The following is a 72,089-nucleotide window of genomic DNA, read 5'->3' on the forward strand; positions in this document are numbered from 1 at the left end:
GGTAACTATTTACAAAAGATTTCCCACAATTGAAGAAAAGGAAATAAAACCACATAAAATTACCCTCTCCAAAAGAGAGAATGCAAGAAAACCATCATGGACAAGTCGTGAACGGAGGACTCAACATGACACCCCAAGGACTACATCCATAACAAATCTACAATCAATGGTACCTTATAAAAGGGAAACAAAGAGACTATGTAACTCCCCCCTCCCCCCACAATGTGTAATCTCCTACAAAAATGGTAGATGCTTGAAGATTAAACATGATGTAATGCCTACAAACAACATTCCTTTCCTTGGAAAGAAACAAAAATAAGTATAGATGCAATAATACTTCCCATTCTAGATAGGAATTAATAGGAATAATTATGATAATGTCTTTGAAATGTGCTCATTAGTTGTCATTTCCATGAAAGATGATGCCACAATCAAATTAGCTACATGCCTAATCAAAAGAGAAGGTGACAAAGCAAGATCAAGTGGTAACTATTGTTAAATAAGATCCAAAGATAATGAAGGTCTAACAACATTAATGCAATGAGTGTCATCAATGAGGAGAGATAACTTGTTGAGTGTATCCTCCAAACCTAAAATACGAGACATAAAAAAAAATCTAATATACATGTCAAATGTTCATCCCACAAAGCTCAATCTAAAAGACTATAATGGCCTTTGTTAACAAGGAATTATGGGAACATCTATCAATGATTCTACAAAAGGAATTAATAAAGACAAAGGTTCCTCGGTTGTCTTTAAAGATGGAGAAGGTGGAGAAGGAGCAACTCTAGATTCAAATGTAGCATCAGGTGATGAATGAAATGCAATATTAAGCAAGAGTCAGACGATATTATGTGAAACATGAGGATATTATTCATTCCAATGTTCATTTCTCCCGTAATATGTGCATCTATAACTTTTATACATGATTTATTACTTAAATGATCAATAAGATCTCCAAATATACAAATACAATAACATTGATCGGTAATTAGAAACCCCGAAGTATGATGAATATTGAAAATATAGCCTCCCCCCACCCCCCCCAAAAAAACTCTTTAGGAATCAAGATTCCCAAGTAAATAATCAAAATATGATATTTATAAAAAATGAATAAAATGTACTTTAGGTTGAACATAAAAAAAGTACATGGATAGAACAAAAGAGTTCCCCAGTACCTTTCCAATACCATAAGAATTATAAGACTTGGACAAACAAGAAAAGGGTTATGAGCTTGGATGTCCAAATAAGAGATGTAAATTAAATTAATAATAAAATAATAACGAGATCTACACAAGTACACCAAATTAGCTTTCCAATAATATTTTTCTTGTGAAAATTTTGATTCTTGAATAAAGAGTTATGGTGATATGAAAAAAACTACCCAATTAGAGCATCAGGGGCAAAACCAAGCCCCTAACGATCAACCCATATGACCAAGCATTGGAGACAATTGGCAAATATGCTAGCGTCGTCGGTTAGGGTTACGCGATGGCACCAATGAGGTTGCACGATGCTAATGCGCAGATGATTATCAAGTTCAATCTTGTAAAAAAATTAAAAAATCTAAATTTAAAACTTTTGTTGACGTAGTATGATGCTACAAGTTGCACAAAAGAATATTTTATAGAATATGCCTCAAACAATGAATTTTTTTTTCCGATAATTGATGAAACATATGACAAGATGGCCTATATGAATTTTACTAATTGTACAAACTTCTAACTTTCCAAATCTGCTAAAACATTAAAAATATCCAAAAAAAGTTCACCCGAAATCAAAATATTTAATAGAAAATTAGGATTTTGGGGGTTTTGTAGACTCAATTGTGTGGTTTGTTTAGTGCTAAAATGCACCTAATAAAATACCATACCCAAATCACCCTCAATTCTAAGAAGTTTGCAAATCTAGAGATTTATTACCATGTAGGAGTTGATAGTGTTCTCACACACCCCAAGATTACCTACAAAACAAAAATAACCTTCCACAAAAGAGTGTGGTAAGCGAATAACTTGTCTGGTTATAGATGTAAAAATGTACAATGATCAATTATAGTATATACTTCTATTATGATACCAATGTACATGATGCCTCACCTTTTATAAGAAAGGTGAGAGATGGGATTAGACGAGATCATGATAAGTGTCTTAATCCTATGACATGAGATAAAACACATTTAATGACCTAAGACACAAAAATAAATGACACCATATAAATTAAGATCTCATGACAACTAAGACTTCTAGAAAGATACCTAATACCGAAGTAAAATTAAACGTGAATAAGACCTACTAGGTAAAATATTCACATAAACCACCTTATTCACAACAACAAATAATATACTTCAACTTGTAACATTTCTCTATAATAATTTTTAATTGTGGTTCCTTATAAAGTTTAAACCTCTCAATGCATTCTTTATGTTCAACTTATCAATAAGAAATATTTACATGAGATTATCTTAAAATCTATGTCTAGTAATAAAGCCTCTAGCTTGGATGGATTACATTCTGAGTGATATAATTTTTTTTGATATAATGTGGATGAAGACCTTCTAAAGGTCTACTTGGAAGCCTTTCATAAAATTTGTTACAAAACATAATTAACAAGGACCATATAAAACTTGGAGGAAAATGATAACTAGCACCCTATAACCTTATTAGATGTCTACTACAAGATTGTTATGAAATCTCTTGCTCTTGAGCTTGGATTGCTCCTTCTCTAGCTTGTTCACCTTGATCAAACTAGTTTTATCAAGTTGTAGTACATCTTTGACAATATTATTATTGCTTAAGAAGGAATGGAATGGGCTCGACATTCTCAATAAATTGTAAGGTTTGTCAAAATTGATTTCAATTAGGCTTACAACCATATTATTTGTCCTTTTATTCCTAATGTGCTTGAGGCACTTGGATTTGGACCCCACTTTATTTAGTTTTTTTAAATGTTATTCTATAATGCCTCATCTTTCATTACCATTAAAGGTAAATAATACAATTTGTAGCGTCGTAAATTGTCACCGAGCCAATTTACACCTCATGTTTGTGCCCCTACTTTTGCATGTCTCCCCCTCATCTCCCATCTGAGTTAGTTCAATGCCTTAACTCCAATTCAATGCCACATACACCTACCCAATGACTCTCTGGAGGGGTGTCGTCCTCTTTGGGCGAAAGTCCCTAATTAAGGAGGATGCCATGGTCCCCCTCAATGGGGTCCATTTTTCAAGAGAGGGATGAGACCTATCTCTTTGGTGGGAAATGAATTTGGTGGCTCTATGTGAGCATTGGAGGTCGGCCTAATCGGTAAATTGACCTAGGATCTCATAAAAAAGGCATTTGATCAACTTAATTTCATCCTAGCAATTTTCATGCAAGAAATCAAGCATTCAAGCATTGAAGTGTTCATAATCAAGCATTTATAAAGATCTTCAAGGCTACATTTCCTTGACTCAACCTTTGTGGAAAAATTAGAATATTCATATGCAAGCATGTGTGTGTGATTAGGATTTTGTCATGTTCATGTCATTTCATACAACATATGTGATTAAATTCAAGAAGTTGTAATGGAGGGAATTTGCCACCTCAAGGATGATGCGCCCTTGAGGATAAATTGTCCTTCTGATTACCTCTGTGAACTAGCGCTAAGATGAGCTAGGGGATAAAATTATAAACCAAGACAATTTCCACAATCTGCAACTCATGGATGGCTTTGTCAAGCCTATGTCCCGAGGACGAGTGCGTGGAGCGGGGACACCAATGCAATGCATTGTCATCCTGTATAGACGAAGTATAGAGTGCATACAGAAAGTTTCCGAATATGTGGACAATATAATGAAACACAAAAAATGAATGAAGGAAGCTAAAAGTTGCGAGATGTGAAATGACTAAAATAAAACAACAGGAAAGGAGAACGATGAAAACACTCACAATCGGTCCACAATTGAAGCCTTCCACTAAATGGTGATCCTCTCACCTCTATGAACCTACACACAAGGAAGAAGGGAAAATGTTGGGGTTATTTTTTGGAGCCTACCTAAGTCAAACCCCTGTTTTGGTGTTTCCAGCTCCACGGATGACCCAAGAAAGCCACGAGAAAGATAAATGATAAAGAGAATAACAATGTAATGTGAAATTGGAAATAAAGTTGATAAATATGCAAGAAAAAGGATTAAGATAACTCCCCTATCACGAACAAAGATTGGAATGATTGGAAGTGCTTGGAATGGTGTACTTGGAATGCTTTGTAGTGCTGCAACAATGGTGGAATGACTTCAAGTTTTCTCCAAGAGCTCAACTTGCAAGAAACTATAGCGTCGTAAATTGTACGCACTTGCTAGGGTGGTACAATTTCACACCTAGTTTAGCACCCGCCTTGGCGCATTTTGCATTTTGCATTACATTTCCCCTTTAGCACTTAATTAATTAAATTAATTAGGTCTAAGGTTCTATTTTATCATCTCCCATATCATAAAGTTGGGCCCTTTCATTAAAGTGTGCCCTTTTCATTTTATTCCTCCTATACATCATTTAATCTAAAACCCTAATTAGGTCCTATTTTGAACTTGGGGGCTTGATTTTGGGGGTCAAAACATCTCGAAATCACTTGTAACTTCGGGATTCTCTCTAAAATCATCATATCTGACAGCCCTGAAAATTTGGTGAAAAGTTGTCGGGACCGTGGCGCCCGGTGCACATGGTCCCGGACATTTTTCCCGAAATTTTGGGAGCACGATCCAATCATAAAATAAAGCTTAAACCCAAGAAATTGGCGGGATATTCAATCTCTAGGTCGGCCTAAAGTTGGAATTAAGACCTAGGGTTTCATATATAAGAGCTCTCTTTCTTCATTTGAAGAGATCCGATTTTTGGCTTTCAAGGACCTTCTATGTAGCGAAAGGGCAGATCTTTGAAGACTTCAACAACATTCAACATCCTTCTATCAAGCATTTATCAATTTCATTCATCCATTTAGGGCTTGGAAGACATTGAAGAACAATAGCAGATTACCGACTGAAGATTGGCTTGTACTCCTCCCTTGAGGGTTGGGTATGATTTCATGTTGTTTTCATGTCTTTGCATAAGCTTCAACATATCCTTTATTCATGCTTTAGATCACTTTGCATCTTGATTTATAGCATTTACATTATCATTTACAAGCAATTAGGGTTTACTTTCTAGGTTGCTCTAGTTTGCTTTCTTGCATTTAAGGACCTTGCACACACACTAGGTTTGCACACACATTACTTTTACAATACAACTTGGCTATTCATGGAGGTGGAAATCACCAAAGTGGGGGTTTGACTAAGGCAAAACCCTATATAGCCACCCAAAACACCTTTTCAGATATAAGCACAGATTTCGGGATTCAGATGACGCCGCAAGTTGCAGATCCGAAAGAAGCAGACTGAGATAGAACAACACACCAAATTCCATCCCAGAAAGCTAGGACAGGGGCATTGGGTGCCCTGGTCCTGCCAGGACAGGGGCGCTGGGCACCCTGGTCCCTGGGACAGGGGCGCTGGGTGCCCTGGTCCTTCTGGCAGACAGCAAGTTTCAGCATTTTGACAGCTTTTTCAGGTTGCAAAACAACAGTTTTCGGAGCAGTTTCAAGGGCAGAATCAGGACAGTGGCGCCCGCGCCCCCATCCCAAACATTTTCATTCATATTTTAACACCGGGTACGCATTTACATTCTTGTCTTATCTTCGTGTTTACAGCTTTCCATTATTTAAGTTCAATTCTGCAATCTTGTTATTAGTTCATACTTGCACTTTGGGGTTAGGGATTGAACTTGCATCATTCTATCTATCATTTACAACAAAGGAATAGAAATCCTAATAGGTAGCCCGTGGCTCTCTCTTTCACAAAAAGAAGTAGCCAATTGTGTGATACCTCTAGGCTCTTTCGTATTCCACAAATGTGTGATTGAAAGTGAGATTAGGGCATGTTTGCTTAGTGTCACTTTTTCTCCTACACATTTTGGTGAACCCGACGTGAACTCCAATCTTCTCTAATTTATGTTTTCAAATTTGAGTGTTTATGCTATTTCAAATTCAAATTTGTATTTACAAGTTTCAATTTCTTGCAAGATTCAAAAATTTAGAGGAAATTTTTGCTAAAACCCTAATTTTTCAATTCAAAGTTGAACTTGTGAATAAGCTTAATTGGGATCAATAATTTCAAATCTGATTTAGGAACTCATTTGAATCATAAATTTCATTTTCTAAGTCTACATTCTAAGTGCTTGCATTGGTTAAAATTAAACATTTCCTTCTATTTTGCATGTGTTATCATTTCAAAGAGGAAAATTGTTGTCATGATGCATTCATTTCATAGATGTGATAATGGGTTAGCTTCCCTTGTTTCAATTTTTCCTTCTCCTAAAGAGCCTCCCCCCATCTATAACAACATTTTAGTGTCTAAAAGAGTTGCTACCAATCCCTTTGAGACTCTCCCATGCTCTAAGGATGAAGACTTTAAGAGTGATCTTAACAACTCTCCTAAAATGTGCCCTTCCTATTTAGCTATCCTAGAGGAAGAGAATGATATCATAAACACCTTTCTTAATGTTACTTCACCTTCCCTCCATGATGCCTATGTAAGTGAAAAGGTATTGATGGACATTGAATTATTTTCTCCTAAAGTTGGTCCTTCCAATGGGGGCATGTTAGTGCAACAAGAGGTTATGAACACTTCTTTCAAAGATCTCCTTCCTAAGCATGAATCTTTGGAGACATATGTTCATGTTCCTCCTAAAAAACACTCCCTTCATGAGGATCCTTTTGTGCAAGAAGATGACATTATCCCTACATTTCCTAGTGATGGCATTTCCTTTCCCAACAAAATTCCCACTAGAGATGATGAATTAATGATAAATATTTACCCTTCTCCTAAAGTTTGTCTTACCCATAAGCATCCCTTAGAGAAAGAAGATGAAATAATAAGAAATTTACTTAATTCTCTCTCCCCTAAAGATCATATTGAACATATTTTGAGGAAAGAGGATGAGTTTAACACATCTATTGATGCTCTCCCTTCTAAGGATGAGGAATTAATAAACAATGTTATCTCCTCTCCCGAAATTGACAATACTTCAAACATTCCTTTCAACAACTTCACTATTTGGGATGAACCATTAGAAGAAGGTGTAGATTATTCTCTTCCCCATGAGAGAACCCTAGCCAAAGGGGATGAAATCAAGATTGAAAAATCCCTTGATAGTTTCTCACCTTCCTTGAATCTCAATTATTATCCCTCTCCTCAACTTGGTTCTACTCATAAGGAAACCCTAGTTCAAAACAAGATGGTTAACATCTCTTTCAAAGATCTCCATCTCAAAAGTGAGACTTTAGAGAGTAATGTTGATCCTTCTCCTAGAGATTTTATTCCCCATGTAGATCATTTGATGATAGAGGATGATATGACCTTTCCTCTTCCTACTAGAACATCAATGCCTACCCCTTGTCTCTCTCCTAAAATTGATTTAATCCGTGATGAGATTTTGGTGCAAGAGAAGACTATCAATAATTCTTCCAACACTTTTGTTCATTCTTCTAAACCATCCTCAATCAATTTGATACATGTGAATAAGACACCTAACAAACCTCTCTTTACTGTCCAAGGTGCTTGTCCTTCTCAAAATTCTCAACCTTTAAATAAGCCTATCTTAGTGGTTCAAGGTGGTTATGCTAATGAATCTTTTTGCACTCCTAAGAAACCTATTATTACTGTGCAAGGAGGTTATTCTTCTAAGAGCCCTTATGAGTATGCTAAGCAACTAACTAGAGAGAGTTATCATGCAGTTGCCCATACTTATAACACAAGAAACAATAGGCAACCTAATCCTCCTCCAGTTATCCCCACTTCACTTCCTCCTTCCCAACCTATTCTTCCTCAAGCTCCTCGTATTTCACAAATGCTTAGTAAGGACTATGATCTCATAGAACAACTTAAAGCTACCCCTGCTAAGATATCCCTCTGGGATTTGATTCAAACTTCTTCTGCTCATCATGGAATGTTACAAGATGCCTTGAAAGATTTGAATGTTCCTCCACCTAATACATCTAGTAATATAGTGTCTTTGGTTAACTCTATGATGAATCCTAAAGCTCAAATTGTGTTTACCCAAGATGAGTTGCCTACTAGTGAAATTCAACAACAATATGATCCCTTGATGATTGTGGTTATCATAAATGACACTGCTATAAGACGAACACTGGTAGATAATGGCTCTGGCCTTAATGTATGTAGCATTAATCTATTGCATAAGATGAATGTGGATACATCCCTTATTGAGCCTGACTCTCCTCCCATTCGAGGCTTTGATAATGTGGCTAAATCTTCATTAGGTATTATCACCTTACCCGTCACAGTGGGACCTGTTACTTTGCCTACTCCTATCCATGTTATGTCGGGAAATCTAACATACAACTTGTTATTAGGGAGACCTTGGATTCACAGTATGCAAGTTGTCCCCTCTACATTGCATAGACAAGTTAAATTTATTTATAACAATAAGACATATACCTTGATAGGTGACACTAATCTTCAAGCTTGTTTGCAAACATCTAAGCCTTCCTCTTCTAGTAATGACTCTTTGAACAAGATACCTATGGATGAATCATCACCCTCTAATAATCAAAATTCTTTGGATGAGTCTAAAGCTCCTGAAAAAGATCCTTCTCGACTTGAGTTTACACATGAAAAGGCTTTTGATCCTGAGAAGGTTCTCGCAGATGACGATTGGGGATCTCTTGACTTTAATCCCACCTTTGTAGGTGAGTATAGGGTTCCTCCTAGAGATCTAAAAGGTAAAAAGAAGGAAGAAACTAGAGATCAATCAATCTTACCTGAACCTATGAGCAATAATTTTGTGGCCGCTTCTCAAACTTCTTCTCCTCACACCTTTAATTCTGAAGAATTTGATTCTTTGTCTTATGAAAAACCACCTTCTCTTCCTGAAATGGCTGATCGTTATGGTCGTGGTTTTCGCATTTTTGCTAAGCATGGGTATCATGGAAATGGTTGTGGTGCTCATGAACAAGGGATGAAGGTTCCTCTAGAGACTAATTTTCACAATTATGCCTTTGGACTTGGCTACAATCCCTGCAAACGCACTGAAGCATCTAAAAGACCATCTCTCAATGTGAATGCTATATTTAGTAGTGATGATGATCTCACTTCAACTAAATCATCTTCTACTTCTATCAACTCTCATTCCCCTCATAAGGAAATCTTGGCAATGAACAAATCTCTTTATGACTCCCCTCAAATTTCTAAATCCACTTATGAATCTTTATTTCCTATTCATCATAAAGTCCTTTTCTCCAGGGATAAGGCTCTAATAAATTACACTCATCCCTCTCCTAAGATTTCTTGTGACTTTTCTTGTTCAATTTTTATCATTTTACACATGTTTTTGATCTCACTTATAGTTGAGCATTTAGCATGTCATATTCAAATACCTCATTTAGTCTATCATGTCTTTAAATAACATTAATGGCTATTATGTTGCTCATCATTATGTGACATTGGTAGCTCATTTACTGGGGGCTCATTGTCAAGAATGATGGTACAATTTCAAGTGCAATCATATTTTTTGAAGCAACATAATAGCCTAAATTTCTTGTTCCTATGGGGACAAGAGTGATTTCATACATCTCTTCTTTTTCTTATGTCCAAATCTCTCTCTAGAAGATTGTGTAAGTCCTTCTCATTGTCCTTATCCTTGGGAGGCAATGATCTTTCCTTATTTTTATCTAAGGATCCACTTTTTCCTATTTTGTGGATGGTGTGAACTTTATTACTCGATGTTATTCCTTGTATGCATTTGTTGTTGTTTGTTCAAGGATTCTCTCTTACAAGAGGTGTAAGTCCTTGACTACAACCTCTTTTGCACTTGGTAAAATACATCCATAATGAATTCACTCTCCCAATTGGGTTAAAAAGAGCGCCATCCTTCATTAAGAATCACTTTCACCTCGCAAAAGAAGGAAGTATTGTATTCTTATTCTCTTCTTTGTCTTATTCTAGAAGATGTTATATTTGTCTAAGACAATTCCTCTCGGGGATAGGTGTCTTTTGTACAAAGGTCTCTTCTCCTCTAAGGATCTCCTTTACACATACTACAAGATATCCCTTTTCAACTATCTTATCCTTGCTTAAAGAGTGCAAAAACTCCCTTGCTTGGATCTATGACATTGTTGCATTTTTTGGGGTATCTTCTTTTGTGATGAAGGTAGGTATCCTTGTTCTACTTTTCTTATGACATAAACATTACACTTTTTGAGCAATGGGTCATTCTCGGAACCAGAGCACAGACTCTTAGAGCGAGATGTCTCCATTTTCCTTTTATGCAAGGTGATTATTCTCGGAACCAGAGCACAGACTCTTAGAGTGAGATGTCATGCTTTTGTACTATACATATATAGGTTGTAGCATACTCGGGCATAGACTCCTATGAGGTGCTTCTAACCTCCCTTACACACACATGCACGAGGTTGAGTGGAACTAGCGGCATAAGGCTAGACTTTCTCACTCTCCTCCCTTACATGGATCACCTAGACAGACTCTAGGGGCTAGTTTTCCATGTCCTTTTTTCCATGGATCACCTAGACAAGGTATAGGGGTGAGAAGTCCATGTTTTCTCTCTCACTATTCTCCTCATGGATCACCAATGGGTGTATTCATGCTTTTTTTCCTTTCTTTTCTTCTCTTTGCATTTTGTTTCCATTTACATCCTTCATCTTGTGTTAGAGAACTCTCAAAACCTCACACTCTTTGTTGCGTTGGAATTGAGATTTAGTCCTCTTTCTTACCAAATAATTCTCCATTAGTTTTTGATCTCATATCAAATCTTTTTGTGAGCATTTGTCATTAATATTCTTTAACGATTCGAAGTGGTAAACATGATACCCTATTTCAACTCACTAAAATTAGCAAGCCGAAACAGGGGGGGCATATAGCTACCCTCGAATTTTCATCACCTTCCTTAGTAAGCATTAGGTGATTTTGTGATCTAACGTGTGTTTTGTAGGGTGCGGTTCCTAACTGTGTACTGCAGATACCGCTGGGGGCTTCGTTCGACAGACTTATGGATATATCCTTTTTCAAATAATGTTTACTTTTCTGTACTTTAGCTTGCATATGCACGTAGTGTTCATATGACCGCTAAAGTGGGGGCTAAATGTAGCGTCGTAAATTGTACGCACTTGCTAGGGTGGTACAATTTCACACCTAGTTTAGCACCCGCCTTGGCGCATTTTGCATTTTGCATTACATTTCCCCTTTAGCACTTAATTAATTAAATTAATTAGGTCTAAGGTTCTATTTTATCATCTCCCATATCATAAAGTTGGGCCCTTTCATTAAAGTGTGCCCTTTTCATTTTATTCCTCCTATACATCATTTAATCTAAAACCCTAATTAGGTCCTATTTTGAACTTGGGGGCTTGATTTTGGGGGTCAAAACATCTCGAAATCACTTGTAACTTCGGGATTCTCTCTAAAATCATCATATCTGACAGCCCTGAAAATTTGGTGAAAAGTTGTCGGGACCGTGGCGCCCGGTGCACATGGTCCTGGACATTTTTCCCGAAATTTTGGGAGCACGATCCAATCATAAAATAAAGCTTAAACCCAAGAAATTGGCGGGATATTCAATCTCTAGGTTGGCCTAAAGTTGGAATTAAGACCTAGGGTTTCATATATAAGAGCTCTCTTTCTTCATTTGAAGAGATCCGATTTTTGGCTTTCAAGGACCTTCTATGTAGCGAAAGGGCAGATCTTTGAAGACTTCAACAAAATTCAACATCCTTCTATCAAGCATTTATCAATTTCATTCATCCATTTAGGGCTTGGAAGACATTGAAGAACAATAGGAGATTACCGACTGAAGATTGGCTTGTACTCCTCCCTTGAGGGTTGGGTATGATTTCATGTTGTTTTCATGTCTTTGCATAAGCTTCAACATATCCTTTATTCATGCTTTAGATCACTTTGCATCTTGATTTAGAGCATTTACATTATCATTTACAAGCAATTAGGGTTTACTTTCTAGGTTGCTCTAGTTTGCTTTCTTGCATTTAAGGACCTTGCACACACACTAGGTTTGCACACACATTACTTTTACAATACAACTTGGCTATTCGTGGAGGTGGAAATCACCAAAGCGGGGGTTTGACTAAGGCAAAACCCTATATAGCTGCCCAAAACACCTTTTCAGATATAAGCGCAGATTTCGGGATTCAGACGACGCCGCAAGTTGCAGATCCGAAAGAAGCAGACTGAGATAGAACAACACACCAAATTCCAACCCAGAAAGCTAGGACAGGGGCGTTGGGCGCCCTGGTCCTGCCAGGACAGGGGCGCTGGGCGCCCTGGTCCTTCTGGCAGACAGCAAGTTTCAGCATTTTGACAGCTTTTTCAGGTTGCAAAACAACAGTTTTCGGAGCAGTTTCAGGGGCAGAATCAGGACAGTGGCGCCTGCGCCCCCGTCCCAAACATTTTCATTCATATTTTAACACCGGGTACGCATTTACATTCTTGTCTTATCTTCGTGTTTACAGCTTTCCATTATTTAAGTTCAATTCTGCAATCTTGTTATTAGTTCATACTTGCACTTTGGGGTTAGGGATTGAACTTGCATCATTCTATCTATCATTTACAACAAAGGAATAGAAATCCTAATAGGTAGCCCGTGGCTCTCTCTTTCACAAAAAGAAGTAGCCAATTGTGTGATACCTCTAGGCTCTTTCGTATTCCACAAATGTGTGATTGAAAGTGAGATTAGGGCATGTTTGCTTAGTGTCACTTTTTCTCCTACACAGAAACAATTAACCAAAAATTGCCAAAAGATCCTCCCAAATGCTTCCCAAGTGAGAGATATAGAGCCAAGAAGGAATTCGGACATCGGTGGGCGCATGCAAAGGCGTTACGATTCCTCCTGGGCCCAGCCATAACACTCAAACGACCACATGTGAACTGTCATATTTGTGGGACGCTAGCGCACCGCACGGACGTCTCCACGCCGCTCATGTGTCCCAGAAAGTGACAGTTGGTGGAGTTGGTAATTCTTTGGCCATAACTGACATGGATGGTTTGAGTGGACAAAAGGACAAGATGGCAGATCCTGACCTCCGATGACATGGAGGAAAAGTGTCATTTATCTCATTAATTACAAGGGATAATATTTTTGATATTATAGAAGCAAAGCATCATTATCAATCATTGCAGATTTGAGGTATATCTTTCCATTGTTTATTTTAGTATTTGCAATATTTCATTCAAGGTTAATTCCTAAATCGGGGTTTGACTTAGAAAAACCCCTACTCCCAATCTATTTCTCTTCTCTAGTATGCATAGGAACATGTATACAACTGCAATCTTCAAAATTGGCTTTATTTATAGTGGCAAATCAATCCCCCGTTAGAGTGCGAAAAGTGCAGAGGACCAGAATGACCACCATCCCGGTCCTGACAAATTGGGAGCTCCTTCTGGGAACATGTTTGAATACTCTTATAATCCTTAGATCTAGGTTCGCGATTCGATCCAACAACTGTAGCTCACTATTCATACATTTTTACTTTGATTCCAACACATTTACCCTAATTTCAACATCTTCAAAAAATCAGTTCAACTCAAGGGAAAGAAGAGGCACACCTAAATCCCTAGAATTTGATCAACATTTAGACCTCTTAGGTTTAGATCCATCAAATTCCTATATTTCGCTATTGTATTGGTCCCTAAGTAAAAATTAGCGTTTTTCATCCTTATTGTGGTGAAATCCCTAATTTTCCACCAAAACACAATCCTTTCAAGATTTTTTAGTCCATCTGCTAAGAGTCTCCTTTAGCTCCTATACCTTACATGCTTGTTGTTGACAAATTTCACTATCTTTTGACCCATGTAATCTCATAAAATTTGATTAAAGGCATTGTCTTACCTAACTCATATATTCATTGGTCACTAGGAATTTTATTAAAGTAAGAATGAGCTTTCCACAATCCATGAAGTTATGTGCATGAGTTTCTAGAAAAAATGGTGTATATGTTTTAATCAACGTTTCAGATTGCACTCAACAATCCATCATCAAGAATAGGATAAATGAAGAAATGGATTGCAGAAAAAAGACTAAAAAGGAGGGCAGGTGAGGGTGGATGTAGAGCACAAGGAACATGCAAAAAGTGAAAGGAAAGGGACAAAGAGAAAATGATATAATGTGGGTGAATACCTTCACAAGGTCTATTACACAACATAAAAAATTATCAAATATAAATTTAAAAGCACATTTTCATGTTCCTCGTACTTCGCACCCACCCTCATCTACCCTCCTTTTTAGTCTTTGTCTAAAATACATTTCTTCATTTATCCTCTTCCTGATGGTAGATTGTTGAGCAATCCAAAACGTTGATTAAAAATGTACAGTTTTTTCTAGAAACTCATGCACATAATTTAATTGAAATTATCTCTTCTCACTCTTCTTGAGGACAAGAATAATATTAAACGATATCTTCTCTATCTCAATATATTATGCTAAGCTTATAGCTCAAGTATTCAATGAAAAAGACTCAAAAATTATACTTGATCTTTTCTTCCCAAATCTGATTGGTTGGATTCTTTCACATGGAAATGGGTTGATCATGGGAAAATATTTTGATTCTTAGGTGTTCAATTTGCCTTTTATGCATCACTTGCTAGCTTGTGGCAAGTGGATATTGATAGAATATAAAGAAAATTATGTTATTGGATCACTAAGCCTTTATTATTTTAATAAAAAATTCAAAGTGTACTCTAAAAAATTAGCTACTACCCATGTTTACTATTATTCTTGTTAGGTCCCTTCTACGGTTTCATAGTTAAAAGTTGAGAAGCTCTTTAAGGATTTTCTTTGAGCTTTTATGGATGGGACTAAATGTTTCCATCATGTTTCTTAATATTTCTATTATTTCCCTCATGATGATCTTGGGAGTTATTTCTATCTATTGGAAAGGAATTTCTTTATGTGCTAAATGGATTATCAAAGCTTTGAAAATGAAATGTTTTTTTATAAATTCTTATTAAGCATTGTATTTCTTCAAGAATTTCTACAAGAAGATCAAATTGGATTGACCTTGGTCTTTATACTCTTCTCACCATGAGAGACCATACTCAAATTCAAGGAACTTTTATTATTAAGAGTATTAGGAAGGCCTAAGAGTCCACATATCCCTAACTTCTTTGGACTAGTAATGGCTTCTAAAATGACCTCTCAATTAACCAACAATTGATTTGGTGGTCTCTTGTTCTATCCAGTAAATATTACCCTCTTATCAAATACCCTTGGTTTCATGCCTTGAATTTATTTAATAAAGGAACTAGAACTCTTCCCAATATCCTTATCAAAACCACCAAGAATTTTCTCTCTTTGCCTAAAGATAAGTTGAAAATATGTTTATGCAACCAAAATCATATGAGACCTTTCAAATTATTATTGATGTTGTTTCTAACCATATGGCTCATAATATTGGGGATAGGATCTTCCAGTATTGGTAGAAAGATTATTAAAGGTATCTTGAGATGTCATTTCATAAGTAAATACCTTATCTGGAGAATTTATGCCTTGTGCATCATCTTCCAATGATGGACCAATTAAGCCACCATTAGAACCTCTGATATTACTTAGCACTTGGCATGGATGGTTCCAGACTATTTGGGTTGCTATTATTGAGCCTAAACTACCTCATTTTGTATAGTGCATTATTGACCATGGTCTTTTGCTTGGTTCTCATCTAAGTCGTGCCTAGTAATTCTCAACCCTCGCTATCCTTTTTTTTGATAATTTAAATATTTCAAGTATCTTTGTTGGTTTTTTATCAAATCTCAAGAAGTATCCTTGGATAATTGGTTTATTTAATCATTTCCAACCTCACCCTTTCACATGTGATATATTTTAGTAGGTAATTGGATTTGTCTACTATTTAAATTTGTCAAGATTTTGCAAAGTTTTGAGGTGGAAATTTGAGAAGATGAAAATTTTATCTTACTTTTCTAGTTGTTGATCTAATGTTCACTTTTCTTTATAAACTAAAGCTATGATTTCTCTAAGGTGGTTAGGTAGATCCACATTCAAGCTCACAAAGGTGCATTGGAATTTGTGCATCTACAAGAACTTCTTGAGCATTGGGATAATGCTCCACACATAGTTTCTAGAATCCTAACCCCTATTTCCTCCCCACCTTGTGAGCATTGTTGTGGTTATGGTTAATCTTCTAAATAATATTATGGATCCCAATTTCAAGGCAATTATAAATGAGATTCTAGTGATCATGTTGCTCATGGATGATCTTGGCCCTTTTGGCCACCTTTTGCCTCTTCGCATGGATATAATTCTCTTGGTTGGCCAAATTTTGATAAGTTCCCTTGCTTGGGGTTCAAAATTTTCTCTATTTGTGCTAAAAAACCTATAGATGATCAAACAAAGGAAGTTTCTCTTACTAGTTGGGAGTCTATATGATGGTTCTATCCCCACTAATGTATAGGTTGAATGTGTTAATCATGATCCCCCTCCTACTAGTGTTTATCTCATCACTTAGCAATTTTAATCATGCTCATTATTAATAGAGATCTACCTTTTATTCATTTTCATCTTTTATTTGGACTTGTTCCTACCTATACTTTAAGGTCGAGTGCCTTTTTATACCCACTTTTTATTATGAATAATGTATGAAATCATTTTTATTAATAAAATATAGAATACACCTTGTTCATAATAATATAAATAAATGAGAGTTGAATATTTTTTTGATAATGCACTTGGCAAGGCCTAATATCCAAAAAACCTAAAATAGGTTATCACCCTATGATTTTGGTGCTAAGGAGGCTACCAAGTCCATAGTCAACAACCACTAAATAAAAACAAGGTTCTAACAAGAAGTCAACCTACCCATATAGCCAAATTTTGATACAACATAATTAGTTTATACTGATAAACTAACACCCAACCCTCCTAACTATCAATCCTAACCAATTGAGTATTGTGGTTGAATTCTACAACAAAAAATCTTTACACAATACCCAAAGCACAAATATAGGCCAAGGAAAATTACACAAACCCCTAGGGCCCCACATTTGTACATCTAGCATAATTGTAATGTAGAGAAAGAGGGACTCACTAGTATAAACATGCAAACTAGAATTCAAACTCAATCCCATTAATTAATTTGAAAAATTAATCGAATTAGGCCACAACTACAAACCTATTGATTGAATGAGATGAATAGATTGGAGATTGAATGTAAATAACTAGAGCAAGAAGGTGCAAAATTGAAAATGGATAGCATAAACAGACAAATTCATAATTAATAATAACATAACTAACCTAGATTTGAAAAAGGGGATGTAGAGAGGAACCTATCATGAAAATCTAAGTTGAAATGTAGTGGACAATGGTGGTTAGGCATCCCTATCCAACTGGAGAATTTTTTAGCATCCAACTGGATCTAAAACCCTAAGACCATGTGCCTGCTTCCTACAAAATTTGGGTCTAAACTGGAGGGACAAGAGCGTTTGGGTGCCTTTGTCTAGAAAAATGAACTTTTCCTAGAAAACAGCCTTGTCCAGAGGATTCCTAATGAAATTTGGAGAGCTCCTTTGACTCAAAGTCTTGAGCACTTTCCTATCTTCAATATATGTCGAAAGCTCATAGTTGAACCTGAATCTACACACAAGAGGAGAAAATGGTGTTTGTGGTTGTATAGGGGTTTGCCTTAGTCAAACCCTAGGTTGGTACTCAACCCTACAACAATGATGAATTGAAAATAAAAATCTAAATTTAAATGCTTAAATGGAAATGCTTAATTGAAGTGATTATACCTTCAATTGATGATGCAATGCTCTTAGGACAAGTCCTCCATGTGTTGATGAAATAACATGATAAATCATCATAAAATCCATAATGAGATCATAATTAAAACATAATTGAAGATGCATCGTTGTAGCTTGTTGCTCCTCAGACTCAGATTTGCTCTTGAATTGGAATAATTTCTCTTGAAGTGAAAGAATGATGTAAGAATGGGATAAGAATGTGTTGATGAAATAAATTAGGAGTGATGCCTTATATAAGGATTTCACATTAATATCACCTTTTGGCTAGCTTAGAATTATTTTTGCATTGGGGATAGTTTTGGAAATGGCAACAACATATTATCCTCCCAAAATTTTGGTCAAAAAGTGTTAGACAATGGTTCTCAACCAACGTTGTCCCAACAAATTAGGCCCAATTTTTTAGGGTCATGAGATAATAGGGCCCTAATACCAAAAATATAATTTATATGAAAAGTCATAATGTTTAAGTGGGGGATAAGGTGCATTGGACTTTGAAATAGGGTAGGACCTAAAATAATAAAAGATAAAGGGCACACCTTAAAATAAAGGGCGCAAATAATAAAGTGTTGATGTGTTGAAATAGAATAGGACTCCTAATATTAAATTAAATATTAATTCAATAAAATAAAATCCCTATAATGCATAGAGGAATGGGAAATACTAAAATGAGTTCTAGGAGAGTGTGAAATTAGACTACATGATTAAAGAAGTATAATTTATGACACTACATTTATTCCCCACTTTAGCAAAGTATGACTTATGCTCATACTCATGGTAAAGTCGAAATGAAGAGAATAAGCATTTCAGAGCAAGACAATCCAAGGCTAGGACAACACTAAGTTTGAGGGAAAATCAAGCCCTCAAGCATATAATCCTATCAATCATGCAAATAACCTTCAAATATACCCAAATCAAACAACACTAGTACTAAAATAAAGTTCCAAGTCAACTAGTTGAAGAGACCCTGATGTCCAAATGTCTCAACCACTAATATAATTCTTGGCATGTTATTTCAAGGGCAAAAGTAGACTTATAGAAAGAACAAGTATGTATACCAATTGAGGATACAAGAAACCATGATCTAACAATAGCATAGTTTGTTATGCTATGGGTTCATGGGGGAGAGAGAGAGAGAGAGAGAGAGAGAGAGAGAGAGAGAGAGAGAGAGAGAGAGAGAGAGAGAGAAGAAAGTTGTGTTATGCTAGGTGATCCATGGAGGTGTTTGGTTTCGGGAATGAAGCATCTTGTTTAAGATTTTAGGTTGAATTTTGAGAATACAACAACATGCATTAGGTAGAAATGACAAATTAAATGAAAAATGTCTATTTTTGGGAATGAAACACGAGGATGTAACAACCAGTATAAGACAAATGATAGTTAAAATGGAAAATTCCGGTTTCAAGAATGAAACACGAGGATATAACAACATGTATAAGATAAATGATAGTTGATAAAGATTGAGCTAATTTGTTATTAGGCAATCCAAAAATTGACCAAGGATAACTGAAAATGCAACTAGGAGGCCTCATATATGTCCCTCCTATTAAGATGTCAACATAGTCCTATTTTGATATCTTAAGATAGATAGAAATCAAGGATATATACTTTCAACATCAAGGAGATACCCATTCAAGAAAACATGCATTCATTCCAAGATAGGAAGAAATATCCTTGTACAAGATGTCTTTCTTTGAGCAAGGAAGAGATAATTGTAAAGAAGATATTTAGAAATAAGTGTAAAGGGATACTTTTGAGGAATGCATGATTCAAAAAGGAGGAAGAGATCTTTGCATAAATGTATCTACGTCCAAGAAGATACATAGAAGGAGTGTTGGTGTAAATTTGCAACATAGAAGGAGTGTTGGTGTAATTATTTATTCATATAGGATATAATTACACCTTACTTAAGTTGACTTAAGATGATGCATCTCATAGTAGTTTGGATATGAGACACTTAAGGAAGTGTGCACATAGGGATGATGTATGTAGGAGAAATTCCACCTTTTGTGGACTTATCTTGTTGTTACATTCCATTTTCGGTGGGTGATCCACCTTTTGTGGAATATTATATTATTTCTCCTACCTACCCTTGTTTCTCATTGAGCCACCTGTCATGATCATGTGCTCACATATCCATATGGCCTTGCCTTTATAAGAAGGCTCATCTACATTGTATGTAATTTTGGATGATCCAGTTGATCAGTATTTTGCATCTTGATTAGAGTATAATTTATTCTTATCAAATATGTTTTCTCTTCTGTGTTATTCAATGTGCTTCTAGATCTTGGCTATTTTGAATAAATTCTTACTGTTGGTGTAAATAAATATTCATTTTGGATATTATTACACTTTACTTAAGTTAACTTAGGATAATGCATCTCTTCGTAGTTTGTATTTGAGACACTTAGGGAAGTGTGCACATAGGGATAGAGCTTGTAGGAGAAATTCCACCTTTTGTGGTCTTATTTTGCTGTTACACTCCACATTCGGTGGGTCATCCACCTCTTGTGGAATATTATATTATTTCTCCTACCTACCCCTAGTATTTCTTACCTACCCTTGTTTCTCATTGAGCCACATGTCATAATTGTGTGCTCGTACATCCATATGGCCTTGCCTATATAAGTAGGCCTATATTCATTGTATTGGTTAATCCAATTGATCATTTGCATATTGATGAGAATACAGTTTGTTCTTATCATTCTATTGTCTCTCTTTTATGCTTTTCATTGTGCCCTTGATCTTGGCAAAATCCTACATGGTATCAGAGCCATTGGGGCTTCATTGATTGGTTTTTGGAGACATCGTGGAAGGCTTCAATTTTCGGATTTGGGGATCTTCAATTTTTGGGGTCGTCGTACAGCGATTTGGACATCATCGTTGAATCTGGGAGGCCGTTTCCATGAATTTCGACTATAAAGTCGACCTATTTTGGTGAGAAAAATTGTTTTCCCCATTTTGGCTATTATTGTACGGATTTTGGAAATTTTTAATTATTTTTTTCAAAAAAAAAAAAAAAGGAAAATTTTTTCGGATAAAAGCGATCAATTTTTTCTGAAAAAAAAATTCGAAAAAAAAAGGGGCAAATCAAAAAAAATCAAATTTTTTTTTAAAAAAAAGCAGAAGTTGTTTTTGGGGGTCCGCAGACCCCCCCGTACTCTGCAGTACCCTGCAGGTTGCAGGGTCGTACCTGCTATCGGAGCTGACGCCGTCACCACGTACCTGCTCCCACCACCGCCTCGCTCCGCACACCACCTCAGCTCCCGTCCCGGCTCTCCGGCAGCCCGCTCTCGCCGTTGGCCCCCTCAGCTCCCAGCCCGGCTCTCGGCTGCCGGTAACCTCCGGAAACGCTTCCATCCTCTCCGGCATCCTCTAAATAGGCGGACCCATGCCTGCCATGTGGCAGGCGGCCACTGGCCCACAGTCGACTACCGTACGCCCAGTCAGCTGCCACGTCATCCGCCACGCAGAGCTGACGCAGACCGCGCCCAGTCAGTAGGGAGGTGAAGTTTTCACGACGGTCATACAGCTGTCAAATTTAAGCCAGTAAATTGCTAATGTCAGCACCACATCAGCAGTTTTTTGAAATTTTTTGACCCCCTCTCCATTGAGCTTTTCAGTTTTGCAATCCAACTTTGAAAGGCCATATCTTGCTCATTTTTGCTCCTTTTTTGGTGCAATTTTTTTTGAAATGGGCTAAAATTTTATGATCTTCACAGTGGTTTGGTTATTTTCTGATTTTGGTGCACAAGTTTTTTGGATTTTTTGGATTCTCTCAGCTGTTCCTGTCCAATCCTCAATTCTGCAACTTCAAAGGCCTCGTTTGAGCTCATACAACCTCCTTTTCAGGTGTTGTTTTTTTTAAAGTGCATGTTTTTTCATCTACTTTCATAATCTATGATCATATTTCAGATATTTTGAATGGAAATTGTACTTTCAGATATTGGTCTTATTTGGCGTATTAGGTACTTGTAAATTGCTTGGATCTTAATTAGATCTCTTACATTATCAGTTTGAGACTCTTTTGGCCTTATTGAGGCAGTTGTAAAATTGTAATCAGAAGTCCACTTTGCCATTTTTTGCAAGTGGCCCATTGTATACGCACTAATTATAAAGTGCCAAATCATCACTTTTGGGGGGGTTCTTTGATTGAGTGAATTTGGGGGGGTGTCTTGTGTGATTGTGCCTCTCTTTGTGCTCTTTCCATTTTTTGTTGCAATGAGTCCTCATAAATTTCCACCTTTAACTCCATATAGTTATGCATCATGGAAAATTAAAGTATGGAGTAAATTAATGGAAAAGGGTCTCACACATTACATAGATGGAACAATAATAGCACCACCTGATCCTAAGGCTGATCCAAAAGCTCAATTAGAATGGCTCACAAAGAATTGCATAGCTCTTGGAACTTTGCGCAAGTATGTCTTAGATGACCTCATCTTTCATATTGAAAAGTGTACAACAATCAAGGAGGCTTGGGATATGTTTCAGAAATTGTATGGTCAAGTTGATGAAATCAGAGGCTATAAGATTGACAATGAGCTCACCAACTTGGATCCCAAGAGTTTGGATACAATCCAAGATTATGTCACCAAAGCAAATGAGCTAAGAGCAAAGCTTAAGGATTGTGGAATTGACAAAAAGGATGCTCAGTTGATATTCAACTTGTTGGACAAGCTTGCACCAGAATATGCAACATTTGTGTCTAGCTTCCAAACTCATCATTTGACAATGGGGAGTTCCTATGTTATGCCTTCATTTGATGCTTTCACAGAAATGTTAATATTGGAACAATCTAAGTTGTTGAACATGGGCCTTCTCAAGTCTTCAAAGTCCAAGGCTTTGGTGGCAAATCAAGGGAATCAAGGAAGTCAAGGCAAATATTCCAACAAAAAGAAGAAGCACTCTAAGTCTAAGCCACACCAGGAAAAAGGACAATCATCCTCTCCATCACAAAGTGATTTTTCATCCTCTTTCAAGAAAGGGACACCACCTAAGAAGGATAAACCAACTTGTGCATATTGCAAGAAGTATGGTCATGATGAGCATCGATGCCACGTAAAGCAAGTTGATGGGTTAACTAATCTTCTCAAGAAAAACAACATCAACTTGCCATCCACCTACACAAAGAAGGATTCATCTCCTTCCTCTTCCTCACAGTCTAAGGGAAAAGGGCAAGCAATTGTGGCTACAACAGGTTCTTCACAGCAATGGATACTTGACTCGGGTGCCTCATATCACATGGGTTCTACAAAGGAGTGGTTTTCTTCATTGGAGCCATCTAAGGTACCTCACATTTACATAGGTGATGATACTCAAGTAGAGGTTGAAGGGAAAGGTTCAGTTGACATGGATGATGGAACATTTGAGAATGTTCTCTATGTTCCTAACTTGTCTACCAACCATCTCTCTATCTACCAAATCACTCACTATGGGAATGGGAAAAAGGTTGAGTTTACACCAGATTCAGTTGTGGTAAAGGAACTTGAAGATGATGCCTTGGTAGCAGTGGGACAAGTCAATGACAACTCAAGGCTTTATTCATTTTCCCACTTTGTGCCAAGTTCACCTTCTAGGGCCTTGCTTACTCATTCAAATTCAGAAAGTAAGCTATGGCATGAGTGGTTTGGTCACCTCAGCTACCGCTATCTTCAGCAGCTTAGCACTAAAGACATGGTCACAGGTCTACCTCGAACCAGTTTTTCAGAGGGTGTATGTTCAGGTTGTTCCATGGGCAAGCATCCCGAAGAGAAGTTTGATAAGGGGAAAGCTTGGAGAGCTTTGGAAGTTCTTCAACTTGTTCACAGTGATGTAGCAGGTCCATTTCCAGCACCTTCATTAATGACTACTCCTGCTTCACTTGGGTTTACTTTCTCATTCATAAGAGTGAAGTATTTGATAGATTTCAGGACTTCAAGACTCGTGTGGAGAAGCAATCAGGGAACGTGGTCAAGATTCTTCACACAGATAATGGAAGGGAATATGTGAACAAAAGACTTGAGGATTTTTGTACATTTCAGGGGATTGATCTTCAGCATTCTATCACATACACTCCACAGCAGAATGGGGTTGCAGAACGCAAGAATAGAACTCTCAAAGAAATGGCTAGCTGTATGATACATGCACGTTCTCTTGATCCCACCATTTGGGCAGAGGCTATCAGTTGTGCCACACACATCCAGAATCGGGTTCCTCACAAAGCTTTGCAAGGTATTACTCCTTTTGAAGCTTGGGCTGGTAGGAAACCGATTGTGAGACATTTCAGAGTCTTTGGGTGTCCAGCATGGGCTTGCATACCTCCACAGAAATGCAAGGCATTGGAACCTCAGAGATGGCCTTGCATATTTGTTGGATATCCTGAGGGTGTTAAGGCATACAGATTGATGGATCCTGAGACACATGAGGTGTTCATTGAGAGGAGTGTTCACTTTGAGGAAAGCTCTCCTAGCTTAGCCTCTCTACCTCCTCCACCTTCCTTCATGGTGGATAGTGATGTTAGTGATTCAGATGATGAGACTCCTTCAACTTCGACTCATAGGGTTACACCTCCGCAGGGTCCACTTGCAATTAAGGAGCCTCATTCTCCACCTCCACCTAGACCTCATTGGGATCGATAGACACTTGAGTTCGCAGGTTCTCTTGTTGGGGATCCTTCAGATACACAGAGAACTCGATCACAGCATCAGGATCTACCACATGCATTCATTGCTACCGCTTCTGATCCACAAACATTTAGGGAAGCATCAGGGGTTCCTGAGTGGGACCACGCTATGGAGGAAGAGTATAGTTCCTTGATGAGGAACAACACATGGGATTTAGTCCACCTTCCTAAGGGGAGAAAGATGGTTCAATGTAAGTGGATCTATCGGACCAAGTTTGCAGCGGATGGTGGTGTGGATAAGTATAAGGCTCGGCTTGTTGCGAAAGGTTTCTCTCAGGTTGCAGGTGTTGACTATACTGAGACCTTTGCACCCATAGCTAAGATGAACTCCGTTCGTTTGACTCTTGCTATTGCTACAGCTCATGGTTGGGTTGTACATCAAATGGATGTGAAGAGTGCTTTTCTTCATGGTGATCTTGATGAGGAGATTTATATGCAGCAGCCACAGGGTTTCATCCAGGATACTTCCTTGGTTTGCAGACTAAGGAAATCTCTCTATGGCCTTAAGCAAGCTCCCAGGGCTTGGTACGCCAAGATGGATTCCTTTCTTCTCTCCGTAGGGTTCACCAGGTGTCATTCCGATCCAAATGTCTACATTTTGTGACAGAATGACCCTCACTTGATACTTGTGCTCTATGTTGATGACTTGATCATTATAGGGAGTACCGCATCCATCATTAGCAGAGTCAAATCTGCTTTGCATGACAGATTTGGTATGACTGACTTGGGTCTTTTGCACTACTTTCTCGGGATAGAGATTTCACAGTCACCTTCCGGGATTACACTATCGCAGCCCAAGTATGCTCTTGATCTACTTGCATGCTTTCATATGGCTGATTGTAAGCTTGCTCTGACTCCCTTTCTTTCAGGAGTCAAGCTTGAGGCTCAGTGTTCTTCTCCACCAGTTGATGCCACTCTGTATCGACAGCTTGTGGGTAGTCTCATTTACTTGACTCATACACGCCCTGATATTTCATTTGCAGTTGGCATGGTTTCCCGCTTCATGCAGGAACCACATGAGCTTCATTGGAAAGCTGCCAAATGCATCCTTCATTACATCCAGGGTACACATCACTATGGGATTCACTATGCAGCAGGCACAGGACTTCGCTTGGTTGGTTACATAGACTCTGATTGCGCTGGCAATCTTGATGACCGTAAGTCTACTTCTGGTTACAGTTTTCACCTTGGTTCGGGCCCCATTTGTTGGCAGAGCAAGAAGCAACATGCTATTGCTCTCTCTTCGACTGAGACTGAGTATCGAGGCGCTGTTAACGCAGCGACTGAGACCATTTGGCTCCAGCAGATTCTCACAGAGTTTGGATTCACCACTCCACGGCCAATAGTTCTACATTGCGACAATCAAAGTGCTACTGCAATCTCGAAGAACCCAATCCAGCACCAGCGGACCAAACACATCGAGATTCATATGCACTATATCTGAGAGCTCATTCGGGAGCAGGTCATTGACTTGCAGTATTGTCCTACAGCAGAGCAGGTTGTTGACATATTCACCAAACCTTTCACCGAGAGTAAGTTCCAGCAGTTGTGAGCTCTCTTGGGGGTGCAGGATGTGTCATTAGGGGGGGTCAGCTGACTTCTCCTTCCTCTCTTATGGGGGGGACTTTTTCCTCTTTGAGGTTTTGTCCTTCTTCTTTGAGATTTTTTTGTACATTCATCTCTCTTTTGGGGGGGAGTTTTTTCCCACTGGGTTTTCTCCCTTTCTCCATTTGTGAGAGATTGCATTGCATTGTTTTGCTTGCATTCGCATATTGTACATGGGTACCTATTATGGCCTAGTAGTCGGGACCCATCTTGCATTGTTGACTTGAGTCTTCATTCCCCTAAGTTGCACTTAAGGGGGGGTGTTGGTGTAAATAAATATTCATTTTGGATATTATTACACTTTACTTAAGTTAACTTAGGATAATGCATCTCTTCGTAATTTGGATTTGAGACACTTAGGGAAGTGTGCACATAGGGATAGAGCTTGTAGGAGAAATTCCACCTTTTGTGGTCTTATTTTGCTGTTACACTCCACATTCGATGGGTCATCCACCTCTTGTGGAATATTATATTATTTCTCCTACCTACCCCTAGTATTTCTTACCTACCCTTGTTTCTCATTGAGCCACATGTCATAATTGTGTGCTCATACATCCATATGGCCTTGCCTATATAAGCAGGCCTATATTCATTGTATTGGTTAATCCAGTTGATCATTTGCATATTGATGAGAATACAGTTTGTTCTTGTCATTCTATTGTCTCTCTTTTATGTTTTTCATTGTGCCCTTGATCTTGGCAAAATCCTACACTTACAAGAGAAATCACCAAATCACCTATTTTTGCTTGAATGGAGAGATGGCTTTACATTCAAAAGAGGGGGTAAATCCACTAGATCTAGTCACTAATCAGATTAGGATTGAATACTAAGTAGATTGATTGAAATGGAATGTGTTTGACCCTCTTTTGTAAGTTGACTAGTTGAATTAAGACTAAGTGTTGGAAATGAAGACAAATATGAGAAAACAATGAGTTGTAGATTCGGGATTTTGTTGTGCAATTGGATCTGAGAAGTATCAAAACCAAGGACTGTGTGTAGGGACCATGACGCCCTCCTCTTGATCCTCCAAATTTTTTGATCACCAAAAAGGGTTTTTTCTATCTCTGTATCTGAAGCTTATCCCGAGAGTTACAACTGTGCACTTGTTTCTCCATGTCAATTTTTTCTTGTCTCCACATGGAATTAGGACTTCATGAATTAGGATGATGATCTCCTCTTAAATACTTGAAATCTTGACTCTATTGTTGCTCCAAATCTTGAAGGAAGACTGAAAATGCTCAATTGCTCTTGAATGCTTGAATGCTTGAAGACCTCTTGTGTGTTCTTGTGGATGCTTGATCTTCAAATGAGAGGGGAAATCCCTCTTATATACTTTCTCGTAGGGAAAACGAATTAATTTTCCGACATGAGCTGACATGGAGGGGTTTTTCCCACTCAAATTTGAGATAGGTTAGGGGGTCCAAAATAGGTTCCTATTAGGGAGGACAAAGGTGCCAAGCCCTAGTCCTGGTGAGGACCAAGGCACCACGCCCTGGTTCTATTAGATGCAATGACAATCCCAAAGACACTAAGAGGGGGGGTGAATCAGTGTCTAATCGATTAATGGAATATTTGAGCTTATTTATAACTTTGTAACCCAAATCAATGTACGAGTAAACAAGAAATAATGTAGAAAATAGAAATAACAGAGACAACATAAATGTAAACCATAGCACAAGATATTTAACGAGGAAACTCGGTGTGGGAAAAACCTTGGTGGGATTTGTGACCCACAATATTTACTCAGTGGCCAATATGAATAAATATTACTTACAATAGGGGCCTGCACATGCAGGAAGGCCAACAATCTAGAGCTTACTGCTCAATAGAAGAGTGTCACTGACTACAATATGGATAATTAAATCCAATACAATGTACTGCTCAAAATAGAATCTCTAATGCTTGGTTCAGTACCTGTTTAAGCTCAGTCGGATAACTTAACCAAAAACCTACGTTGTCCACTATATCACCTCATATAATAATTTCCTTTATTACAATTATCTCCCATACACACACACTCAATACAAAATGACCTATGAGATCTCATACATATATGAGTCTTTACAATATACCAAGTCGTCTTACAAAAAGATAATTATATTTACAATACAATTCATATAAACAAAACTCATCTCATGTCAGCCTAAGTGTCGGTATACTTCTTTGCCGATGCAATCTAGATGTCGGTGAATATGCCTGTCGGTGATGATGTCTGCGATGCCGGTGCATTTAGAAACCTAATACCGGTTGGTTGCCATCAATGACAACATCAACCATATTCTCATTAGAGTGTAGAATGCCAACAGGTTCTACCCTATTTTGGGGCAGGATCAAGATGGTGTTTATGACATGTATGAGCATAATTAGGTCTTCGATCAGGCCAAGGGGTGCAAACATTAAGGCAAAGACCTAAATGTGATAAAAAAAATTGCAAGGGGTGCAATTTTAGGACACTACATTTAGCCCCCACTTTATCGGGAGTATGAGCTTATACAAATACTCACAATAAACTACAAGGAGTTCAGATTGAAAGACTTTCACCATGTCAAAGAGGCAAGATACACCAAGCCTCAGTGGACTTTAGGATCTTACGACTTCAATGATAAGATAAAAGAGAAGATCATTAGAGAGAAAGAGAGAACCATGACTACAACTATTAAGGTTCTCTTATTATGAGTCGTGAAAAGAAAAAATACCAAAAATTACAAAGCAAAGACAAAGTTCGCTAAGTAACTTTAAGTATCAAGAGAGAGAATTAGGAGCGGAGTGTATGTCCCCATGTTAAAGCAATTTCACATGCCTTGCCGGAAGCAATTGCTTTAAGGTAGGATACACCCAAAAAGACAAGCACGTTATCACAATAATTTAGCCCCCAAGAGAGGACAAATCAAAGGATAATGAACACAAAACACAAAGGATGTGGTGGCTTCACTTAACTCTGGGGTTAGTATGATTTTTAAGATAACTCATGTATATCATGTATATGTTGTTAGCAGCAATCAAGAAGGAAGACTGGGAGGGGGGGTGAATCAGTCTTCACCAGAACACTGATAATCAAACACCAAAGCATAAACTGATAAATTGTAGCAACTGAAAGATAAGAAAATGAACAACACAACACACAACACCAAGATTTTTGATGTGGAAAACCTGATCAAGGGAAAAACCACGGTGGGAACCTACCCACAATAAGATGATACTCTACAGTAGTATGTGAAAATATTACAATGGGGAATGCACATGTATTCAGGCACACTGCCTAGGATCACTACCAAAAAGATATATTCCCGGAAGGCTCCAACCTTCAAGGAAGTCTCATTGACTTACAAAATGAATCGTCCTACAAACTGGAATAAATGAACTGCAATAGTAACATCTACATATGCCTGATAATAGTTCCAGTTAAGCACAATTGTCTTCTTTGCAACACCGATCTCACCACAACACTTTACCGAATGATATATCTCATGTTCGCACACAAATCTCTCTCTGATAATGCAGATATCACATCAACAACTAAATTACACAATTATATCACCTATATATACAAATCATCAACCTTGATAGCAAGGTCTGCTAAACCCTCAACCCTCAACCCTCAACTCATAAATACAAAAATTACATTAAATAATACAAATATCAACCACCGGACCAATATTATGATTTACATTGTATAGCATGGACCTAATTCAAATTCCCAAACAATCACATCCACCAAAAATCCCACATAACACACAAATCATCACCAGTTGATAAAAATCACCAAAACTCGCACAACGATCAATGCGGATCGCCAAAATAAATAGGACATGATTAGGAGTTACCATCAAACAAGTTAGAATTGTTCGAAAAAGTTGCACCAACACCTCAAATCAAATCTTCATCGGTCAACATCTCAAAGATCAAGAACACAACCAAACAACAACTATTATGAAGAAATATAACTTGTGGGTCACCAAATCATGAACCATCTAAAATAAAGATACACAAGATCATCCCAACAACATCCCAAAGTCTCAGCACAAGATCTTATCATTCTGGAATATACTAGAGGGAATACCAACCTAAACACCAATAGGAACACCATGAACCGGTAACCAAAGAACAACAAACTGGATCAAAAAATCTTCACAAGCTCACCAAAAAAACTCACAGGAGTATGCTGACATCAATGAAAAAACATACCAAAGTCCAACAACCAAATCCAATAGAATACAACAATCTCCCAACAATCTCAACAACTCAACAATCTCCCCCTTTGGCATTGATGGCAACATATGAATGTGAAAAACAGTCAATGCAAAGAAAGAAGATATCACCAACAAAACTCCCCCTAAGATCAAGATAGATAATGCAATTTTTCACATGATATCTCCCCCTTTGATATCAATGTCAAAGCTCTCCAAAAATAGAAAACCAAACACATTCTCCCCCTTTGAATATAACTTAGATCTCTCTCCACCAAAACGCAGAAACAGGAATCTGTCACAACCAAGTCAACAGACTACTCCAGTAGAGGAGCAGCACTAACACATCAATCCATATAAAAATAATAAAGCTTTGAAATCCACCAGATCGATGCAACTCAATGCATCTAGTTCTCATCAGGAGGGGTGGTTACCCCTAGCTTATCTCTCAAATAGACAAATGTATCTGCATGCAAAGGCTTAGTAAAAATATCAGCAATTTGTTCCTTGGTAGATACATATTCCAACTTCACCTTTTGTTCACTGACTTGCTCTTTCAAGTAATTATATTTGATTGACATATGCTTAGTCTTTGAATGTTGTACCAGATTATTTAACATGTTTATAGCACTAGAATTATCACAGTATATAACAATAGGCTCATCATAAATAATTATGATGTCTTTCAATATTTACTTCATCCAAACTATCTGAGTGCAATTACTAGCAGCAACAATGTACTTAGCTTCAGCAGTAGATAGGGATATTGAGTCTTGCTTCTTGCTAGCCCATGAAACCAACTTTTTACCCAAAAAGAATGCTACACTGGTAGTACTCTTTCGTTCATCTACATCACCTACCCAATCTGCATCAGTGTAAGTACATAATATGAAATCATCTTTCTTAGGATAACATAAACCATAATCCATGGTTCCCTTAAGATATCTGAATATTCTTTTAACAATAATAACATGACTTTCCTTCGGATCCGCTTGATATCTAGCAGCCATACATACAACATGTATAATATCAGGCCTAGTCTAAGTAAGATATAATAATCCACCAACCATAGATTTGTACAAACTTTGATTAGCTTTAGGAGATTCATCATTTTTAGAAAATTTACAACCAGTCACCATAGGAGTTCCAACAGGTTTGGAATCATCTAGTCCAAACTTATTCAACAATTCCTTCACATACTTAGTTTGAGATATAAAGATACCTTTCTCTATCTATGCAATCTGCAAACCTAAGAAAAAAAATTCTCACTAATCATAGACATCTCAAATTCCTTTTGCATATCATCGGAAAACTTCATACTCATATCATTATCACCACCAAAAATAATGTCATGAACAAAGACTTCAACAATCAAGAATATTATCATTTTTAATTTTAAAGTACAAATTACTATCAGTAGCACCTTTAGTGAATCCTAATTTCAACAAGTATTTATCTAATCTAGCATACCAGGCTCCAGGAGCTTGTTTTAATCCAAAAAGTGATTTATTCTACTTGCATACCTTATCACCATCATCTCATAGTGAAAATCCATCAGGTTGTTCAATGCAGACTTCTTCTTCTAGATCACCATTCAAAATTGCAAATTTGACATCCATCTAATATACCTTGAAATCTTTATAAGAAGCATAAGAAAGTAACAACCTAACAGCTTCAATTCTGTCAACCGGAGCAAAAGTTTCTTCATAATCAATTCCTTCTTATTGTGAATAGCCTTGCAGACCAGTCTAGCTTTATTTCTGTCTTTAGGCTCACCTTGGGAAATCAAACACACCTCTTCTACAACCAACCTTCTAGTCATCACACCTTTATTCTTGCCACCAATAATCTGATTCTCAGAGTGATTTAATCTAACATACCTCGGAGTCTTCTAATTCTCAAATTCCTGCACAACATTACCAGCAACAACAACATCTGGATTAACAGTGTCTGTCTGTACCAGATCATTTTTCTTAGGTCATTCAGGCTGAATAGAAGCTAAAACAACATGTTGACCTTCATCATAATCTCTAATCTCCTTTCCAAGGTTCTCATCCATCTTCACACGTGAACTCTCAACAATATTTCTTAGTCTCTTGTTATAGCACTGGTAGGCTTTACTCTTTGTGGAATATCCCAAAAAGATACCTTCGTCACTTCTAGCATCAAACTTTCTAATATCCTCATCTCTCTTGATATAACATTTGCTACCAAAAACTTTGAAATATTTCACAATAGGAACATGACCAAACCAAAGCTCATAAAGGGTCTTACTGGTATCACCTTTGATATTGACTCTGTTAAATGTGTAAACTACAGTGCTAATAGATTCTCTCCATTAGATATTCGAAACATTTCCCTCAATCAACATAGTCCTTGCAGCATCCAAAATAGTATGGTTCTTCCTTTTAACAACTCCATTTTGTTGTGGGGTTCTAGGAGCAGAAAGTTGTCTTTTGATTCCATGCATCTCACAGAAATAATTGAACTCACCGGAATAGAATTCTCCACCTCTATCAGATCTCAGACACTTCAGCTTCCATCTGGACTCTAATTCAACTTTAGCTTTGGATATCTTGAATTTCTCAAATGCTTCTGATTTCTCCTTCAAAAAGACAACCCACATCATCTTGGACTAATCATCAATTAGCAGCATAAAGTATCTCTCTCCTTGCACACTTGTAACATTTTTAGGTCCACATAGGTCACTATGCACAAGATCCATCAATCCATCTAATGTATATCGTTTGTTCTTGAAAGAAATTCTTGTTATCTTACCCAACTGACACTCCTTACATACCAAATTAACAGGTTTAACAATCTTAGGCAAATCTCTAACAACATGTGTAGAACTAATCTTGATCAGTGAATCAAAGTTTACATGACATGTCCTTCTATGCCATAACCAACTCTCATCTATTTTAGCAATCAAACAACTTCTCTCATTACCATTCAAATGAAAAATGTTACCTTTAGTCTTTGTCCCAGATGCAATTTCTATACCGGAGGCATCAAGATTTTGCATTTACCATCCTTGAATTGAAGATCATAACCCTTGTCAACCATCTATCTAACACTCAAAAGATTATGCTTCAAACCTTCAACATACAAGACATCATCAATGTTATGCTTACCATCAAAAGAAATAGAACCTCTCCCACAAATTACACAGGCTCTGTCATCTCCAAATCTAACTATTCCACCATCATAATTTTCCATACTTTACAAATTTTATTTTATCACTGGTCATATGATGTGAACAACCGTTGTCAATCACCCATACACTCTTTTCTTCAACTTTTGCAGCCAAACCCTTTTCTTCAACATAATAGTTGGTGGAATCAATAGGCATAGATCCATCTTCCTTAATGGCATCTAATTCTTCATCTACAACACCTTCATCTGTAGAATAATAACAGTTCTTCTAGTTCCTAAATTTACGGTTAGACTTATAAGGCTTATCATACTTCTCATGCTTCTCATATCTATCAGTCCTATCATACTTATCAAACTTATCATGTTTGTCATACTTAGTCATTCTCTCTATACATCTAGAAGCAAAATGTCCTATCTTATTACAAGTAAAACATTTGAAAGGCAACTTTCTATCATACTTACCGACACCTTTAGGCAATCTCTGGGCAATCAATGCTTCAAGCTCATCAATCTTTCTCTCTTGGTTTGTAATCTCTCTTCTTTCTCTTTCATACCTGGATATTCTGCACCCATTAGGATCATACTTCTGCTTACCAGAGACAGACGTTGATTCTCTATATGTTGTCTCAGACTTTCTATGTGATTCTCCAAATTAGCTCAGCTCAAATGCAACAAGTTTTCCAACCAACATATCTCTTGTTACTATATATTTACACTCCGGATCTCATCTATAGTAGCGACCTTATGTTTGTAAGCAGGAGGAAAAGATCTCAACACCTTAGCAACAATATCGTCTTTCTCAATCTTCCCACCAGCACATCTGATACCAAGTACAAGCTCATTCACCTTAGCCATGTATGAATGTATATTCTCATCATCTCCCATCTTTAATGTATCATACTTTCTGATGCCCTCCTAAATGGCACAAGGTTAGTCTATGATCAAAGAACACAAAACACACAAAACATTAGTGTTAATCAATCTAAAACTAAACTATGAAGGCATACCAAAAGAGACACAAAAGAAATGCTAATTTATCTAATAAACAAAACACAGATTATGAGGCATCTCCAACTGCCTCTTAGCATGGCTTTAGCTTCTTCTCCCTTGTTCCTCTCCTCTCCAAGTTCCAAAATAGTGTAGCTCTCAGCAGCTTTTTGCACTATGGATGCTTATGGAGGATTGAGATTGTAGTATAGCTCTAAATGTGAAATAAAAAGCTAATACTAATGCTAAAATGATGTATTTTAACCAAAATGATAAGATGTTAGATTGCTTATGCTAAATGCTCTCTAAAAATGTCTATAGCCTAAATGCATACAAGTTTTCAGGATCTGGATTATGAAGGAATGGGCTCTATTTATAGGAAAAATGGAGCAATGGATGGCCAGGATTGAAGGGTTTAATCAAGGGTCAAGATTGAAAGTTGGGGATCCATGTGCACAATTGGCACCAATGAAATGATGACAAATGTCAACACAGGATTGGGTTGAGAGAAAAGGTTGGAGGCATTAAAGGCTTGAGAAGACCTCATGGTTATCTAAAGGCTAAGGGTCAAGTCTAAATTAGGATTACCCACTGGATTAGGAGTTAATGCAAGGATAAACCTTTGTGCAAATGATTAAGAGATAATCATGGTCAAAGCATTAAAGGCTTGATGAGACCCTTGGGTTGGGTAGAGGTTGAGTCAAAACAAATGTTTTAACCATGTGGGAGGGTTTGGGTTAACCATTAATGGTTTTTGAAGACTTTGGGGATTAAGTGGTTGAAAGTTGGATGCCTTCAATGGTTATCAAAGACTTTGAGCCATTTAGTGGTTGAAGGTTGAAAGCCTTTAATGGTTATCAAAGACTTTTAGACTCTGAGAAGTGACTCCATTTTTCTTATGAATGTGACAATAATTAGGGGATGGATTAGGCTAATTAGAAAGGGGTTAGAAGAATCTAGAAGGGGATTAGATTTTTGCAAGTGGATTTGGTGGGTGAGGGAAAATAGGATTTTATTAAAAATAAAAATTCATTTATTTCAATAAATGTGTGCAAGTTGCATTTGTAGGAAAATGCAAGTGGGGGGGGATAATGATTTAAATAAATGTTTTATTTAATTTATTTAAAAGAGGAAAAGGGGATTTAATTAAATAAATTGATTTTATTTATTTAATTGATTTGTATTTGGTTTAATGAATTAATTAAAATAAATCGAATAATTTATTTAATTAATAGAAGAATGTTTGGAGATGAATTAATTAAATATTAATTTAATTAACTGATGGCTAGTGGAATTTTAATCAAATAAATACGAAATATTCATTTAATTAAAATGGACAGATTTGTGTGACTACACTTTCCTTTCAAACTCTGCAACTTAGCAACTTTCACTTGACTATCACCTTCATACAGGATCTCAAGCCTCACCCAAATCTCATGTGCGATCTTAAATTCCATTAAATTTGTCATTTCAGAATCAGTCAGGGAACTAATTAATGCTTCCTTCACTCTGATATTATATTCAACTTCCTTAACTTCATCAAGAGTGGATGGTCCATTCTGAGGAACAACATAGACATTCTTAGTAATCTTCTAGTAATCTTCTCCAAGACATTTCAAGTGCACCTCCATCTGGTTCTTCCACACAGTATAGTTGCTTCCATAAAACCTCAAACTATCCTTTTTGAGAAGAATACCTTGAGTTTCCATCCCGGATCTTCCCAAGCGATTAAGCTTCTGCCAGAGGATCTAGCTCTAATACCAATTGTTAGCAGCAATCAAGAAGGAAGACTGAGAGGAGGGGGGTGAAGCAGTCTTCACCAAAATACAGATAATCAAACACCAAAGCATAAACTGATAAATTGCAGCAACTAAAAGATAAGCAAATGAACAACACAACACATAACACTAAGATTTTTGACGTGGAAAACCCGGTCAAGGGAAAAACCACGGTGGGAACCTACCCACAATAAGATGATACTCTGCAGTAGTATGTGAAAATATTACAATTGGGAATGCACATGCATTCAGGCACACTGCCTAGGATCACTTCTAAAAAGATATATGCCCAGAAGGCTCAAACCTTTAGGGAAGTCTCACTGACTTACAAAATGAATCAGACTACAATCCAGAAGAAATGAACTGCAATAGTAGCATCTACATATACCTAATAACAGTTTCGATTAAGCATAGTTGTCTGCTCTGCAACACCGATCTCACCACAACACTTCACCGAATGTGTTGGCATTTGACTGAACTGGTAAATGATTGATTAGTGAATGTGATGAAGAGATTGAGATTCATGTTTGATGATTAAGTTTTGTGTTGTCATTGATGGCAACAATATTTTTGTTGTCATCTAAGTCTTAGAAGCCAACCGGTTAGGATTAACCAGTACAGCAGAAAGTTTTACAAAGAACCGGTAATTAGGACTTTAATCGGTAAATAGTGAACAAAGTTGCATTTAAGCAACCAATACAGGTGATCAATGATGAGTTGGATGATGCAGTTTCAAAGCAGTCTTGGAGATAGGTATTTAAACCTATGATTACAACCGCATTGGTAGATTCAATTGGATCAGCGAGATTTGATGTACAAAGAAGACAAATTGGTAGAACACTTATCCGGTAGTGATAACTCACTTAAATCGATAAATTGGCACAAGTTTTGATTTTTTATGTCGGTGATTGACAAAAGTAAAGAGTGCGATGTAAGTTTGTCTAGATTAATTTAACCTAGGAAACTGTTCCAAGGTTGTAGCCGACTAAATGTAAATGTTTATAAAAAGTGTGATGAGGTATAAAGTCTATATATGTGTGAAAAGAGGGAATTTAATTAGTGAATATTGTGAATGTGATCGTGTCGTGATTAGGGAAGCTCTTTAATGAAGTTTTGTTCAAGCTTTTAGGATCTAAAGTGGATATTATTAGACACAGATGGTGTTACATGAAGATCTTTTTACTGTTTTTTTCCTAACAGTTTGCAACAACAAAATCCCCTGATCGGGTAGGTCCTAATAGGCCTTAATCTGTAAAGCCCCTAACAGGGTAGCTCTGTATCAGAGTCTCAAATCCTCTTGCGAGGTTGATCATAATAGGTCATTTCTCCTAACAAGTCTTATCATTCAAATCCCTTAACCAGGTGACTCTTAACCGAGTCTTCTCCTAACAGGGCATAGTTGTAAGACCTTAACCGGTCAAGATTTCTATTATGCAAATAGTGAATCTTGTGGGTACCAACTCCCACTGTGGTTTAGCCCTTTTGGTTTTTCCATGTATAAATTTCTTGTGTTATGTGCAATGTGTTTTATTGGGCATTAGCTTATGTGGTGATATTTCTTTTATGCTTGTTAAGTTTTAAGTTGTTAAAGTTGGTGATCAGATTTATATTATTTTTGCTTGCACTAATTCACCCCCCCTCTTAGTGCCTTATAAGTTCATCAATTGGTATCAAAGCCACACTTCCTTGAGGCTTAATCGCTTGGGAAGGATCCCTAAGATAGACATGGGGGAAGGAATGAGCTATAGAGAGATGTCCAAAAGACTTTTAGAAACAGAGCAAGCCCTATATACTTTGAGAGGCAAGTATAAAGCATCACTTGCTAAATGGAAAGAGCTTACTAAACAACTATTGGAAGTCTCTGAAAGAAACTCTTCTGATGAAGAAAACATAGATGTATTGGTTGATGAAGTGGAGAAACTGAATGGTGAGAAAGCTAACTTGAGGAGAGAAATTGAAGCCCAAACCATCTGAATGAGTCAAGAACTTGAAGCAAGGAGGACAACAGAAGATAAGATCAAGGAAAAATAACATGAGATATTTAAACAAAATCAAGAGGTTGGAAGTCTGACTGCTTACCTTCAAGAGGAAAAAGAAGAAAAAGAAGAAATAAAGGTTGACCTTGATAAGGCAATGTCTCTTAGAGAGACTCTTATGAAGGAGAATGAAGATCTTACTAAAGAACTTGTTGATGCAAATGAGAAACTTGATAAGTTCAACAAAAGTTATACCATGCTTGATGAACAAATCCAATCTCAAAGGATGAATGGTGATACATCTAGATTAGGATACTCTACATTTGAGAAAGGAGAGCCTTCCAGTACTAAGGACAACATGCATTAAGGTAAACCTACACCTAAGATTCAGAAAACCACTGGTAAGAAACCCTATAAACCTATATGTTTCAATTGTCATAAACCAGGACATACTGTTAATGTTTGTAGGAGAAGATCTAATGTTGATACTGGTTATAGACCTGATACTTATCAGAGATATATGCCTATAAGATTTGAAGGTTATTGTTACACATGCAAGATATATGGGCATAGATCTATTGAATGCGGGCATGAAACAAATAATCCTACACCTCACCAGAATCAAAGATCAGTTAGTGATTGGAGAAGGAATTTCATTGACTAGAAAAGTAGAAATTAGCAGAGACCCTATGTTAATCGATCTAGTCCCTATGAGATGGAGAAGAGAATGAATGTGGTTTGTACAATCTATAATAACTTTGATCATATGGCTATGAACTACAGAAGAAGGAATGGTAGAGGCAATATAGGACCTTGGAGAGCATCTGGGATGGCTTGTTATCGCTATCATCAACTAGGACACATTCCTAAGTTTTGCAGAGCAAAAAAAAATCAACTAGTAAATCAACCTGCTGACCGAAGAGAGAAGAAGGTAGTTGATATTGAGGAAACCAGAGCTGATATCAATAAATTTTGGAGGAAGAAATCTAATGAGGAGTCATCAGATCAATCTAATTCTTCACCTAGTGTGGAGAATCCTTCACCGGTAAACTAAGTTGTCTATACAACTTGGGGAGAGCTTATTGTCAGATCTTTAATAGAACCCTTGGAAGAAGTGTAGTAAGTCAGATTTGTATATTTTGATACATTTTGATGTTATGAAGTGTTTTCGGATCATAACCGATAAAAATAATATATTTTTTGTAACCGGTAATATATATCAGTATATTATGTGAAGTTTTAGGGTTTTACCGGTAGTAGAATTTAATGCGGTAGATAATGGGAAAATAAAAGGAACTTTTTGAATATTATTTGTCTCATTGCATTTGTATGAGAATTTGGAGAATGAATAGAGAACAACAAAACTTGTGTTTGCAACATCTAACCTGTTTGACAGAGATTCGAAGTGGTCTAGTGTTTTTTGTGATCGACAATATGTTTAAAAAGTTTTGTCGGTGTCTGAAACCCTAGTAAAGAAGCGGGAAAAGGTATTTATCAGGGAATCTTGTTATCTATTTCTGAAGTTTGATTTGTTAAAAATGGATACACCACATCTAGTTGATGTTATCGATAGGCCACGACCTGAATTCAAAAGGCACTTGTTTAAATTTGAAGAAATTGATCCCGTCAGTACCCTATCCAGAGTTCCCTACGGTGTATTACATGTCGAAGATGTTAGATCATTTTACCATTGCAAATTGGAAGATTTGGGTATGACTGCTATTTTTGATCAATTTAGAGCACTATATGATGAGAATGGTATTTTGAAGGAACAATACAAGAGAGTTATTGATAAAGGGTTTCATCATGCACTTAATTTCATTGATGATTTTATAGATGAATATGTTAGATATGTGCTTAGAAGGATACATGATTAGTTTCTGTGGCTCGACTGACCACATAAAATTTGTAAGGAAGCCATTCACGCAGTCACCAGACTTTGTGCCATCAGTGAGGTCCCCTTACTCAGATCCGTTCCAAAGAATGATGTAGAAAATTTAACAAGATCAAAATGGGATGGCAGAGCAATGATAGTGAACAATATCAATGATCCGACAGTGAAATATGCTTCTATGGTGATTGGTTACCGAATATACTATTCAAGTAAGATGAACAATGTACCGACAGCTACTATTCATACTACTTATCGGATGATCAAATAAGATTTTGATTATGATCTATCTGAAGCATTGAGGAGTCAATTGATGTTGAACCTGGAGGCCATTAAGAAGGACAAAAGATTAAAGTTCAAATTTGGTCAACTCATTCTTGGTCTATTATTTTATTTTCAAAATTATTTTCCTGGTATTGGTGATATTTAATGGATTGAAGGCACACTTGCTTTGATGCAAATTAAGAATAGCATTAAGATGCTTGGTAATAATTTTGATAAGATTGCATGGGGATACCTTAAGGATTTTCAGAAGAAAATGCATGCAGAGGTAGTTAACCGGTCTGAAAACACAATTTGCTTTATGGTGGACACAGACACTTGTATGAAGGAAGTTGTAGATCCCTAGCCTACTTGGGTTATGCCTATGGGGAATGAAGTTGATAAAGAGATGTTAATTGCATATGATGAACATTTACTTGGACAACCGGTTGATACCATAGCAAAGAGGTTTGGTACTTACAAAGAGAAATCCCTTCAACTACATTATGAACTCCAAAAATTGGTAATAGCTAAGAAAGTTAGGAAGTAAGTTGAAGCCTTTGCCAAGAAAGAAGGATTCACAAATGAACATATTGTTGAAGCTAGAGCAAAGCATGCTGCTCAATAGGTTGGAACATCAAGTACTCCCACCGGAACCTCCACTGCTATGCAAACAAGAGTTGGAAAAGAGAAAGTTGCAGAAAATGAGAAACCAACAACTATTCAGAAAGGGAAACCAACAGAAAAATCATCAAAGATTCAATTCCAGAGAAGAGGAAAAATTGTTGATCCTCCAACTGCAATAGTTAAAACTGGTAAAAGAAAGAACCAACAAGCACGGAAACCAGCACCGGTAGACACAGATGATGAAGACACTGAATCTGAAAAAGAGAAGAAAGCCCTAAGGGCCAACGGTAAGAAATTTAAGGTTATTGGAACCTCCACTGTCAAATTTGTGAAGAAACCAGTAAATAAACCTACTTCTCTTGATAAATTGTTAAGAAGTTGTAGTGTCGTAAATTTTTAACCCTCGCTAGGGTGGTACAATTTCACACTTAGGTTAGCACCTGCCTTAGTGTGTCTTGCATCTTGCATTTCTAATTCCCCTTTAATAATTTAATTAATTAATTTAAATAAATCTAAATTCATATTTCATCACTTCATACATCATAAAATTGGGCCCTTTACCCTAAGCGTGCCCCGTTTTATTCCTCCAATGAATCATTTAATCATAAACCCTAATTATGTCTTATTTCAACCATTTAGGCCCGATTTCACATATCAAAACATCCCAAAATCAGCTATAACTTTGGGATACACTCTAATATCATCATATCTAATGGCCCCAAAAATTTGGTGAAAAGTTGGTCGGACCGTGGCGGGAATGCACATGGTCCTCAGCTTTTTCCCCAAAATTTTGGGAGCACAATCTTATGATATAATAATGCTTAACCCCAAAAGATTAGTGAGAAATTCAAATCTTAGGTCGGCCTAAACATGAAATTAAGATCTAGGGTTTCATACTTAAGAGCTCTCTTTCTTCATTTGAAGGGGTCTTCTTCTAAGAATCTAAGAGTAGGTTTTTGGAGCATAAGAGCCTTTTTTGTAGCAAAAGAGTAGATCTTTGAATTCTTTAACAACATTCATCAACATTCATCCACCAAACACTCATCAAGGATCATTTTATCAATTGGGGGCTTTTGAAGATGTAGAAGAACAATAGGAGATCGTTGACTGATGATTGGCTTGTACCTCTCCCTTGGGGTTGGGTATGGTTTCATGTTGTTTTTATGTCTTTGCATAAGATTCATTTTGATTCATATTCATTCTTTAGATCACTTTGCATTGTGGATTTAGAGCATTTAATTTGTCAATTATAAGCAATTAGCGTTAACTCTTCAGGGTTGCTCTAGATTATTTGCTTTCATTTTAGGATCTTGCACACACAAAAGGTTCTTGCACACACATTTTTCAATACATTATCGGCTATTTGTGGAGGTGGAAATCACCAACACAGGGTTTTGACTAAGGAAAAACCCTATATAGCCACCCCAGACCCTATTTTTCAGCTTCAGGTACAGGTTCAGATTCGAGCGTCGCTGGAAGTTTCAGGACCGGAAGAGCACATAGGGACAGTTATTGGTTGCAGATCTCTACAAAAACCCTAAGGATAGGGGTGTGGCACCCTATTCCTACCCAAGACAGTAGCGTGGCACCATGGTCCTGCCCTCTGTCAGGAGGATTTGGCAGAACAGTGTCTTGCAAGCTCCAGAATCCATCTTGTCAATTGCAACTCCAGAATTGTAGAATCAAGACAGTGGCGTGGCACCCTAGTCCCAAACATTTCTACTCAGATTTCAGACATAGGTGCACCTCTAATTTTTCCTTCTGATATGTACTTTTCAGTAGTATATCAGTTATCCTTTGATCTGCATTCTCATATTAGGGTTTGCTTGTTTACTTGCATTCTAGGTTAGATTACATTTTTGCATCATTCCTCTCTCTCATTTACAACAAAGGAATAGAAAAGCTAAGAGGTAATCCATGGCTCTCCCTTTCTCATAAGAAGTAGTTGAAGTGTGTTACCTCCCTAGGCTCTTTTGTATTCCATGAGTGTGTATGAGAGTGGGATTAGGGTTTCCATACTTAGTCTCACTTTTTCCCATACACATCTTTGGTGAACCCGACGTGAATCCAATTTCATTTTCATTGCATTGCACTGTTAGATCTAGATCTAGTTTATTTCATTTGCTTTCAAAACATTAAAAAAAAACAAAGATAGATTTCTTTCATTTTCCTTGCATTGTGTGTTTAAGTTTCATGCAATTTTCATTTCAAGATGTCAAATTTCTATTTGCAAGATGTTCATGCTTTTGATTATGTATGCAATTTTGTTGATTATGAGTTTAGTAAGGATGAATTATATGAAGCTCTAGATGAATTTTTGAGCCCTAAGCCTTCTAAACCCTCATTTTGCAAAAAATTAATCAACCTTGTTACTATGCCATTTCGTGGTGATGAGAAAGATAAGTTGAATGATTCCTCTCATGGGTACATTCCTATCAACTCCTCCACTAGATCTAGCAACATGGTTGACTCTCATGATTCCCTCTATGATGTTATGTCTCCTTTTGAGTCCAAAGCTAATCCTTTCAATCACTATGACCATGCTGATAGTTCTGATACTTAATATAAGTACAGATCCAATAGCCAACAAGATGAGAGGGGGGGGGGGGTGAATCATACAAACTTAATCTTACATAAAAACATCAAATTCAACCTCACTAACATATACTTGAGTAATATAACCAAAAATGCTAAACATGCAAACTCAAAAGCATATAAACATCATAAACCTCATAACACCAAATTTAACGTAGAAACCCAAATAGGGAAAAACCATTGTGGGATTTCAGACCCACTAAGAAATATACTCTTCTAGAGTATGCTCAGTTAAAAGCAAATCCTGTTAAAGATTACAAACACATTGCTGGATGTGACCCGGTTAAGGGATTTCCTTCAGATCTGTTAGGATCTTCACCTTGTTAGAAGTGACCTTGTTAAATGATTTCAAACACTCAATCAGAATGTCACCTTGCTAGAGGGTTTTACAAATAAGATTGTTAAGTCCACTCGGTTAAGAGATTTTCTGTCACTTTCACAAACTATCTGCAACTTCACATCTAAAATGCTAAAGCAGATTCTTATTTTCTCAATACAATCTAGACATAGAACTAATCTTGTCCATCTGCTGGGCTTCTATACTCTGTTATTCAAACAGGTCTTCAAGCTTTTGTGCTCGGTAATCACTATGTAGCATCCCTGTGCATACATTTGCCCGCATGCATTGTTTATCAACAGTTCCCTATTTATAAACAATTAGCTAACCGCTTAATCTCCTTGATCACATTTCCCATGATCAATCATAGCCATCAAATCTTCATGCTTGACCAGGTTCAATGCATCTTTTGATCTGAAAAACATTTTACATCGCCTTGGAACTTGCATATATTTCTTGGAACTTGTGCTAGGGTATTGTGGTTCAATCTGAGCTGTAGATCTTCCTGTCGATCTTCCATTGCCATAGATTCTTAACAAACTTTATTTACGGCATACCAATCATTTAATCAGTTCCAACTCATCAGCTTCCTTCATTAAATAATGCATGTAAACATTTAATGCATTCAGTTACAGCTCAGTTACAACTCGGTAACAACTCGGTAAATACTAAACTTCACTCGGTAGACATTTTGCCTTCATTAATCGATAGTGATAACCTTAGGGTTTACCGATTAGGTTCCTTAGGGTTTACTGACTAGGTTCTTTGCTTAGTAACATAGTATAGTATTAACCTTATAATTTACAACATATGTATGATGTCAAAACAACCTAAACATCATGATCTCATCATTGTCTGAATTGATAATAGTTGCCCATTGAATACCTTATTCATCCTCTTATTCATCATAATCTTTCTGTGTCTTTTACTGACATCTTTATACTCTTCAAATCATACTTCTCAAGATATGGCAACATCATACTGAATTAGAAAATCAATTTCTTGACATCAATGACAAAATAATAATATTAAGACAGTAAACATCCTTAATCAGTTATATCCATAATCATTAACAACCTTCTCAATATCCTCGTTGAGATGCCAACAATCTTCCATTGTCTGTTATAATGCCAAATGCTAACACATGCTTTATTGGATGATGCCCTTGATGATTTTATGTCTTTGCCTAAACTTTCAAACAAGAATAATGCATCTAAAAGGTTAATCAATATGATCAATGTGAATGAACATAGAAAACCACTTTTTGTTGTCCAAGGTTCTTGTTCTTCTCCAACTTCACCTCTTCCTAATCAACCTCTTTTCATGGTTTAAGGTGCATATAGTCATTATTCCTTTAGTACTCCAAAGAAACCTATCATTACGGTTCAAGGAAGGAATCCCACTAAGAGTCCTTATAGCTATGCTAGAAAACTAGCTAAAGAGAGTTATAATGTATTTTCCCATACCTATAACACGATAAACAATAGGCAACCTAATCCTCCTCCGGTTTTTCCAACTTCTCTACCTAATCCTTAACCCATTCTTCATCAAGCACCTCGTATTTCACAAACTCTTGGTAAGGAATATAATCTTGTTGAACAACTTAAAGCTACTCTTTCCAAGATATCCCTTTCGGATTTTATTCAAGCTTCCTTGACTCATCATTGATTGCTACAAGATGCCTTGAAAACATTGAATGTCCCATCCGCATTGACATCCAATAATATGGCTTCCTTGATTAACTCTATTACAACACCCAAGGCTCAAATTGTGTTTACACAAGATGAGCTTCCCTCTAGTGAAATTTAACAATAATATGATCCCTTAATGATTGTGGTTATTATAAATGATAGTGTGATAAGACGAACACTAGTGGACAATCATTTTGGCCTTAATGTCTATAGCATTAACTTGTTGCATAGGATCAATATTGATACATCTCTTATTAAACCCAATTCTCTCACCATATGTGGCTTCGATAATGTTGCTAAATATTCATTAGGTATCATCACCTTGCCTGATAAGGTAGGTCTTGTTACTTTACCCACACCTATCCATGTCATGTCTGGAGAATTGACATACAAATTATTGGTAGAGAGACCTTGGATTCATAGCATGCAATTTATTCCCTTTACATTGCATAGGCAAATTAAATTTATTTACAACAACACAACATTTACCTTGCTAGGTGACACAAGATTCTAGGCTTGTTTACAAACATCAAGTTCTAAATCTTCTTCAACCAATTCTTCCCCAACTATCTTAGATAATTACTCTAAATCTTCTACTTTGATTAGTGTGACCACTTCATCAAATCTATCTCCTATATCTAAATTGATTCCCAATACTTCCTCAAGTGGACCTAAGGTTCTTGAGGATGAGTCCTCTCAGCTTGACTCTACTATTGAGGGCACCTTTTCTCCTGAGAAGGTTCTTGCAGAAGATGATTGGGGCTCCCTTGATTTCAATCCTACTTTCGTAGGGGAATACAAAATTCCCCCTAGAGAACCTAAGGTCGAAAAGAAGAAAGAAGAAGAAGAACTTAAAAAGAAATCTACTTTGTCTGGGTCGTTGAGTAATAACTTTTTGGCGGCTTCTCATACTTTGTCTCCCTTAGTTTATGCTCTAGAGGATTTTGATTCTTCACTTTTTGAAAATCCTCCTTCTTCTTCAAAAATGACTAACCTTTATGGTCCTTGTTTTCACATCCTAGCTAGGTGTGGATATAATAGAAATGGATGTGGTGCTCAAGAACAAGGCATTAAGGTTCTCTTGGAAAACAAATTTCATGATATGACATTTGGGCTTGGTTATGATCCTTTCAAGCATACTAAAGCCTCTAAGAGACCATCTATTAGTGTGAATGTCATTTCTACTTCTCTCTCGCTAAAATATCCAGAATATCTTGACTGTGATCCTTCTTGTGTCTTTGCTTTGGATGTTTTTTCTACCAATGATTCCTTAGTTGAATTCTTGGGAGCTTATGACAACCTTCCTCGTTATCACCATAATCACAGTTTTCCTTTTGTCTAAATGCGGAAGCTTACTTTGGAAAAGAAAGAAATAACGATGAGATAGTTAAATAATTTCCTCAATTAAAATATCCTCCTCAACTAAGCAATCTCATAATAAATGAAACCATTGATATCAAGATGGATCCTCGTGTTGAAGATAAAATCATCAAGATAGAGAAATGTCTTGATGAAGAAGAGCAAAGATAGTATGCTGAGTTGTTACTTGAATTCCCTCGGATCTTTCCTTGGATATATTCTAACATGCCTGGCGTAGATCCTAAGATTTACACTCATAACATTGTCCTAATTCCTAATGCTAAACCTATGAAGCAAAAGATTTGAAAGATTCACCCTAAGGTGGCATTACTTGTTAAATCTGAGATTGAAAAACCGTTGGATGCTGGATTTATTCATCCTATCGACTATTCCCCATCAATTCAAACATTGTGGCTGTGTCTAAGGCTGAAAATAAGATTAGGATGTGTATGGATTTTCGTAATTTAAACAAGGCCTCTTTAAAGGATAACTTTCCTCTCCTGAATATCGATATGATAGTGGATTCACTAGAAAGGCATGCTTTATTATCCTTTATAGATGGTTTCTCAGGATATAATCAAATCTTCATTAGTCCCCAAGATCAATATAAAACTTCTTTTACCACCCCTTGGGGTACGTTTTGTTGGATTGTGATGCCCTTTGGATTGAAAAACATAGGCGCAACCTATCAACGTGCTATGACTCTCATCTTCCATGACTATATGCATAAAACCTTAGAAGATTACGTTGATGACATCTTAGCCAAATATGTTCTTCATACAGATCATGTTAAGATCCTTCGTCAAATCTTTGAGAGAATTCGTAAGTATAACATGCGTTTGAATCCCCAAAAATGTATTTTTGGTGTGGATAGTGGAAAACTATTAGGATTCATAGTTTCACATCGTGCGGTTGAGATGGATACGAAGAAGATAGATGCTATTTTTAACATGCCACCTCCTAAGAATGTCTCCCAACTAAAAATTTTACAAGGAAAGATCCAAGCTATTCGTAGGTTCTTTTCTCAACTTGTGGATCGTACCTTTCCCTTCACACAATTGCTTAAAAAGAATATCACTTTCCAATGGAATGAGGATTGTCATCAAGCATTTGAAGACCTAAAAACCTATTTGGCCAATCCTCCTATTCTTCAACCTCCTAATCCTACTAAGCCTTTCCTTCTGTACACCGTTGCTTCCCCTCAAGCTCTTGCAACCCTATTGGCACAATGTGATAAGGATGATAGAGAATGCTCAGTTTATTACATAAGTCACACTCTACTCGCTTACGAAGTCTGATATTCTGTAGTAGAAAGACAATGTCTTGCTTTAATCTTTGCAACCCAAAAGTTGAGGCATTATCTCTTGAATGTTGAGGTCCATGTTATCATTAAATTCGATCCTCTTAAACATCCTTCTCCAAAGCTGACCTTTTTGGACGCTTAGCTAAGTGGGTTATGATGTTGACCGAGTTTGACCTGAAGTTGATCTCACAAAAGGCAATAAAGGGTCAAGCGTTGACTAACCACTTATTTGATGCTCCTTCACCCTTCTCCCTACCTAATCTAGAGACCTTTCCCAACAAATACATTTTTTCCACTGAGGTTGATGAGACTTGGGAATTGTACTTTGATGACTCTAAGTGTCGTATAGGATCAGGGGCATGGGTGGTCTTAATCTCTCGTAAAAAGAAGCCTATTCCTTTATCATATCATCTCAATTTCTTATGTACCAAAAACATTGTTGAATATGAGGCTCTTATAGCTGGAATTAAAGCAACCTTGGTGTTGAATGTGAAACATCTACATAATTATGGAGATTCTCAACTAATCATAAGACAAGTGACAGGAGTTTATCAAGATAAGCAAGATAAATTATCACAATATAGAGATCTAGCTACATCCTTGTTATAAAAATTTGATTCTTATATAGTGGAGCCCATTCCTCGAAAAGATAATCAACATGTTGATGCAATGGCATGTGTTGCCTCTCTTGTGTCTCTAGAGGACCCCTTGGTAGATCTTAAATTCACTATTCACAAGCTCACTACCCCGGCTATTGTTGATAATCTTAGTAATGTGGCATATTGTTCCATTGTAGATTCTGATGAATGGTACTCCCATATCATGAGATATTTGAGTGATGGTACCTTTCCTGACTCTGAGAATAAGAATACTAGGGCTAGGATTTGCAAATTGGCTGCTAGATACATTATCCTTTCTAATGTTCTTTATAGGAGGGGTTATAATGGTCTTCTCCTTCGATGTGTAAACAAGGCTGAAATCCCTATTGCTCTTGAGGAAGCACATTTAGGTACTTGAGGGGGGCATTTTGGGGGTAGATATTTAGTTCAGAGATTGCTCCGAATGGGATATTATGGAAACGGATTCCTTTGCGTTTGTTAAAAAATGTCATTAGTGTTAGCAACATAGCAATTTGATCCATGTCCTTGGCCAATAACTTCAATCTCAAGTGGCATCTTGGCCCTTTTCTACATGGGGTTTGGATCTCATTGGTAAAATGTCTCCTTCTTCATCTCAAGGACACACTTTCATCATAACTACCACTGATTACTTTACGAAGTGGGTGGAAGTCGTTCCTCTTCAATCTACTACTGCTGAAGTAATTTGTCAATTCATTTTGGAAAACATTATTTCCTGATTTGGGATACCTTCTTCCATAGTTTCGGATAACTGAACATCATTCAAAAATAAGGATGTGAAGAAGTTTCTCAAGAAATATCATATTCAACATAAATTTTCTACACCATATTATCCTCAATCAAATGGTCAAGTTGAGTCTTCTAATAGGATAAATTGAACAAATTATTCGAAAGACTGTAAACAAGCATGGTAAGGATTGGCATACTCAATTAACCTATTCTCTTTGGGTCTATCACATGAGTGTACGTGTTGCTATAGGTTTTACTCCTTATAATCTTGTTTATGGTGTTGATGCCATTATGCCTTTGGAGTTAGAAATTCCTTCATTGAGAGTTTCTCTTAGGGGTATAGTGGATGATGATTCCTATAGAGAGCAAAGACTTCAACAACTTGAGATGCTCTATGAATGGTGTATAAATACCCTCGACCATATTCAAGCATATCATAAAACTTTGCAACGAAGCTACAATGATAAGTTTATTCAACATTCCTTCTTAGTAGGTGATTTAGTCCTTTACGAGAATCAGAACAACGTGAATGCCTTACCTGAAGAGAAAGGAGAATTCAGCCCTAATTGGCTTGGTTCATATATTGTTGTCGAATTCTATGGATTAGGTGCTTACAAGATAGCAGACGTGGAAGGTACGCCTCTCAAGGAACCCATAAATGCTATGCACCTTCATAGATACTATTCCTAGTTCTCTCTCTCTCTCTCTCTCTCTCTCTCTCTCTCTCTCTCTCTCTCTCTCTCTCTCTTGCTAGTCTACTTTTTGTTCTCTCTCTCTATCTTTTCTTTCTTCAAAAATGGGTAATATGTTAGTATGTCTTCGTTAAAGTATGTAGGATTAAATGATGGTATATTGTTTGGTATTACTTCATTCTTGAGAAGCATGTTTCTTTACTTTATTGTTTGCCTTGGATTCTTGTATGTAAATTGTAATAGATTTATATTTCATATGTGCTAGAATGTTATACAATTTCTTCTCTGTGTTAAGTAGAATTATATCATGTGGCGTTTAATTAGAGTTAATTAAATCACATTAGTCATATAGTTCTTAGGCTTAATACATTCTTCTTTTACATCGTCAAAGTAGCATTTAATTAAATACTTAGTTATTTAATTAAATCACACATGTATCAATTTAATCATGAAGCATTGAGAATCAATCACATGGAAATTAAATTAGACATACATGTTCATCACTAAATATGTTACTTCTAATCTAAGAAATGCATATATTGTTTAATCATTAAAATAACATATCTATGAGTATTAGAATATATACATCAATACATCGAGATCATCTCCTATCCATAGGACTAGTAGATGGAGGATGGTGGCTAGATGCCCCATCCTGATCTGGTCATGGGGGTGTATCACGATATGGATCATAAGTGACTTCACGAGGAGCTCCTACGATCCCTCTCCATCATAATCCCACAGTATGTGGCTGCCTCTGTCTGTGACACTGCTAGGTCACACTCTGTTTGTCGTAATCTCTCTCGCAGGACCTCCATCTCCATCTAAATAGGGGAGAAAAGGTCCTCATGTCATCTTGCACTCCTCTGGGATCTGTATGATATCTATGAGGAACTAGGAATGTGCGCAGTCATGATGAGGTCTGTCACATCATTCTGAATAAGAGAATGCCACTCCTAGATGGTAGCTGCAAGAAAGAGAGATTTTTTTATTAGTAACATTCTATATCATCAAGTATAAACAAGTAAGATACATAGGTTAATCAATAACATGGCACCTTACCTGGATCTCCCTCTCGCCAGTAGGGATCGTCAAAAGAGATCACCTAAGATTAGGACCTGCTAGGCTCTCTACACTCGTACTATCTCTGTACAATGGGTATGGGCCGATCGGGAATGATCAGGACCCCTTATAGGGTCCTTCTTCACATGTAATGGGAGGCTTGGTGGATCTACGGCTATGGTGTCCTCCTCGGAGTGATGAAGAACTGCATCTAACTCATCCTCCTCCTCAATATCCTCCTCCTCGTACTCCTCGTACTCCTCCTCATCCTCCTCCTCATCCTCATCCTCCTCCTCTCCATAATCTCCATCTTGATCTCCCTCTTTGGTGTTAGGATCATCTCCATCTTCGTCTCTCTTGTGTCGTCAGTCTGATCCTCTTAGCCCTCCTTGGATGTATCAGATCCCTCTCTATCGCCTGTCTGTCTCCATGGTCTGGGGTTCCCTCCCAGGAATTCTGGTGGGAAGATGGCTCCAGGATATGTCCTCCCCCACCATGTGATGTATCATCGGTGCATGCCTGCATCATCTCTATAGTCTGTCGCAATGTCTTGATCTGACCTGTTCGAATCTATGATGTTGATCTCATCACTGGTAGGCCTAGTAATGTCTCCTGGCCTCGACATCACACGTGAGTGTCGGATGTACACAGGCACATCAGTAGGAATGCATTGCTCAAACCTGAACTACCACCGGACTTGATCGAAGGAGAAGGGAATGACTATGTGTTTGTACCGCCCCTCTAGTAGATGGTTCCTCTGCATGTTGAACAACTACCTATGTATCCCTGCCCGCATGTACATCCTAAGGTAGGGTCTCCATATGACTCTGCCTGCTATCAATCTATCTAAGCTCAACCTCCAATGTAGGAGATCACCGAATCGCCACTCGCGAGTAAGTGGATAAGACAATACCCTAGGCTGCTCCGGGACTAAGTCTATAGGGGCTCCAATAGTCCTAGTGCAGGTAATATGCTCGAACATCCATACCTGTAGTAGCATGCATGTCATCAGGCTACATCCTTGCCTAAATACATACTCCCCAAGGTCGTGATAGAGATGTGCAAGCATGCTCTGACCCCAAGAGTATACCCTCCTATGTCTCTCCATCGCTCGGATAGTGTACATGAGTCTTCCATGCATGTGTGTGTCGCACTCATTAGGGCACACGGCTAATGCAATGGTCACGATCATGAGTTGCCTCACTAATGGAATCTTGTCAGTAGGGTGTAGGAGCCAGTTGACCATGATATGGCTGCTCATCTCACTAAGTATCACTCTCCCCATGGCATACACCTGCTCTTTCCTATAATCCTCCTCAGTACGGCTGGATCGATATCTCATGATCTCCCCCCTAATGGGAAGGCACAGGATGCAGTATACGTCCTTGAGGGTGACCGTCATCTCCCCCATAGGTAACAAGAACATTGAGGTGTCTGCAACCCACCTCTCCATCAATGCCATCAGCATCGCAGAATGGAATTCGATGGCCCACATAGTCATTGCATACCACAATCCCACTATATGCAACAACTCCCTCTCCCCTGCTATCAACCTTGGGATCTTCTCTCAAAGGCTTCAGAAGGTGAGCCCGATAGTATGCTCGTGGATGTATGGTAGTACCTGCAAAAAGTGAAGCGTCCTATCATCAGTAATTGATCATCATCATTATCATCTAATCAATGCAATCATTCTATCTATTCTAGCATTCAATCTCCTAATCCCGTGATGCCACTGGTTGCCCCAAATAGGGACCAGGGTACCCTGAGTGGACCAAGGCACCCTAGGACCCCAAGGTGCCCGAAGAGGGGACCCGAACCCGGTCTTGGCAATGACATCACCATCCCATCATTAGTGAAAGCATGAAAAAGAAAAAAAGTCAATGAAAGGTCAACTCACCTCGTCAAGTGGTCAATCAGTGAGTACAGACTGGCACAAGATCTCCATCCTCATAGGTTGCTCAGGTCGGCGTCGAGGCATGATGGCTAGTATATGGCCTCCTTTGCAGTGAATAGTGCCAAAAAGTCAAAAAGTGACAAATGAAGGTGTCACTTTCATATTTATGCGTTATGAACTTTTTCACTTTATGTTTTAAGTTAAAACCCTAATTTCTGCACTTTTTCTTCAATCTATCATATCTTGAGCTAGGAATCTCTAATTCTCACACCGTTGGTGGTGTTGGAATCATGAGTTTGCCCTATCACTCCGCATTAGTTCCATAATGTTCTTGGATGAGTAATCAAGCCTTGTTGTGAACTTTCTTCATCAAAATATTTATTACAATTTGTTGTGGTAAACATGATACCCTGTTTCACCTCACTAATAAGCAAGCCAAAATCGGGAGGCATATAGCTACCTGTGAATTTCATCACCTTCCTTAGTAAGCATTAGTTGATTTTGTGATCTAACATGTGGTTTTTTAGGGTGTGGTTCCTAATTGTGTACGTTCGACAACTTATGGCTATATCCTTTTTCAAAAGATGTTTACTTTTCTGTACTTTAGCTCGCATATATACGTAGTGTCATATGACCTCTAAAGTGGGGGCTAAATGTAGTGTCATAAATTGTACACCCTTGCTAGGGTGGTACAATTTCACACTTAGGTTAGCACCCGGCTTACTGTGTCTTGCATCTTGCATTTCTAATTCCCCTTTAAGCATTTAATTCATTAATTTAATTAAATCTAAAGTCATATTTCACCACTTCATACATCATAAAATTGGGCCCTTTACCCTAAGTGTGCCCCTTTTTATTCCTCCAATGAATAATTTAATCATAAACCCTAATTTTGTCTTATTTTGACCGTTTAGGCCCAATTTCGCATATCAAAACATCTTGAAATCAGTTGTAACTTTGGGATATGCTCTAATATCATCATATCTAATGGCCCCAAAAATTTGGTGAAAAGTTGGTCAGACTGTGGTGGGAATGCACATGGTCCTCGACTTTTTCCCTGAAATTTTGGGAGCACAATCCTATGATATAATAATGCTTAACCCCAAAAGATCAGCAGAAAATTCAAATCTTAGGTCGGCCTAAACATGAAATTAAGATCTAGGGTTTCATACTTAAGAGCTCTCTTTCTTCATTTGAAGGGGTCTTCTTCTAAGAATCTAAGAGCAACATAAGAGCCTTCTTTGTAGCGAAAGAGTAGATCTTTGAAGTCTTCAACAACATTCATCAACATTCATCCACCAAACACTCATCGACCATCATTTTATCAATTGGGGGCTTTTGAAGATGTAGAAGAACAATAGGAGATCACCGACTGACGATTGGCTTGTACCTCTCCCTTGGGGTTGGGTATGGTTTCATGTTGTTTTCACGTCTTTGCATAAGATTCATTTTGATTCATATCACTTTGCATTGTGGATTTAGAGCATTTAATTTGTCAATTATAAGCAATTAGGGTTTACTCTTTAGGGTTACTCTAGATTATTTGCTTTCATTTTAGGATCTTGCACACACACAAGGTTCTTGCACAAACATTTTTAAGTACATTATCGGCTATTTGTGGAGGTGGAAATAACCAACATGGGGGTTTGACTAACGCAAAACTGTATATAGCCACCCTAAACCCTATTTTTTAGCTTCAGGTATAGGTTCGGATCCGAGCCTCGCTAGAAGTTTCGAGATCGGAAGAGCACACAAGGAGAGTTCTTGGTTGCAGATCTCAGCAAAAACCCTAAGGACAGGGGCATGGTGCCCTAGTGCTACCCAGGTTGATGGAGTGGCACCATGGTCCTACCCTCTGTCAGCAGGATTTGGCAAAACAGTGTCTTATAGGCTCCAGAATCCATCTTGTCAGTTGAAACTCCAGAATTGCAGAATCGGGACAAGGGCGTGGCATCCTAGTCTCAAACATTTCTGCTCAAATTTTAGACATAGGTACATCTCTGATTTTGCCTTCTGATATGTAGTTTTCAGCAGTATATCATTAATCCTTTGATCTGGATTCTTAGATTAATGTTTGCTTGCTTACTTGCATTCTAGGTTAGATTGCATTTTTGCATCATTCCTCTCTCTCATTTACAACAAAGGAATAGAAAACCTAAGAGGTAATCCATGACTCTCCCTTTCTCATAAGAAGTAGTCGAAGTGTGTTACCTCCCTAGGCTCTTCTGTATTCCATGAGTGTGTATGAGAGTGGGATTAAGCATCCAAGGACCCCTGGACATGGATAAACTAAGTTCTACTAAGTTGATAGAGATTGAAACTGCCATGCAATCCCAAGCTACAAAGAAGAGGATGAAAGAACAACATAAGGAGGCAGAGACCATAAGGAATGCAGTAGAAATTTTGTCTAGTCTCTTACCGAAGACTAATACGGGAAATTTTGCCACTCCTATTGACAAACTTGGACAACTTGTTTCTAATGTCGGAGAGTAGATGAAGTCATTAGAGGATGTAGCTTATGTTAGTGTGGAGAAAAACTACAAGAAGAAGAGAGCAATGCGCTTAATGTCTGAAATTGATAAAGCTAAAGTGGCTCTTACTATTAATAAGAATTATTTGAAGAAAGCAATGGAAACTGGAAGTAAAATCCTCTTTGTTGTTTCAACATTTTCCTTATTTTGTGTTGATTTGGAGAAAAAAAGGGAAGATGTTGAGCATGAACTTGAGGTTATAAGTGAGTCATTTAAGCCCCTTAATGACTCTTCTATTCATTTTCGTATATCATTTGTATATCTGCAGCACAAGCTGAAAGTATATGAACAGGAACAGGTGAAGAGAGTCAGATCCTTGCAGGAACTTAAAACTCAGCTTATACTGAAGATCAAAGTCTTGCAGAGAGCATACAAGGAATCTAAAGCCATTCTTGCTACATCTGAAATGAGCATTGTTGATGCAATAGAGGAGCTAGTTGGACAAATGAAGACTCATGTGGAGATCGCAGGCATAATTTTAGAGACATGACACAATAACTTAAAAAATTTGAAGTCTCATTTCAGTGATGTTTTTTTAAGAATTCTTGTGTAAAGACTTTATGACTCTTATATCTCTATATATACTCTGATGCAAATTTTGATATAACCATGTATGTACTTCTTTATTTGGCATTATTATCAAACGGGGAGTAAGAGTTGGGTCAAAATTTTGTATGTAATAGTATGAGTATTGTACTTTTTTTTTATTGCAAAGGGGGAGTATATGTAATGAAGTTATACATCATGAAGTCAATTTTTGTTTTGCACACTTAGTTGACAAAATTTTTGCCTAAGTGTTTCCATCAATGCCAAAGGGGGAGAATGTTGGCATTTGACTGAACCTGTAAATGATTGATTAGTGAATGTAATGAAGAGATTGAGATTCATGTTTGATGACTAATTTTTGTGTTGTCATTGATGGAAACAATGCTTTTGTTGTCATCTAGGTATTAGAAGCCAACCAATAAGGATTAACCAGGTACAGACGACAGTTTTACAGAGAACCGATAATTAGGACTTTAACTGATAAATAGTGAACAAAGTTGCATTTAAGGAACTTATACAGCCGATCAATGATGAATTGGATGATGCGATTTCAAAGCAGTGTTGGAAACAGGTATTTAAAGCTATGATTACAACCACATTGGTAGATTCAACTGAATGAGTGAGATTTGATGTACAAAGTAGACAAACTGGTAGAACACTTAACCGGTAGTCATAAACGCACTTAAATTAGTAAATTGACACAGGTTTTGATTTCTTATGTCGTTGGCCGACATAAGTAAAGCATGCGATGTAAGTTGGTTTAGATTCATTAAACTTAGGAAATTGTTCCAAGGTTGTAGCCAACTAAATGTAAGTGTTTATAAAAAGTGTGATGAGGTATAAAGTCTATATAAGTGTGAAAAGAGGGAATTTCATTAGTGAATATTGTGAATGTGATCGTGTGATGATTAGGGAAGCTTTGTAGTGAAGTTTTGAGGATCTGAAGTGAATCTTATCAGACACAGAAGGTGTTACATGAAGACATTTTTACTGTTATTTTCCTAACAGTTTGCAGCAGCAAAATCCCCTAACTGGGTAGGTCCTAATAGGCCTTAATATGTAAATACCCTAACAGGGTAGCTCTATATCAGAGTTTCAAATCCTCTTGCGAGGTTGATCCTAATAAGTCATTTCTCCTAACAGGGCTTATCATTCAAATCCCTTAACCGAGTGACTCTTAACCGGGTCTGCTCCTAACAGGGCATAGTTGTAAGACCTTAACCGGTCAAGATTTCTATTCTGTAGATAGTGAATCTTGTGGGTACCAACTCCCACTATGGTTTTTTCCTTTTGTGTTTTCCACGTATAAATTTCTTGTTAAAGTTGGTAAAGTTGGTGATCAGATTTATATTGTTTTTGCTTGCACTGATTCACCCCCCCTCTCAGTGCCTTATAAGTTCATCAGAATGATATATCTCTTGTTCGGACACACAACTCTCTCTAATAATGCAGACATCACATCAAGAACTAAATTACATAATTATATCACCTATATATACAAATCATCGACCTTGATAGCAAGGTCGGCTAAACCCTCAACTCTCAACTCATAAATACAAAAATTACATTACACGATACAAATATCGACCACCGGACCAATATTATGATTTACATTGCATAGCATTGACCTAATTCAAATTCCCAAATGATCACATCCACCGGAAATTGCACCAAGATCAACAACAACACATTACACCACCAGAAATACCACATAACACACAAATCATAACCGGTTGATAGAAATCACCAAAACTCACACAATGATCAATGCGGATTGCCAAAACAAATATGACACAATTAGGAGACACCATAAAACACGTTAGAATCATCCAGAACAGTTGCACCAACACCTCAAATCAATCTTCATCGGTCAACATCTCAAAGCTCAAGAACACAACCAAACAATAGTTGTCACGAAGAAAGATAACTTTCAGGTCAGCAAATCACGAACCATCTGAAATGAAGATACACAAGATCATCCCAAAGTCCCAGCACAAGATTTGATCATTTCGGAATATACTAGAGGGAATACCAACCGGAACACCAATAGGAACACCGGGACCCGGTAACCAAAGAACAACAAACTGGATCAGAAAATCTTCACAAACTCACCGAAAAAACTCACAGGAATATGTTGACATCAATGACAAAAATGTTAGAGTAATTAGGTCTTTACTTGATTAATTAAATGGCATTTGTTTAATTAATTAAGTTCCCCTTTATCTCTTTTACACTTAAGCTAACATTAGGTGCATAATAATTAATTCTTTTATTAATTATTATGTGCAAGCCTAGGGTTTTTCCTTTTAGGTTTTCTTGACCTATTAGAGGTTAAATTTTTTTCTTTGTATTATCATTACATTACACATTTTTGTGAATACATAGCTCTCATCTTCTTGAGCATTTCCTGTGTATTTGGTTTTTCTCTATTGCTTCCTTGCTTCTCCTTGTAACAGGTTTATTCAGCTTGCAGAGATCATTTGGGCTCCTGTGGTGTTGTATTTCTCAACTCTCACATGGTATCAGAGCTTCAGATCTACAGCTAACTGTTCTTGTTTTGAGTTATTTTTTGCATTGGAAGCAGATCTGGGGTTTCAGAAGTTGTTTTTGTGCACCTAGGGATAGGCCTTTTTTCTGAGCACTTTGGGCCTAAACAGAACTCACCATCATGCTTAGAGGGCCCAAAAACACCTATGGTCATATAAAACTTGACCACTTTTGACACCTAAGCCTCTGGGGGTATTTTTTGTTTTGTACCAGGTTGTACGGCCCTGGCATGCAGTTCGAGAATTTTATTTTTTTTAAATCATTTTTTGCCTTTTAAAGGCATGCAAGCAAAAAAAAATTTATTTTTTTAAAAACAAAATCAAAAAACATCTTTCAAAAAAAATTAAAAAATCTAGGCTTGTACTACCAACCGCTAGCCTTGCCAGCTCGGGCCCCGCGCCCCTGCTCGCCAACCTCCATCGGCCCTCGCCCATCGGCCCTTCCCTGCCGACCCTTCCCTGTTGCCCTCTAGCCACCGCCGACCTGCACCGCCCGCCGCCACAGCACCGCCCACCCGCCGCCACTGCTCTACCACCGGAGCACCACCCCTGGGCCACCTCCGCCTGGCCCTGCCACCAGACAGCCACCATTGCCCCTCTCTCTTGCCTTTGAAGGGGGGGTTGATTTCTTCATATCCTTAGCATACAAAGTCATTTTTTCAAAAATGAATAGGTGTAGGAAAGCTAGTTCCGTGTTGGACCTCATGGTATTGGAATTTTTTCCCAATTTTTCTGTTTGACTGTACTTTTTTCCAGTCAAAGTGGGGTCTCTTTTCTGCACTTTCGGGGCCGTAGAATGTGCAAACGGACTCCATTTTTTGAAAATGAATAGGCATTAGAAATATCTCAAGATTCTCTATTCAGATATGTGATCTTGCTTCTTAGATATTTCATTAGGTACATGAGATTTTAATTTGAAGTTTTTTTGCTTATGCACTGCTTCATTCTCACAAGTATGTACTAGGGTTTGGGTTTATCTCTTGTGGGGGCATGTTTTTTCTCGCTTTCTGTCATTTATATCAAAAATATAGAACACCAAAACTCTCAAAACCAACAAACCCCTATGCATCTTCTGTCTATTCTGAAAGATCACATCATAATAAAAACCACAAGCAGGTACAGGTGCAGAGTTTCATGGCAGATTCTTCAGTTGAGTTTTTGACATCACACAACTATCACACCTGGAAGCTTCACATCATGAGGCTTCTCAGGGCATGAGGGTTGTGGTCTTGTTTGGATGAGGATCAACCTCTATTGTAGCATCCTTATGAGCTTCTTCATCACATAAACAAGATGGATGAGGCCATGGGTTTGCTCTCCTTACATTTTTTCGACAGTCTTTTGTTTCACCTTGATGATTTGCTCACTCCTCAAGATATGTGGTTGAAGTTTGAGACTCTCTTTGGGAGAGTTAATGAGATCCAGACATTACAGATTGAGGCAGAGTTGGTTTCCTTGTTACCTGAGTCTTTTCCCACCATTGAGGATTTTTTGAACAAATTCAAGACTACCAAATCTATTCTCCAAGGGTGTGGAAAGACCAAGACAGACACAGAGTGCATTCACTTGATCCTTTCAAAGCTTTGGGGTCCTTTTCAGTTTTTTGCCTATACTTTCTACTCCACCATGGATGGCTTGGGTGCATGTTTTACCATGCCTACCTTTGATGTGTTTTGTGAGCGTTTGTCTTGTGAGAAGTCTTACCTTTCTCAGCTAGACATGCTCTTAGGGTCCAAGAACAAAGCATTGGTTTCTCAGTTATCTAAGGAGAAGCAAAAGCAAAAAATGAAGCCAAAGAAGAATTTTGCAAGCAGTGAGCATTCCTCCAAGCCACCTCCTAAGTCTGATTCTAAACCACCATTTAATCTGAAATAAGGGAAATCTTCGCATTCCAGTGAGTCTTCCTCCAAGAATAAGAAGAAATCCAAAGATACTTGCAGTTTTTGTGGCAAGGAAGGACATCCAGTTTCCAGGTGTTGGAAATGATTAGAGGCTTTAGAGGAAGCCATGCAGCAACATCACATCTCCTCACCTCAGGTGTCTTCTCCTTCCACAGGGAAAGGTCATGTTCTCACTGCTCGAGCTTCGACCTATGGGTCCACTTGGATTTTAGATTCTGGTCCTTCTCACCATATGACTCACACTCAATAGTTAGTTACTTCTCTTGCCTCTTGTGGTACTTCACAGATTGCAGTGGGTGACTCTGTTCAGCTTTCAGTCTTGGGTTCAAGTTCTGTCTCTTTGGATGGGGGTACTCTACAGGATGTTTTGGTTGTTCCTGACATCTTGACGAACCTCCTGTCCATTTATCAAATTTTTCATTTTGGCTCAGGTAAGACAGATGAGTTCTCAACAAATGATGTGGTTATCTGGGACCTCCATGACTTTGATTTGGTTGTGGCTACTGGGAGTGTTGATACTGCATCTCATCTTTACAGATTTGATGGATTTGACCCCTCTATGGGTGTAGGTTCATCTCTTATAGCAGATGCAGATTCAGCGAGTAAGCTTTTTCATGAGCACTTGGGCCATGTCAATTACATATATCTTCAGCAGATGAGTACACAGGCACTTGTTCTTGGGCTCCCACAGATTTCCTGCACTGATGGTGTTTGTTATGGTCGTGTGCTTGGCAAGCATCACAGGGATCCCTTTCCAAAGGGAAGAGCCCCTCATGCTTTGGCACCTTTGGATTTGATTCACAGTCACCTCATGTCATTCCCTACTCCTTCTTTTTCTAGGGCCAAGTATGTGCTCACATTTATTGATGACTTCTCCAGATGCACATGGGTGTACTTTCTTAAGTACAAGTCTGATGTCTTTGATTCATTTTGAATCTTTAAGACATTTGTAGAGAAGCAGTCTGATTGTTCTATTTAGTGGATACGTACAGATAATAGGGAGAGTATGTGAATCAGGATTTTAGAGATTTTTGCACTGAGCATGGTTTATTGTATCAGTTTACTGTTCCCTACACCCCTTAGCAGAATGGTGTCGCTGAGAGAAAGAATAGAACTTTACGGGAGATGGCGAATTGTATGATTCAATCTAGGTCCATGGATTTGTCTTTTTAGGCTGAGGCAGTCAATTGTGCCAACTACATTCAGAATCGGATGCCTCACAAGGTGATTCGACATATGACTCTTGAGGAGGCTTGGTCTCATGACAAGCCTGATGTTTCTTTTTTCTGAGTATTTGGTAGTGAGGCATGGGCATTTATTCCTAATGCTTAGAGGAAAGCAATGGAGCGAAAGAGCCAATCCCTCATTTTTGTTGGCTACTGTGAGGATGTTAAGGCATATAGGTTGTTTGATCCTGATTCCAGAGAGGTCCTGTTTCGACGGGATGTTCAGTTTGATGAGCGCCTTCCCACAATGGATACCCTATCTCTAGTGTCTACCCCTCTTCCTACTCCTCCCACTGCATCTCTTCAGGATCTCTTTCAGGATGATTTTCATGATGTTGTTGATGATCCACCATCTCCACCTCTACCTGCTCCACCTCAGATGCCCAAGTGGGCTCGCTTTACTATTGAGGTGGCAGGATCTATGGTCAGTGATCCTTCAGATACTCATCGCACCCATTCTCATACTGTGGGTTCTAGTCTTTTGAGTCATGCCAATTCTGATGATCCTCAAAAAAATTCAGAGGAAACAAGACACCCTGAGTGGGATTGTGCTATAGAGGAGGAGTATTCTTCTTTGATGAGGAATAATACTTTGGATCTATGGCCTCTTCTTAAGGGTAGAATGTTGGTTTGGTGTCGATGGTTGTATCACACCAAGTATGTTGATGATGGTTCGATTGATAAGTACAAAGCACTTCTTGTTGCAAAGGGTTTCTCATAGGTTGAGGGTATTGATTACTTCGAAACATTTGCCCATCTCACCAAGATAAACTCTATTCGCTTTGTACTATCCCTTGCAGCTTCTAGGGGATGGCCCATTTTTCAGATGGATGTGAAGAGTGCTTTCTTGCATGGAGACCTACAGGAGGAAATCTATATGGAGCAGCCTCAGGGATTTGTGCAGGATAGTTCTTTGGTTTGCAGACTTCAACGTTCATTGTATGGTCTCAAACAGGCCCCCCGAGCTTGGTATGAGAAGATGGACTCTTTCTTGCTCTCCACTAGTTTCACATGTTGTCATTCCGATCACACAGTGTACATTCAATATCTTGAGGGTGAGATCCTGATTCTTGTGCTATATGTCGATGATCTCCTCATCACAGTTAGCTCATCCTCTATGATTTAGCATGTTCAACGAGCTTTGATGGACCAATTTGAGATGACAAATCTCAGGCTTTTGCACTATTTTCTTGGTCTTCAAGTGATTCAGTCTTCTGATGGGATCTCTATTTACCAGCAGAAGTATGCTCTTGACATGCTTTAGCGCTTTGGCATGCTTTGTTGGCAATATTACAAGGATATTGAGAAGATTATTGATGATTATGGACATAACTGGTTAAAGATGTTTTACTATCTTGATATTATTATTTTATCATTGATGTCAAGAAATTGATTTTCTAATTCAGTATGATGTTGCCACATCTTAAGAAATATGATATGAAGATTATAAAGAAGTCGGTAAAGACACAGGAAAGAATATGATGAATAAGGGGATAAGTTATTCAATGGGCAACTCTACCAAGTCAGACAATGATGAGATCTTGATATTTTAGATTGTTTTAACATCATACATATGTTGTAAAGTGTAAAGGTTAATACTATACTATGTTATCAAGCAAAGAAGCTAGTCGGTAAACCCTAAGGTTATTGCAGTCGGTTAATGAAGACAGAATGTCTACCGAGTGAAGTTTAGTATTCACCGAGTTGTAACCGAGCTATAACAGAATGCATTTAATGTTTACATGTGATATTTAATGAAAGATGCTGATGAGATGGAGCGGATCAATGATTGGCAAGCCGTAAAAGAAGTTTGTTAAACAAATCTAAGGCAATGGAAAGTCAACAAGAAGATCTGCAGCTCAGATTGAACCACATTACCCTAACACAAGTTCCAAGGTGATTATGCAAGTTCCAAGGCGGGGTAAAATGTTTTCAGATCGAAAGATACAATGAACCTGGACAAGATTGAAGATCTTATGGCTATGATTTATCATGGAAAAAGTGATCAAGGAGATTAAGCGGTTAGAACATTGTTTATAAATAAGGAACTGTTGATAAACAATGTATGCGGGCAAGTGTATGCACAGGGATGCTACATAGTGATTACCGAGCATAGAAGCTTGAAGACCTATTAGAATAACAAAGTATTGATGCCCATCAGATAGACAAGATTAGTTCTATGTCTAGATTGTATTAAACAAATAAGAATCTGCTTTAGCATTTTAGATGTGAAGTTGCAGATAGATTGTATTACTATTGTTTTGTGAAAGTGACAAAAAATCTCTTAACCGAGTGGACTTAACAGTCTTATATGTAAATCCTCTAACAAGGTGACATTCTGATTGAGTGTTTGAAATCCTTTGACAAGGTCACTTCTAACAAAGTGAAGATCCTAACAAATTTGAGGGAGATCCCTTAACCGGGTCACATCTAGCAATGTGTTTGTAATCTTTAACAGGATTTGCTTTTAACCGAACATACTCTAGAAGAGTATATTTCTTAGTGGGTCCGAAATCCCACAGTGGTTTTTCCCTATTTGGGTTTCCACGTTAAATCTGGTGTTATGAGGTTTATATTGTTCATATGCTTTTGAGTTTGCATGTTTGACAGTTTTTTATTATATGACTGATATATGTTACCGAGGTTGAATCTGATGTTTTTATGGATGATTAAGTTTGTATGATTCACCCCCCCACCCCCCCTCTCATCTTGTTGGCTATTGGATCTGTACTTATATTAAGTATCAGAACTATCATGCTTGATTGCAAGCCTGCCCCCACTCCTTTTCAGTCAGGGGTTGTTTTGATTACTACTTACCCCACTCCTTTAGTAGATTCTACACTTTACAAGTAGTTGGTTGGCAGTTGGTTGTACCTGACACACACTCATCCTGATCTTTCCTTTGCGATTGGCCTTATCTCTCAATTCTCCCATGATCCTCATAGAGTCATTAGCAAGCTGCCAAACGTATTTTGCAATACATGGCATTCACTACACATCAGGGGAACCTCACATTGTTGGCTACACTGACTCGGATTGGGCTGGTGATGTCAATGATCAGAAGTCTACTTCTGGCTTTGTTTTCTGTCTTGGCTCTGGTCTTATCACATGGTCTTGCAAGAAGCAGATTGCTCATGCATTATCATCTATAGAGGCTGAGTACCGAGTTGCTTGCCATTTTTGATGATTATGTTGTGATTGTCATTGATGGACACACACTTGCTTTGGGAACACTTTTTGTATGTATGAGTTATGCTTAACCAGTATTTTGTTCCAAACCGGTATTATGTATTATAGCCTTTAGGCTATCGGTTTTTGCAGAAAGTCTTTACTGATCCCAAGCGGTATGAAGACCTCAAGCAATTCGAGGATCTCAAGCGGTACGAAGGAACTGAAGTGGCAATTATTATTTTCCCAGTCTTCATTTTTTACAACCGATAATCGGTAAAGTTGTATGAACCGGTAATACTCTGTGATGAGTTACCAACCAGTATTTTTGTGATGAGTTACCATCCACCGACACTTTGACGGTGATTTTGTGTCGTGTTATCAAATATGTCTAGATACAATGAACCTAGGAACTTGTAATGTAACCTATTGGACCGACATGAAATCAGATTCCTTTTTTAAGGACATCATGTCTAGGGTTTTAGGTGTGGTGGTTGTTAGGGTTTTATGTGGTTGATGAGTTTTTGTATGTGCAATCTTAGGAGAGAAGTTCAAGTCTGTGTGTTGTAACAGAGTGTGGATTTAATGAAAACTGAAGTAATCCTGAAATGCATTAGTAATGAGATATCATGGATCTAACCAAGCAGACTATGCTATTTGCTAGATCATTCACTTGTTGATTGCTCACATCTTTGACAAGTCTGAAAACCTTAACCAGGTAGGCCCAGAAAAGCCTTTGTAAATCCTCTAACAAGGTGGTTCACATCTGTGGATCTGAAATCCTCTCACAAGGTAGTCTTTAATCAGACTTATCTCCTAACAGAGATTGAGATTCCTAACAGGATCTATTCTGGTGAAGAACATTGTATGACCTTAACCGGTCCGGTTACTATTCCGTAGATAGTTACTTGTGAGTTTTATCTCACCGTGGTTTTTCCCATTTGGGTTTCCACATCAAAACCTCTTGCATTATGGTGATTGTGCTTCTATGGGTGAATGCCTTATTTGTTGTTTGGTTTGCATTTGTGTTAACCAGTTTGTTAGTAAAATTGTTATACCGGTTTACTGCTAAACTATTTAAGTGTTTAAGTTTAGTATTCTTGGGTATACTAATTCACCCCCCCCCTCTTAGTATTCATCATTGTGCTCGCAAGTCAAGAGATCTTATGGCTTCAACAGTTGATGACTGAGTTTGGTTTTCCTCCTGATAGTCCCACTATTCTTTGGTGTGACAATCAGAGTGCTATTCACATTTCTCGCAACTCGGTAGAGCATCAGTGGATGAAGCACATTGAGATTCACATGCATTTCATTTGCCAGTTGATTCAAGATGGTTCTCTCATTCTGGAGTACATTCCCACTACCGAGCAGGTTGTTGACATCTTCACCTTTTGCATCACCGCCCTATCTTCAGTTGCGCTCTATGCTTGGGGTGAAGGAAGTTGTCCTTGGGGGATCTTTATGAGGCCTTCCTTCTTTCATATTTCTTTAAGCATGTTCTTTTATCTCTTTTTAGAGAGGAGTTTTTTTCCACAGGGTTTTCTCCTTTTTCTCCGTTTCATAGAGATTTCCTTGTATTTGGGTACCTGATCAAGCCTTGTTGCCGGGACCCACCTTTCTTGCTTTCAGTAGTTGTTCTAGGTTTTAGCTTCTCCCTAAGTCTAGATTAAGGGGGGGGGGGGTGTTAGAATAATCGGGTCTTTACTTGATTAATTAAATGACATTTGTTTAATTAATTAAGTTCCCCTTTATCTCTTTTACACTTAACCTAACATTAGGTGAATAATAATTAATTCTTTTATTAATTATTATGTGCAAGCCTAGGGTTTTCCCTTTTCGAGTTTCTTGAGCTATTCAAGGTTGAATTCTTTTCTTTGTATTATCATTACATTACACATTTTTGTGAATACATAGCTCTCATCTTCTCGAGCATTTCCTATGTATTTGGTTTTTCTCTGTTGCTTCCTTGCTTCTCCTTGTAACAGGTTTATTCAGCTTGCAGAGATCATTTGGGCTCCTGTGGTGTTGTATTTATCAACTCTCACAAAAAATATATCCAAGTCCAACAACCAAATCCAACAGACTACAAGAATCTCCCAACAATATCAATAACTCAACATATATATGTGCATATAATTGTCCTCATCCCCCAAAGAAAGGAAACCGCCATGGAAGAAGGGATCACATGTGTCTTTTGAGTCAACATGGAAGAGACCAAAAGATATCTCAACGCTTTGCATCGTCTTCAAGTAGACAACACTAGGGATGACAAATAGAAGAATAGGGGAACAAATAGAAGAAGGATCACAAACAAGCAAGAGAGGTGAGAGAAAGAGAATCCACAGTGCTAATGAATCTAATCAAGCACATCATCCTCCCCGATCTTGTTGATCATTGTTTTGGGAAGGTGGACAAAATGCAAGAGGATCCACATCAAGCAAAATAGATGGAGCTATCACAAGTTCCAAACAAGGACCATGCTCTAATGATGAGTCACTTTGTTTTACTAGGAGCTAGGATTAATGCTTTTGATAATTTTGCAAATAAATAATTGTTAACACCAACATATTCATATTCATCATCAGAAATATTAAGATCAACATTTTCATCGTTAGCAATATTTTCACCCATTTTTTCATCAAGATTTATAAAAATAGGAGCTCTAACATGAATAGAACTTAAACTATCATTTATCTTAAGCATTTTGCGTCTTGCAGAATTAGGTTGAACATCTTGTTTAGGAGAAAATAGAATTATGTCAACAGTTGGTGTTTTAGGAGAAGAAATGGTTTTGGAAGCATCTTCACAAGTTGTAGCACAACTTCTTCGTCGACGTTCTCTCACACAATGGTTTCGTCTGGTTTTGGCTAAAGGTTTAGGTTCATCAGGTATAGGCTATGTCTCTTCTTTTAGGGAAGGATGAATGGGCTAAGGTCTTTTATGTCGGTCAATAGGAGAGGTCAGTTGCTTCTCTTTGTAAGATGAAGGAGGAGGAACCACACCATATAAAGGAGAAATGAGAGGTGTAGGAAGGAGACTGTTGGATTTTGTGTTCATTGATGCTACTAGGATATGTTGTTGTCATTGATGTCAACATATTTCTGTGAGTTATTCCGGTGAGTTTGGGAATATTTTATGATCCGGTTTGTAGTTCTTTGTTTATCGGTTTCTGTTGGTATTCCCTCTGGTACATTTTGGTGTGATTAGATCTTGTGCTAATATTTTAAATTAGTTTTTGGGATGATCTTGTGTGTCTTCATTTCAGATGGTTTGTGATTTGGTGCTCCGCAAGTTATCTTTCTTTGTGATGGTTGCTGATTGGTTGTGTTCTTGAGCTTTGAGACGTTGTCCAATGAAGATTTGAAAACAGATGGCGGTGCAACCATTTTGGATGATTCTAACATGCTTGATGGTATTTCCTAGTCATTTCCTATTTGTTTTGGTGATCCACATTGATTGTTGAGTGATGTTTTGGCGATTTATTTGAACTGGTGATAATTTGTGTGTTATGCAGTAGTTTTGGTGGTGTAGCATATTGTGGTTGATCTTGGCGGGATTTTCGGTGGATGTAATTATTTGGGAATTTGAATTAGGTCCATGCTATGTAATGTAAATCATAATATTGGTCTGGTGGTTGATCTTTGTATTGTGTAATGTAATTTTATAATTATGAGTTGAGGGTTGAGGGTTTAGCCGACCTTGTTATCAAGGTTGATGATTTGTATATATAGATGAGATGTTCATGTAATTTCAGAGTCGATATTGTGTCTACATTATCAAAGAGAGGTAAATTTGTGAACAAGGATATATCATTCAGTGAAGTGTTGTGGTGAGTTTGGTGTTGTGGGGCAGATAACTGTTGTAAAGTGGAAAATCGCGGTCGAACCCTAGTTGCTCTCCCCTCTTCCAACTCCGAGGAGAGAGAAGGGAGGTTTGCTAGGATTCGATGGTTTTCACTTAGGGGAGAGACTTTACATTCAAAAGAGGGGTTGAAACTCATAAGATCCAATCCCACACAATGTAAGGTTGGATGCTAAATGAATTTCAAGGGTTAGGAAAGCAAGGCTACCCTCTTTTGTAAAGAAATGTTGTTAAGGAAATTAAGCTAAGCATGCATAGAAAGTCATAAAGATTCGCTTATAAACTGAGTTCGGGTTATAGGATGAAGCTACGGACCTGGAATTAGCAGTAAAATGTCGATACGGCGCTGTCCTGCAAATTTGAGCAAAAGTTGTCAGGACGATGGTGCCCGGCGCCACGGTCCTCCGAAAAATCCGCGAAACGAAGGGGGATCTGTTCGTCTCTGCACAAGGATTCCAGATCTTCAATTCCAGCCACGTACCTGCAACCTACACATAGAAAAGCGAAGACGATTGGGGGGTTAGGGATTAGGGGTTTGCCTTTAGGTCAAACCCCGGTTTTGGGAATTAACCAAGAAATGAGCAAGAGCTGTAAATGTAAATGATTGTAAAACAAGTACTAATACCTTGTTCTAAGGATGTTGGTATCCTTATGTGTGAAGGTTTAGATGTTGTATGTTGTATGTTGTAGCATGTAGTATATGATCTCCTCTTCAATGGTTGAATCCTTGTCTTGAATGCAACACTTAGCCTTGAATGGAGACTTGAAATGATCAATTGCTTGAAGGAATGCTTGAATGCTTGAATGCTTGAGTATAGTTTCCACGCTTTGTACACATATCCTCTTCATCTTTTTTCAAATGAGAGAGAAAAATGTAGTTTATATACTTGTCATTTAGGGCTGATAGACTGATTTTCCCAACCTTAGGCCGACCAGGGAAAGTTAATTTACAAATTGCAAATAAAAAGACCCGAGCCCCTTAGGAGACCGGGCCCAAAATAGGACCCAGGGACCAGGGCGCTGGGCGCCCTGGTCCTGAGGGACCAGGGCGCTGGGCACTCTGGTCCCACCTCCCGAGACAGCAGGGTGCAAGGAGGTTCAGGCCAGGGTGCTTGAAAAATGCAGTTTTCACTGTCGTGAGCAAGTTTCAGGGTCTCCATTCAGGTTGTGTGTTGCGTCGCCATCGTGAAGACCGAAATGCAGTCGAAATTGCAAGTGTTGCAATTTTAGGACGCTACAACTGTGCTTAACCGGAACTATCATCAGGCATTTTTTATGCTATTATTGCAGTTCATTTTTTTTGAATTGTAGTCCAAATCATATTGTAAGTCAGTGAGACTTCCCTAAGGGTTATAGCCTTTCGAGAAAATATCTTTTGAGCAGTGAGCTCTAGGCAGTGTGCCTAAATGTATGTGCATTCCACATTGTAAAATTTTCACATACTACTGCAGAGTATCATCTTATTATGGGTAGGTTCCCACCGTGGTTTTTCCCTTAACCGGGTTTTCCACGTTAGAATCTTGGTGTTGTGTGTTGTGCTAATTATTTTTCTTATCTATTATTGTTGTGATTCATCAATTAATGTTTTGGAAGTTTAATTTGTTATGCATCCGGTGAAGAATAATTCACCCCCTCCTCTCAGTCTTCCTTCTTGATTGCTGCTAATAGAGACTGGGTTCATCATGAGGAGGAGGAATAGGTCTAACCTTTTCTTGACATTTGTGAGGAGGAACATTTCTATCCTTTGGAGGGAGAAAAGACTCATCCACGGGAGAAAGAAATGATGTCTCTCTGGAAAAAACATTATTTATTTCCTTAAGAGGAAGAATAACCTTATCCTCAAGAAGAGGCATGTGATCATCATGAGGAAGGCTATGTTAGGAACTGGAAGGACAACTGAGAGGGGAGGGGGTGAATCAGTTGTTAACCAATTTATATAAATTATAAACCAAATGCAAATTATTCCAACTCAAACTTAGTGCCGGTAAAACAGATTAATAGTTATAGCAGTACCGATGTAAGTTAATGCATGAAACAGAAAGAGAAACAACATCCACAACACATGACATAGATATTTTGACGTGGAAACCTGGTAAGGGGAAAAACCATGGTGGGAAACCTTACCCACAATCATATGATACTAATGCAGATAGTAAGTGTATACAAATGGGGTCTACACATGCAGAAAGGCCAACTGCCTAGAGCTCACTTCTCAATCACAAAATAGGAGTCACATTGACTACAATTGGATGTTTAAATCCAATACAATGTACTACTCAAAATAGCATATGCAATGTTGGATTCAGTAGTGGTTTAATCTCTAAACATGAGAGCTAAACACCTTCATAAACCTTCATTCAACCTTTAATTAATGTCTATGTGATTCAGAGAAGGATCTTCTTATTTCACTCTTCAATATTCGAACACACTCATACCATGATCCTATATGATCTTCAATAAGATCTTAAAATCATATATACAAAACCTAAAACCTATACATGAGGTCGACTCACTAAAGATATTACAAATAAGTCTTGATGTGATACAATATGTCGGCTCAATACAATATCTAATCAATAAACCATCTCCATAACGTGTTGTGCTGATCTGGAATAGATATCATGTATCGGTCCATAACCTAGTCCTATCTACCAGTAAAGGCAAACATGTCAACCCGATTAGACCAATAAGAAAAACACCATATCCAAACATCCAATCCATGTCTTCGACATAACCAAATGATCTTCAGATGATAACAAGTTATCATCACTGCCGGTGAACAAAATAACCTGTCGGTGAAGCATATACTGGTGACTGTGCATAAGCCACTAACCATGTTGGTAAACAATATAACCAATACAACCAAAGTGCCAAACCAACAATGTAGACCTCCAAGAAGATAAGTGTTGACATTAATGACAAAACCAATGCAACACATGATGAATTCATCCATAATACCAACAGGCTAAGTGTTGGATTTCTTGGTTTACTCAAGGATAAAATCATCTCATTTTTCTAATT

This window comes from Cryptomeria japonica, chromosome 6, assembly GCF_030272615.1.
Source record: "Cryptomeria japonica chromosome 6, Sugi_1.0, whole genome shotgun sequence".
Lineage (NCBI taxonomy): Eukaryota > Viridiplantae > Streptophyta > Pinopsida > Cupressales > Cupressaceae > Cryptomeria > Cryptomeria japonica.